Source organism: Brachyistius frenatus, unplaced genomic scaffold (assembly GCF_029030835.1).
Source record: "Brachyistius frenatus isolate BFR_SWC_R1_liver_20210118 unplaced genomic scaffold, ASM2903083v1 Contig_15, whole genome shotgun sequence".
Classification (NCBI taxonomy): domain Eukaryota; kingdom Metazoa; phylum Chordata; class Actinopteri; family Embiotocidae; genus Brachyistius; species Brachyistius frenatus.
This window is the reverse complement of record NW_027210614.1, coordinates 601085-660251: the sequence shown is the minus strand read 5'-3', so window position 1 is coordinate 660251 and position 59167 is coordinate 601085. Positions and strand designations below refer to the sequence as shown.

General features: G+C 38.6%; 1 protein-coding gene across 5 annotated transcripts; it reads left to right on the top strand.

The window, feature by feature from the left end:
- Positions 1–10748: 10748 nt before the first annotated feature.
- Positions 10749–58532, top strand: tead1b (TEA domain family member 1b). 5 transcript variants are annotated; one of them, XM_069693448.1, is made up of 15 exons: positions 10749–10894; positions 11406–11522; positions 25087–25339; positions 43360–43424; positions 45236–45298; positions 45389–45451; positions 48051–48062; positions 48923–49054; positions 49344–49390; positions 49475–49536; positions 50409–50533; positions 51890–52063; positions 53063–53203; positions 53328–53480; positions 55176–58532. In XM_069693448.1, exons 3-15 carry the CDS (start codon positions 25183–25185, stop codon positions 55287–55289), a joined length of 1308 nt encoding a protein of 435 aa, XP_069549549.1. In that variant the 5' UTR covers positions 10749–10894; positions 11406–11522; positions 25087–25182; the 3' UTR covers positions 55290–58532. The 5 variants fall into 5 exon arrangements, with proteins under 5 accessions (XP_069549549.1, XP_069549550.1, XP_069549548.1 ...); XM_069693449.1 differs by lacking the exon at positions 45236–45298; XM_069693447.1 differs by having other exon boundaries at positions 45236–45451; positions 49353–49390.
- Positions 58533–59167: the final 635 nt, after the last annotated feature.

Sequence of the window (59167 nt, the reverse complement as noted above, 5' to 3'; positions counted from 1 at the left end):
GAAGAGTGTGCGTTCACGTATTTGTGTGGAGCTTGCTCTGAGTAGAACTTCACATCCTCAGATTTTCAGTCTTGCAGTAGATCAAACCAACTCTGACTCACTTATGGTTAATTTATCAGATCACAGCTCTGTTTGGAACAAAAGGCTTTACACAACTTTTTCCACATACGTAGTAACACCTGTAAACAGACTTTGATGTGTAAAATTGATGGACTTCCCCTTCAAGTCAACAAGTCCCTCAAATCCCCCATGTGACTCCTACTGTAAAGCCTCTAAATCGTGTGCCTTAAAAGTCTTTGTGTCTGCATTTGGGACAATTCTTCAAAGTTGTTTTTCATTTATACTTATGGGACAATGAAACCCTGAATGGCAAACAGATGGCTAATTGGGATACACAGACTGACCTACTGTATGTGCAATACTCCAGAGGGGATCATATTTACTGCTGGAGTTGAAGGGTAGTTCAGCTTATGGGAGAGTCAGGAAATCTGCAACCCAACATCCTTTTCATCAGGATATTTATATATAGTTCAGCTGTGTGCACGCTCATGTACAGTATGTGTCTTGTAAAAGAAGTGGTGACTATGAGGACATGCATTCGGGATTTTCCTTTTATGCCACTTTTCGACTCCGCTCTAATTCCACTTGGAAATTGAACACCTCTATTTTCTAGGGTTGAAGTTAAAGCACCCAGATTGCATCTCTCTCCCTGTCCTCTCCTTTCTCTCTGTTTTGGACCATCAGCTGTTCTGTGACCTCCCTCTCTGTCTCTCTGTGTCCCGGCTGTCGGTGCTTCATTCTGGATGTTTTGAACCGTTCGTCCTCTTCGTGTCTCTCTCCTCCCTAGCTGTCCTCGTCTCTTTCTCACTCTGTGTGTTTGTTTCCTTTCTATTGAATGTGTGGAAGATGTGTTTGAGTTTCGGCTCTTCTGTGTTTATATAGTGTGTCCTCTCTCCGGGTCTTCATGTGGACCTGACCTTTAGGTGGCACCTAAAAGTGGCTTTACGTCTTCCCTTACAAACTCGTCATATGAAACGTAATTTTTCTGTACACTCAACATCTATTGCACGTTTGTCAATCCTGGAAGTGGAAGTGGATGCTCTTCTGGAGATTTCTTTTTTTCTTTTTTTTAATTCTCTTCCCTGTTTAAGATTAAAAAAAGAAAAGTTTTTTTTTTCTTCCTTATTTGGATAGAGTATGGGGGTAGAGGGTGTTATATGTGGTGCAGATGAAAAGCAATGTTAAATTTGTAATATTTGGCTATATAAAAAAACAAAAGTTACAAAGATTTTTACAGAAAGAAAAATCTGAGAAAAAAAAAAAGACCCAAACTGTATCAATAAACTTCTCACACATATGTGCATCAGTTATAGTACTCAATTGTAATAAAAAAAAACAACAACAACAGAACAACTTTCAATGGGGCGGTTTTTCTGTGCTTTTACTTCAGGTACTTTGAAGTACATTTTAACTAATGCATATATTCTTTTATTTTTTTTTTTTTTAGCTATTTTTACTTTTTTGTAGTATTGTTGCAAGTACATGTTATGGGCATGTGTTACAGTCATTATGCTTCTGCTTTGGTGGCAGTCAGGTTAGCGACTGTGTACTGGACTACGCTCGCAGTACTTACAGTAACTCCCTTCAGTGTTTCTGCTATTCAGATTTAAACAAACTTCACACTTCAGTCAATACAGTGACCTTTTACGTGTGGCAGCTCTATTTCAAAATATCACGAACAATTACGGTCATAACGAGGAGATTAGTGACAAGAGATAATCAGTTTGTTTGCGTGTGAAACTTATGTGTCCGTAGGTATAGTGTGTATAATGCTACTATTGGGATGGTTCCAGTTCATGGCATCTTACCAGCTCCTCTTAGTTTTGGTCGAGGATGCTACTGTAAATTGAGCCCTGGATTTCTTGCGAGCTGCCTCCTCTGACATTTAAGCAGAGATAGAGCCAATGCTTTTCAATAGCCCATTGTTCTGAACTCACTATCATCAGTAAAGCCCAGCAGCTGGAAGCTGTGCTTTTTCACCAAAAAGCAGAAAATGATCACCTATAATCAGAAATCATACGCCAAGATGTCTTGAACAGGAGCATTTCCAGCCATTACATGTAATTACACTCCTGTATCTGCCTTTATATGCCACTGTATTCATATCAAATAAGCCTCTCCGCACATACTAAAACCATAGTCCTGTGTGCCCTTTATATTGGACGACAGCAGTTCTGGCAGTAGTTAAGAAAAACACCCTTAGAAAGGTGTGTTTGGCAACGCTGACACTGGGGATGAGAGGTTTACGACTATCAGAGGTTTGGGATATTGTATGTGTTTGTTATTGATTTGTGCAAAGGCCTCAGAACTGGAGAATCTATCAAATGTTATCTATGTTCTCCACTAGTATTTATGCTCTTTTTGCATTTGATTGCATTTGTATTCACATTTGTCAGCAATGCTTTTTAAAAAAAAAAATTTTTTTTTTTTTTTTTTAAACACACCGATATCATTGTTGAAATTATGTGCCAAAATTGTTAATTTTAATGATTATTCTTCTAGGCCGGATGGCTAAAATTTGGTGATTCACTAATTTTTAGAGTCAGGACATAAAGCTCTCCTCTGAAAACATGCATCTGTGTGATATCACAAAATCCTCTCCCTCAGATACAATCTGAGTGCACATCTGGTCATAATCACATTTTAAACATTGGTTATGCAACAATCTGCCTTTAATGCCTGTGTCCCACTGGCAGGACCATTGAAATGAGCTGCCACTGAGATAAAGAGATTTGTAGGCAACAAGCAGGTATGCAAACGGTTTTACGGTGATAAAAACAGCTGCAGCAGCAGATCAGTGTTGAAAAAGCTTCAGTGAGGATTTTGTGAGAACTTAATTCCATCAAGTGACACATTTCTCAGTTACTCTCCTTCACAGTCTGTTATTCCTCCACATACTGTCATGTGCATTTGTGCAGATGCATGGTATGTAATTTGTGTTAGTTTTTTGAGTGCCTGTAAAAGCATTTTCTCTCAGGTGTACATTTTTCCTAAACAGCTGTGTAATGTTTGTATGTGGGGTGGTGGAGGTTTATGTCTTCTGTATATTTCAGTAATGACAGATGATTTAATATTGTGCTGTTTATGAGTTTGTGTATTAAAGGCTGTTATAACAGCAGTTGCTGATGCAGTTGTCGCAATGGTTAGTTAAATCTGCTGAGTGTATGTCTATGTTGTAAATAAACTACTTGAGATGAGTGAGGTCCCATAAGCAGAGTTTGCAGAAGAGCTTTGCAGCAGCAGCATGGTGGAGTAAAGGAGCAGGTGTAGCACGGACAGCTTCAATAGACCATCTTAGTACAAAAGATGCCATGGATATGCTGTGTTGCAGCTAGTCGAGTACATCATATGAGAGTGATGCAGCAACGGGAGTTGTCTGCATGATATAGCTCACATTTGACCTTCACAATATTTCTGTATTGGAAAGGACGTTGTCTTTCACTTACAATATGTAATTTCACATTCAGCACCAAGGATCATTAATTAAATTACAGGTAACGTCAAACTAGATTTACTGTCTTGTGATTGTGTGCCTCTGTCAACCATATCAGGTGCAGTTGACATTCATATCGACTCGTGTATAGTGAAGACTTTGAAGGAATTCTTGTATGTGTCCACATGCTTGTCAAATAAATCTGATGAACACCAAGCTGTAGCCATGACAGTAAATAATGCTTCAAATACGGATGCTGCAAATTCTAAAACATACATGCTTCACACACACCTTCAACACGACAGCACAGAAGATTTATACAGTTAGCACAGACACCCAAGATTAGAGTCACCAATTCAATAGCTGATATAAATGTGAAATAATATCATAAAATATCCTCTTCCGTTCCTGAGTCATGACGTTGAATAGTGGCCAGAGAAGTGTTTTTGCAGAACATTTTGATGTCACAGTGAAGCTGACCTTTGACCTTTTTGATATAGAATGTCATCATTTTATCCTATTATACATTGGTGTGAAATGTTGCCAAGATTCATGTATCAATTCTGGAGTTAAGGCCATCAGTTTGTTTTGTGAGGTCACAGTGACCTTTGAACACCAAATTGTAATCAGTTCATCCAGATCAACAACCTGAAAACATGGTTGTTGCCGGCGTGGAGGCACAAAAATGTTGGTATGATCCTATGTGCATTTTATTTTCACTATTTTAAGAAGTGGATCACAAAAATCTTGATTGGGTTTTGCAACATGACTTTGCAATTTCATTAATTGTATAAAAATGCTGTATTTTATTCTCACAAAAGTTGCTCCAGGTTTAGGAGGTCTGCAGCGATGAAAAATTGAATGTGAATGGCTACAGTCACCAAATCCTCCCACATGTTTCTGCACAATACAATGAGAAACAGTCATTTTCTTTTGTTACATCAAAGACTACAGCGCTACCAGCTGTTTAATGGAGTCCTGTTTCATGGCCTAAGTGGTGGGCAGCTGGTGATTTATTAAATCTTCTTTAAAAAAAAAAAAAAAAAAATCATGGGAGAAAAGTGGCTGTCAGCCTGAAAGCGTTACACTTTGCCGTCAACTTTGTCCCGCAAAGCCAATGTTAGCTAAGCTCTGTTGTTTTTGTTCGGCCTTTGATTTAAAGGCAGTCATTTTTTTTCCATATTCGATGGTGCAGTTATGATCAGTTGACTGGATCAGAGAGGACCTGTTTGCATGTTTCGATCACATCACTGTAACCTGCTCTTGGCACATAATGCTGGTTACCATGGTTACCCAAGCGAAGCAGCATCATGAGACCAGGAAAAGTTTATTAGCTCCAAAATCTTACTGAAAACAAGTTCAGCTCGTGAAGCATAGTCCTGTATGGATTACCAAGGTAACCTCAGCTGCGCGGTTATCAGACTGAAAAAGGTGGATATTGAACTCATTGGAGTTACGTGTGAAGTACAACCCCATGAGAAAGTTTAGATAGAGTAAATTTGGATTTTAAACACGGATTCTCGTACAGCTCTGCTTGCAGCTTTTCACTGATTGTTCTGTTTGTGGTTTATGATGCCGTCTTCATCCTGAAAGAACTGAAAAATAGGCCTGTTTGTTGTCTGTTTGCTTTTAAACTTATTCACTTTAAGTTTACTCTTTCCCAACCTTTAGATATTGAATATGTTGTCAGTTGATGTTTCACAGTGTTATTGCTTTCACATCAAAGAGGCTCTACATGCAAGTAATAGGGGCATTTCAAGATAAGTACTGTCTCAGGCACTTGTAGGGGCAATGAAAAAGGACCCTAACATGAAAAAAAAGTAGGGACAAGAAATGAGATGTTGTGTCACCATGGAAACCTTCTTTCCAATTGTATGTTATTGCCAAAGGTTTATTGTCGATGCCCAATCATCATTACTGTGTTCCTACAGCTTACATTTCCCCTAATCATTTTAAATGCATGTAGATCATTTAGGACATCTTTTAAACTTTAACTCATTTTTCTCAGTCCGCTTTTGTTAAAGATTATGGATAAATTACAATCCAAAACTTTGCATTACTGTATTATAATTATTTGTAGGCACTGCATCAAAGAGGACCAAATGTTTGCTTGTCCAAATATGATAAAACAGCCAACAATTTCCACAAGATGTACTCCTTTTTCACATGACTGCATACATTACATACTACATGTAAAATACAAATAAAAACAAGCACATGCACTGAAAGACAAATACATGCATGAGATAATCAGAAGCTATGTTGGTTGAGATGTGGGCTCCCCTACTCGTATTCATTTAACCAGTAAGTGGCCCTCACTAGTCCTTCTCTTATCTCTGAATAAAGTGAATCAGTGTGGCTGGCTGAGCAGTCAGAGCGCAGAGCCAGGAAAGCACCTGGCCCTCCGCAGCTATCTGATTAGAGGAGGTTGCAGGCCAGGCTGAACCAGACCAGGCCAGCCAGTGGCAGGACAGATCTGGAGTAAAATGAACTAAACCAGGCTAATTCTATTGCAGCATGGCCTCCCTTAGAGGGAACAGGTTCAAATCAAAGCAATGCCATAGCACAGACCAACCTTATCAAGCCACGAGACATGAATGAGGACCGCAGAGGAGAAACTACAGCTTCACTGGTTCAGAACAGCTGATTGCTGTTCTCTGAAGCATGCATTTAATGATTAAGCTGTTATTACCTGTGTGTCCCCAAGCTCCCAAATTGGCTTACGAATAAGAGTCCTCTGACATATTTTATCTCAGCTGAAAGTAGCGTGAATGTTGAGTGACACAGTAGAGTGGAGGCATTAGTGAGAGAGTTCTGCACACACAAAGATTACAAAGGGGTTTAGACTGTTTTCTGCTTTTATCTGTTATGATTTTTTTAGTACGAGATTAAAGAAAAACTGCTTGGAGCATACATACTGCAGGTACAGCAAAGAGTTTGTTAACATCACACCTCCATGGCAGTGCAAAATGTTGAAAAGCATAAAACCCATGGAATATGCTTAAAATTAGATTTTAAATCAGTGCAACGCACAGTATGCTGCTGTCATCTAAACATCAACCCGAATCATTTAATGAGCCATTCACAGTTTCACTGCACCGGCCGTGTGGACTAAAACTTGCATGGCTTAATCTTTGAGACGAGTGTGTGCTACGTTCCAAGCACACAGGGCTGATATTTTCGATTGAGATGAGTCACGACATGTTGATGCATGTCTTACTCAATGCACAGGCAACTAAATGTAGTTGTGCAAGAATCAGAGAATACAAAATGTATCATAAAGAAGGGGTTACGGCCGTCACATCTGGAGAAAGACCCATTCTAAGTCCTGATGCTACTAATACTCATGAGTTATTTATAGTAAGGAACACAGTTCCTCTCTAGCAATTAAATCAGTACAAAAAGACCTGAAAACAGCAGCCTTTTGTGCAGAAAACAGAACGTGTTATTACAGTGTTATTCCTGAATGCCTCCGAGGCTGTTTCATGACACATTCAGTGCCATTAACACATCTCCACTCAGTCTGGGAAAAACTGACCTTACAGACAAAGTGTTCACACGGCTGTGCAGCGTATGTGCAAAACAGGGGTGAGCATGTCTGAGTGTGTCAGTTTAACTATCTTTAGATTAACTATCATTGAATTATTTTAAATTACAGTTTGTTTGAAAGTATGCACTACTACGGTGGGCAAGCATAATCTTAAAGTGGGTCATGTTTTCCCGATGCTCAGGTCAGGGGCTCTTGTGTCAAAATCTAGTTTTAAGGTCGTTTTTAAATATCCTATATATTCCAAAATTATTTTTTTAGTCCGATACCATGGTGAATCAAGAATCAGCCATTATTCTTGCATAAAAAGACATCCTGTATTGTCCAGAGAGTGGAAGGACTAGAGATTATTTGAGCCAAAGATCTGTCGACTCCAAACCCTGAACTGGGACACAGTGAATTTATCAGTCTTGGATGTGCTCAATAATCCAATAAGGAAAACAAATGCAAATCTTATTCTTGTTTGATGTCATCTTCATCCAACAGGTTTGCATTCAAACATGCGTGCAGGAGTTTTAACTACCAGACTTGTAATTAAAATATTTGCAATTACAGTTAAATGTACGCCTGTTATAAGATGCTACTAAATGTACGACATTCTTGACTTGTACAAAATAATCTTAGAATTATGAAATAAATGATTAAAATAATGAAATGTGACACAACCACAGTAACTGCTTTGCTTTTTAAGAGTTAAAGTGTAGGAAAAAGTTGACAGAGGTGTGTTGTGTATTTACATTGTTGAGAGCCTGACACACATCTCTTGTAAGTCGACCCTGCGTTGAACATTTGACTTCACTCTTTCATTCCCTGCTGGCACATTTATCTGTCTTGTCTCATTTGCCACCTGTACAGCATGCTTGTGTGGCCGCACCCTGTTACACAACAGCCGAGCGGCGGTGAGGGAATACTGCCGGTGCACGGTTTGCTTGGTGAACGAGGTATTTGCTTTGGAGTAAACAAATAGAAGCTCTTCTCCTTCACCACATGCAGGGATTATGAAATACAGTAACAACACAATGAACACAGAGATAAGAACCTCAGAATTCATAGATCCATAATTTAGTTGTAATCATGTGGCTCAGTAACCTACAAAATGCCACCTCTGCTGGGTGCAGTGACACCGAAGACTGAACCTTTTTTGAATTCTGACACGTGACGAGAGCACTTAGGATGCACTGAGATCATGTTAGCTTTCAAACAGTGTCAGCTGATGATTTATCGCTTTTATATCTGAGCTCCTGGAGTTACTGCATTTATTTTTGGAAAATAGGTGGTATGTCTCACTAAAGGCATCCTAAATACAGTTGCCTTTTGATAGTTAATAATTTGCTGGAGGTTATTGTCAGGGATAATTGCTTTGCTAAGCTATTCCAAGTGTGATGTGTGAAGTGCAGCAAATTATGAAATAAAAAGGCAGATGGTTAAAAATGCATTGCACGAAGCCCTTTTTAAATCCAGCACCTCCCCGCGCCTCTCTTTCAGCTAAACGTGCACAGACAGATGTTAAAAGGTGTTGATGGATGTCCTTCAAGGAGCAGTCGTTCATCTTCATAGATCTCTTTTCTTTTGAAGGATTGGTGTCAAAACACTGGCTCCTAATGGATGACTTGTTCAGGCAGGACCACCGTTGTGTCTTCGACAGTGTTTTCTGTCTGCAGCTGTTTAAAGTCACACTTGCAAATCTACATCTATAAAAATGTGTTTATATTTTGGTCACGCGGCAGGTCTGGAAATATAAATGCATGAATCCTACCTGAAGTGGTAGATTGCGGGATTTGTAATGTGATAATAGTTGTTTGAAAATATGATGACAGTAATTTTTTAGTGGTGGGCTCATTATGCCATGGAGGGTGTGACTAAACTGAACATGAAAACACATTTTCAATGAATCCATGCTGACAAGACAGACTTATTATGGAAAAATATTTTTTAAAAAGCACTACAAAGAATTTTAGATCTTTCTATATCTGCAGAGCAATGACACCGAGCTGAAGGCCACAGTTTGTTTTAACTGTCGAACTTCACAAAGTTTCTCCACACCCAATCTGCATGAAGGACTGCTTTCAACACCCCTCCTCCTCTCTGCTGTTTGAATTTGGCCAGTACTGTGAAGTCAGCTGGTGCTTTTAGGTTCTGTAGGAAATACTGTAGCCTTGAAATAAGAGGTGAGAATTCAACCAAAGAAGTGATTAAAAAAAGAGTGAGTTGTCCTCGGGGGAAAAACGACAGCTGACATAGAAACCAAGACTATTAATCACATGTTTGTATATTTCTCAGCACGTCATATTGTTTTGCTGTCTTTTCTTTTTCTTCTTTGTTTTTAACAATGTTTTTACAAAATTGCAAAGAGATTCAAGCATCAAGCTCACATCATGAGTTACAGTCGCCAGTTTTCGCCAGACTTAAATACTGTTCTTTTCAACTTCAAATGAAAGTTATGGAGGTGATCAAGTAATCTCTGTATATGTGAAATTTGCTGATGTTGTAGGCTATATCATATTTTAAAATTAAAAACCCCATGTGTCTTTATATTATACTTTTTATATATGTTGTCCTAATGCAGAATACAGGATCACAATTTGAACATATGATCTTATAAAATGGAATTAATTACTGTAGATCAAACTAAACAGCAGCATACTCTATAAAGAGGTTAACATTTTTACAACCTTAAATGATTACATCAGACAAATGCACATAAATACAGTAGTCGTAATATTGATCTAAAAACATCATAATAATAAAACACTGACAGGGATAATTTTCGGCATTGTGTGTACTTTTACATTAGGTACTATAAGTAATGATAATACATACATTTTACAGGTCAAGAGTGCAGGATTTTTACTTGCAGTGAAATAAGTATTTTTTTCTGAACTAAAAGACCTGAATATTTCTTCCACCACCATATAAGGTTCCTGACAAAAGTAACAATACCACAAAAAAAAGAAGTTAGTTTTGCAAGTAAAAATCCTGTGTTCAAAACACATGTATAGGCCTACATAAGTATACCATCAGCAAAAATGTACTTTAAATATAAACAGCAAACATACCTACTCATGTGCCAATATAGAGTAGGCCTATTATATTTATCATACATTACAATTATTGGAATGCTGCTTCACTGACATGTACATGTGAGCATTTTCTGGCTGTCACAGCAGTGCTAATTTCAACACATGACACTGTTGAATAGTCTTATGTACACACAACACTGAATAAATAACCGTGAGTGATCATATAGGCGATTTTAGGTAACAAATATCGATCTGAAAAGTACATAGCAACTACAGCTGTGAAATACATGCAGTGAAGTAGAAAATGCAATACTTCCCTCTGAAATGTAGTGGAGAGTGAAAGTATAAAGCAGCAAAGAATTGGAATATTCAAATAAGCACAAATACTGCTTTCTTGTACTAAAGTGCAGCACTTGATTAAATGTACTTAGTGACTTTCCCACGTCACTGCCGAGAGGGAAGTTTGTCAGAAGTTGGCTCTGTTTGTTCTCTGACGAGTGTGCTTTTGTGGAAGCTGTAAAATCTGAGTTTCCTTGAAGGCGTCGGCTCCCGGGATGTTCAGTGCCCTGCTGCCCAGGCTGGCTTGCTGGCTGCCGGGCTCGGGATGACGCCACCTCTCGCTCCGCCCCGGCGCAAACTCGCTCCCTGCGTTCATTTCATTCCTCTTCTCATTCCGAGCATTCTTCGCATCTCTGTCAGTGCGCGAAGCGATTCACCTACACCTTCCTGGCTGGCCCAGAAACACCAGAATAACTTGACATAGTATTCAAAATACCCAGTAACATCACATTAGCAAAAGAAAGGGACATTTTTATATGAGATATCAATAACGAGGTAAGTTTCAATGGTAGTTGCAGGCATTCAAACTGGTTGTAGACTTCTGTTCATGGGGGTGGGTGGGGGGGGGGCTCAGTTTACGGTTGTTTTTGTTTTGTTTTGTTTTTTGTGGAAATACCGCACAGTGTATTAAATTGTTGTCATATTTAGGTGTTTGGTGTTTTATCACCATGGCGTGAAGTACAAAACGTGAGGTTTTCCTTCGCGGAGACAGATGGCCGCTGTTGCAACAGGGTGCTCACTTTGAACACTCACTGTTGGAGCCTGTGGCAGCGAAAATCTTTGACATTTTTCACATTTTTTTTGAAAAGAAGCCTCCCCTATAAAGAGCCTCAGACGCCGTCTGTCCCCCCCCTCCACCACCACCACCACCACCGCTCTCCCGTGTCAAGACTCGCAGGCACCGGCAGCGGGATTTCGGGGATGAACTAAGGAAACACGAGGGGCACGAAATGCCGTTTTTTGGACAAGATGACGGTTGGAAACGTTGCTGTTTTCTTCTCCGCAGTTGGCTCAGCCGGGAGTTGTTGGAGCGTTTTCGGACCACCTCGAAGAAGAAAACACCGCGGGGGAGACTTGTTGCTTCAACGTGTTTTGACTGTTTTCGTCGCCATCGAAGTTTTGCGTAAGTAAAAAAAAAAACAACAACAACAAAATGTTTTCGGGGGGTGAATGTGTTTGTTTGTCCGTGTTGTTGCTGTGAAGCGGAGGGAAAGGTTAGCCCAAACTCCTTCATTGTTTCATGTTCAGAGGGGGAGGGGGAGGGGGGGGAGGGAGGGAGATTAAAAGCTCCTCGGTGTCGCCCCCCTCGGCGTTAAAACTACCAGCTTGACAGAAAAAAAAACAGTGCCGGGAATCCCGGTTTTTGTGGTTTCTTTAATTAATTTAGTTGTTAAATGAAAAGGGCCCGACGGGATCCTGGCTTTGGTTGTCGTTGATGAGGAAAATTAGCTTAAACTGTTAGCAACCGCCTCGTTTTTTTTAAAAAACAGAAGAAAAATGGATGCATGAAGAACATTGTGTAGATTTATATGAATCCGGAGTTGCTTAGTGGAGTTTATTGAGCTTTTATGAGGGGTTTCCTTCATTGTTGTCCTTTTCCTTCCTCTACTTTGGGAAATGCCTGCTCAGCTAAAACTGAACTCTCCCAGCTGCAGGCCAGCTGTGTGTGTGTGTGTGTGTCTCTCAAAGTTTTACTCCTTACACTGACTTTATCCTCACTTAACTTTCTGCAGACTTTGGGAGGAAATACATAGCTAGTATGCAAAAGGAGTTTTTATAAGCTCCACTTCAGAAAGCTTAATAAGTTGGTGTAAAATCCTCTTACAGGCAAGACTTTGAATCGTCTCCACTTTGTTTCCCTGTGACACTTTACTGAATAAACTTTACTGCTTTAAATAGTCTGAACAAGTTTGTTTTGCCCAAACGATTCACACAGCTGTTATATGCTGATGTTATTCAATTAAAGTAGAATTATGGAATAAATGAATCACCAGAGGCCCCAAGATACAAAATATAACTATATCTCCGTCTCCATCTGATGTTACTGTGATTTATAACCACTTTGTGGTATGTTCAATGTTGCAATGCAATACCTTTTTTCAAAAGCAAATTATGTCCCCAATGCAAAAGTTTCTCAACATCTGTTTTGTCTAAAGTTTGTCTGTTCAACTCACTTCAGTCATTTTCATTGCAGCAAAATTGGATTGTAAAGCAGACAGACTTACTAACACTGTCATAAAAACCTGTCATAAATGTTGCATCCAACAGACAGATGTGTTCATTTATTAATATGATAAAGTATCGGTACCTGGTGTCCGTGTATCAATACTCAAAATACTGCAGTACTATGCCACATTGACACCCCCCCCACACACACAACCCTAAAATCTGTTGATGTCATTCTGTTGAGTCCGTTCTTCTCCGTTCTCTCACGAGCTCTCCCAACTGTGCATTTTTCACATCTCATGGCTTCAACAGTGTTTCATGACCAGCTTAAGGAAAATAAACGAATTGCCTTTCAAAAAAAAGTCTTCTTGTTAACAAATCTTGTGAAAGTTACTGTTGTGTATTATAGTAAGCTCAGCAGTAGGAGTGACACAACTGAGCAAATGGTTGAAGAAACACAGGAAAAGCTCTTAAAATAGATTCTTGAACAAAATCCACTTTCCATCACTACTATTACTACAAGTTTTTGGCTGCAGCACTTAAAGCCTCGCACCTCTCCTTTGTGTTGTGCTCTCCGCTTTAATCATGTAAAACAAGCTATTTCTTACAATTAACCACCGTAAACATCTAACGTAACTTTATAGAAGATATAGATACAAAAAAACGCGGACAAGACACAGCAGTTTTTTAAATAAAATTTGTGAAAGGGGTCCCATCATTTCCTGGAAACAGTTTGAACGCAGCCAGGCGAATCTCAGACATGTCAGTGTAAATCTGCTTGGTTGGAAAAACAAAAAACAAATCAGGGGTAGAAATAGATGCTTTGTTTTCAGCTTATGCAACCAGTGGACCTGTTGGATGGAAGCCCGCATAATATTTTTGCAAGATGTTGTCTTTGTTTGACCGAATGAGACTTCTCTTCTGAAACTAGGAGTTCTCGAAGTCCATACGCTTTAGACCCAAACACAGTTCTTTAAGCATCACCTGCAGCCTGCTAAAGAGACTGCAGCGCAGACAGGTATGATAACAAAGAGCCTGGGATTTATAGTCCATGAAGATTAGTCTATATTTTGAAATAATCTAGAATTAGTCGGGAGCAAAACATAACTATACGAGTTGTTTAAAATCTTTATACAATAAATATTTTTTAGATCATATTGCATTATTATCTACACGTGTGAAATTTACTCGGATGCAGTTAAATATGCGAATGAGAAAAGGGTTGTGCTGTTGTAAGGTGTTGCTTTATTGTTCAGGTTTTGTTCCTTTTGGCTGCCTTGCTGAGGTTAGAGGGTAGGACTACTGAGAGTGCCGTCTGTCTGTTGTGAAGTGTGGACAGAATAATGTGCTTTTGTGAAGCACAGTAGATTGTGTTACTACCTCTTGGAGCAAAGTGAGACTCTCCTTGTATTTTGTCGACCTTCAGAGAACCGCGGTTTGACCGAACATTTGTCAAACATCTTTGCTCATTTTGTACTTCGTGAGAAAACATCTACTCTTGCTTTAGTTTTTCCAAAGCGAAGGTGTAGTTTCTCCTGCCGATGATGGGGTCTGGTGAGCCTGGCACACAGTATACACATCTCAGTCTCCTTTGTGAAGCTTTTACATACACTAATGACAGAATATAACCATAATTACTTATAACATTTGGAAATATACTTAAGATATAACTGTAGTTGCCTGGACTGACAAGGCTACTCTTAATGTTTTTTTTTTTTTTTTTTTTTTTTAGCAAGGAAGGAACACACACAACCTTTAACCACTCGTATTATCATAATGAGCAAAATGTTAGAATAACTTTAACTTTTGATTAATAACACATTGCGAGATGCATCGAGTCCAAACTATCTGCAAACAGAAGCTTTAGGTTACATTTAAATGTAGATTTTATGCAAAAGTCTTAAAAGAGTGTTTGAGGTAAATGCTATCTGGTAAATCAGTGGGTTTGACATGGTGTAATGTTAAGCAGCTGTTTATTTTTGTGCTCTAAAATACAATTACAGATTTGGCAGCAGTTTGTTTGTGCCTATTAATGTTAGTGTGCACAAATGCGTTATGCAACTTCAAAAGGAAAAAAGCTATGCGGTAAATTTCTCTGTCTTGGATTTTTGGTTTGTGAACACTTAGAGTAGTTGATCTGTCTTTGACGTGATATTTTCATGGCTCAGATCATATTTCTCTCTGTCAGCAGTTAAGACCTTTGGTCATTTTTTAGCTTTTACATTGTTTTTTTTAGAGTAATATATATCATGCATGTATGGACAGGAAATTAATGTACAAACGTCGATGCAACGAGGCATTTTTTCTATTCTAGGAAGGGCCTGCGTAATTGCTCATGGGAATGTGAACACATTATGTGTCCCACACATTATTATTTTTTTTGTTATGAAAATTCTGGGCTAGAAAAAGATCTGTGATCTGTAATTGAATCTAGACACTATGTCATTAATTGCATAATTAGATGTGATGTGTAGCAGGGGCTGAATCACATCAAAACATCAGTGTTGTCCACAGTCAAAGCACGCTTTATAAAGAGGACACTCCTGCAGGCTTCCAGACTGTGTGTGCCCTGAGGTAAACCCTGGTCTAGAAAGGGAATTTTAGAGTATGCGCTGCTGCTCAGCAGTTTGAGCAAGGCCCGCTGAGGCCAGCGGAGAGTGCCACCAAAAAGGAAAAGCTGGCTCAAAGCCACTGACGTCATCTGAGTAAATCTGCTTCAGTACTGCAGCCATAAAATGACTGCCAGCTACCGAATGCACTTTGGCCCTGTCAACCACCTTAGTTAGTGCAACACTGTTTTTTTTCTCCTCGTGCATACTTATGGAAGCCTTTGTTTAAGTCTACTTCCATTTTGCTGGAGTAGTAGCAGACGTTGCCCGTTCATTCAAAAGGAACAAGTTCTGTTTGAGCCTTTCTAGGTTTAAATAAGCAACAAATGACCCTTTGAAGTCATACCACTTTAATATTCCAGCCTTATAATGTTTACCATATGGCAATCTCAATCATTTGTTCTGGCAAAAGGCATTTAGACAGCATAATGTCTTAACCACTCATTATTGATGTGTAGTGCCTCAGAAGTTATTTAGAGGCTGAGACATGTACTTTTCCTCCTCGTCTTATTTGGAAAAAAAGAAAGAAAGTCATAAATGAGCTGCCTCATGGTTGCACACAGAGCAAAAGCAATATGTACTCCATGAATCATTTGATGAGTCAGTCTCTGTAACCACTATAAACATTTTCAGCTCTTAACCACAATGAAAGCAGGAAATCTCGGTTTCAACAACTTCCTTTCACAGTGCTGACCATAGTAGCGGTAGTGGTGTTCAGCTTCTCTGTAGTGAAAGGAAACCCATGGAGCAAAGGCACACTGTCACTTCATTTACTGAAACTGTGTAATTTGTGGCTTGTATTCAAATGTGGGTTATTTAGTCTCTCTGGCACCGTATTCCCCAGTCACTCCTTGTAATAAATTCCCGTAAGACCTTTCATCAATGGTCGCTGTATTGTTATCATGGCTGACACAGATCAGGCAGGCTGTCTCTGCCCTGAAGGTGCCCTGAATTCAGCAGAGGCACAGATAGACTGGAGGCTAAGCTCTCTACATTAATATGCAGGCTGTAGCCGGTAAATTAGTTTGGAATCTGAGCCAGGACACTGCAATGGAGAGTTGTGTTGTCCAAACTTTTTTTTCTCTCCGTTTAGTCTGTTGAATTGGACCAAATAGTGGACATTTTCAACACAGAGCTCTTGCTTTATAATTACATTATCAACACGGGTTAGCTGTTTTGTTAACAAACAGTACATCTCTCATGATCCCATTAGAGCTCATCTTGTCTTAAGGGGATAAAGATGGCAAGTCTATGTTTTGAGCCTATGAAAAGAACAACGTATTTGAATGTGTCTCCTGTATTTTGTCTTTGGGCTATCAGCCCCCAGCTCATTGATTGCTGTTGAAGGCATGACTCTCAAAACCATTCACAGTTGCAATAATTGCACATGGAAATAAAGGAGCATGTCATCTAAGGCAGCGGTGTGGGTCACTGATGTGTTTTGCAGTCCTGCCAACCTGGGTGCGTTTTGCATAGCAGGTACGCATTTTGACATCAAAGAACTGGTAAGATTTGTCACTCTAAAGTACAGAAAAAGATGGTGGGGCCTTTTGAGTTTAACCAGTTGTGCAGCGCTCGAGTCGAACTCGGCAAGTGGCATTAGTATTACGGCCCTGAACATTTAACCTGCTAAAAAGCAAATGAAGAAGAGTTTGACTAATAGTGCCAGATTTGTTCCATAACACTCTGTTAGTCTTCATGTTATCCCTCATGTTCCCCCGCCTCACTTCACCTGTCTGATTTCTCAAGTGAGGAAAGATCTTTGATCTGGGTGGGGGGTGGGGGGTGGGGGTTGGAAAGTTAAGTTTGATAATTGAATTCCCATAAGTTTAACATTACATACGTACTGAATTTGAGTTATAGGTTGCGTGTTCACCAGTCAGTTAAGTTACATTGTCCATAAGTCGCAGATTGTTAAACTTGACTTTTCGTAGTATTAAAAATGTTATTATTGCAGCTAAAGCCGTACTTGTACTGAGAGGATCAGAACATCAAACCCAGCTGAGTTAGTGCACATATGTCTGAGATGCCTAGAACACACTAGGCTCAAATGTAGATTTACATTTTTTTTATTCATTTTTTTATTAAATCTTTTACTGCTAGATTATATATTAAGCTACTATAAATGGGTCACTTTCCTTTCAGGTATGTGCTCAGTCAGAAATGATTTTTTTTCCATGAGGACATGCTTGCCGTCAGAATTCAATTCATTAAATGTTTTCTAGACGGCATGAATATGAGTCTGCTGTCCAAAATACGCTAAATAACAAATGTTATGTGTGTTTTTGCCTGTACAAATGTACATGAGGTGAATGTTTTTTTGGCATGCAGCGGAGGTACTTTGTGCCCTAATTAATAATAGGTGTGTTTTGGAAGTAACGTGAAATAAACCATCCACAGTGTAATTTCCAATTCCGTATAATATAATGCATATTATGCACCCTTAACATAACATTGAAATACTGCACCATTGACTTACGACCAGGTTGTTGTTAGTCAATTGCGCAATTGCTTTCTACTGCCTTAAGATAGCAATGCACCAGCAATACGTCTGACCACACCTCATTTCAAGACTAACTAGCCCATGGGTGCTCAGATCGGCACAGGTACATTTGCTATTTAAACGACATGGTTGCTGGATGGGAAAATGAGAACTGTATGTAATAAAATAGTAAAAAAAAAAACTTACGTTGTGCTTTGCACTGGGTGTAAGAGAGAGCCCTACACCTTCGTACTGCTGTTGAACCAGATGAAAGAAGAATTTGGCAGAATGTTTTTGGTTATGGTTTCAAACAAAATATTTTTGATTTAGCCTCACCTTAGTGTAGTGTATCATCACCAATAATTTCAGATATTTGTCCATTATTCCCTGAAGGTGCAAATAAATAGATACAAAATCCCCAGAACTTTACAATACACCAGTATAACATCAAATAAAGAAAAAACCTTTACCTGTTGGGTATCTTATCTATATTAATAGTGACAACATGTAAAAAAAAATATGGGTTTGTAAATATAATTTTACCCCCCCAAATATAAAAATATAAATGTCCTTTCTGGACAACACCTTTTAAGTCTTATGATGCTCATTTTGACAGGTGAGTCCTGTGTGGCAGGAGATTCTAAATGAAGAAAAACAAAAGAGGAAAAGATGGCAGCAGAGAAACAAGAAAGTGTAAAAGGGGATGACTGATGTCTAGAGAAGCAGGAAAAAGATATGAAAATCCATGTGAATTGGCAGCACCAAATGCAAATGGTGGCCTTCATGCTCATCACTGTGATTTGTTTTTTCATGCCCGTCCACACGCGTCCTGAATGAGCCAGCAGCCAGCCCTCGGCCTGCTCTGCTCTCATAACTGTCGGGAGATCCTTTATCTGACGGACCTTTATTTACAGCTTTAATTTCCTGAGCTTTATGTGTTCCGCTCACCCTCCATCCCACTGCGACATGGGCGTATGCTGTCTGGAATGCACTGCAAATTTTTGATAGGCAAATATCCATTGAGCTTTCATTACATTTTATGTTTGAATGGTAATTGTATTTTTTTTTTTTATATATTTGGATATTACTGACAGAGCAGGGATGCATCCTCACAAGGAGAGATTTTGTCTCTTTAGATTTACAGTCAATTTTTCCTCTGGCGTGAAAGTGGAAGACCTTTAGCCATGCCTCTTTTCTGGGCTGCCAACATATCTGATGTTGTCCAGATCGTATTGTTGCTGTTGTTGTTGTTACCTGTTTTTCAGTCTGAGGCAGGTAGAGAGGGCTGCTTTGACAGAACCTGTAAATCAATCTCAAACAAAGATTGATCCCACAGTGGCCTGATGGTTGCTGGGTAGTGGGATGTAGGCCTCAGATTTGAGAGAGATGATATCAGACAGATTCACGGCACTTAAGCCTGCCAGTTCAAAGAGGCATGAAATAAACACTAGGCCATTGCCAATAACAGAGGCAGCATAAGTAAGCTTTCTAGCCTCCCCAAGACCTTTGGAAATTGGTATTGCAAGCCTTATTTATTCATTTTTTGTGTGTCTGAATCCTGTAGATTTATTCATGAAACCTAAAGGAAAATCCAACGTAGGATCAATAGTTCATCCTAAATTTCGTGCATAGTTTAGTGACAAACAGTAGTCTGTTTTTTAAATGTTTTTTATATGACTGCTGATTAAAATATCCCCTACCATCAATCCCATTTGCTTTTCTTAAATGAAATTGCAGGAGGTTAGGGTTTGCTTTAAAAAATATTTTTTTCTTTAATGCAATTAAAGGTTTAATGTCAACAGCATGCACCTTTTTAATTTATTTTCATTTAATTTAAATAGTGGCTGCGTGAATGAACTCTACTTTGAGTCGTAAAGCTGTCTTTTTTGGTTAGTTTTGTTTTTGCGTTGTACATCTCAAGGTCCTCAAAGACTTCATTCCATAAACATGCCTTTCTTGAGGTAAATCATTTGTGCTTAGTGACAGAAAAGGGAATTTCACTAATGTCTGTCATTGTAAATGTTCATAGTTAGTTGCATGTTGCTTAAAATGGAATAATTTTGACATTACTGTTATAATTATGCAAAGGTCAGAATATGTCTTTACTAAACACTAAAAAATGTTGAGTTTTGAATCACGTGGTAATTATAGTTTTACACACAGTGGCCTTAGCTACTCTGGGCCATTATGGGGTGCACAAAAGTCATTCACAGAATCATTATTGCACCCTCTGAGATAACGGCACAAAAGAACTCCACATGGAAAATTACATTTGAGACCTCTCATCTGCTATTTCATTACCTTGCTCTGTCTGATGGGTGAAATGGGTTCTCTTAATTTAAGGAGCTGGATTCCATCTTGGTGAGTGGTTTATGTAATCTCACAGTAAGTGTAATTTCCCATAATTCCATGTCACACCTACTACTCTGCTTAGCTACCACATTCACTTATTGCATTGTGGGCCATCTTTACCCCGCATCTCACAAATAAGACCATTTCTATGGTGTACACCCTGCAAAGACAGAAGTATGCAATTATCCGTAAGCCACAAGTGTTTCTATGGGTGACATTCATACCTTCTTTTGACAAATGTAATTAGCCTGCAGATTCTAAAGCACCAGGAGACTGTCTTCATTGACAACTGCCAGGTTATTCACATGGTTCACACAGCAAAAGCATCCCGTTAATGCAAAGAAACTAATCCATGGGGATGACTTCTATCCAGTATTATTTCAGAGGACAAGGTTTACAGATACATTATAACAAGTTTAACAGTTTAATAGATCAATGTGTATGTTAGTTTTCTGATGACTCATCCGCATTCACATCTACTGTACACGCATGAATAATCCTACCTCACATCCTTTTTCTCCTTCAATGCAACATGTTCTTCATTTTTCTGCCATTTGTTTTTGTTTTCAGGGTTTTTCATATCAAAAGAGCTAAATGTACAAAATGAATTAATGAACACTTTGAACAATAAGATACCTTGTACTTGCTATAGAGCAGTGTCTTACAGATCCACACTACAGTGTAAGGGAATTCTAAAAGTGGCAGCATTTTCTGCAATATATAGCTTTAATTCAGGCTTAGTGTAGGTTAACAAATGCAGCATATCAATATATATTTGCTCAGACTATATCATTTATTACCTATTTTGATTTTTTTTTTCTCCTAACATCTCAGAATGGAAAAAACATTCCATTATTTATGATGCATTTAATGACACTAAAAACATGACCTGGCAGCAGAGTGACATTAACTTTTGTGTTATTAAGACATTAGCTTAATGTGTTGTCAAATCATATGAAGGAATCGCATTAATTGGAACATATTTTAATGATAATATATGTTTGTCGCTTTACATAACCTTTAGTTGAAGCCCATAAAGTTTCCATCATGTTGCTGATAAGTTAAAATTATATAATGTTTGTTTATTGTTACAAGAAATGGTTAAATCCATTAATTAATTATTTATGGGTGCTAAATTGTTGCATTAGCCTGCACTCATGTTTTATTCATGTTCATATAAATTATTAGTTTGCACATTCTCCAAACATCTGTCATTTACAGCCACCAAGCGAAAGTCAAAGTAGATTTTCTTGTTAAAAAACTGATAGCAGTGCGAATCTTCTGTTGTATTCTGAGAGAGTTTAAGAAAAAGATTCCAATGAAGATACAGCACACTGGCAGACAAGAAACATTACTCGGATGACAAAGGAGCAGGTACAAAAATATATAATTATAAATACTGGGAAAGAAAACCTGAGAAAATCTTTTGGCATCTTCAGGGTTTGTTCTGAACATAAAAAGTAAGGACCAGTTTGTGAATGTAGGTTTTTAAAACTTTTTAAAATTGCAGGAAATGTGTCTAGTTAAAATTTGCATAAAGCCTATGCTAGTAGTTCTGGATGATGTCATGGAGCGTGTACGTGCCTGTTTAGTGCAGCACACAGCTGGTTAGCTCTTGGCCAAAATATTAAAATGATTATTATCAACTTTTAATAACTTTCTAGAGTGTGGGATGGAATTTGAAAGTGAGTTTATCCTTTGTTGCCATTTGGTTTGGTTATTTGTGTTGGTTGACTTTGTTTCATTTTCCCTCAGGTAGTATCTTCTATGCAGAAGACACATTTGATTACATATTAGAGAAATGCCCTCAATAGAAACACTGTTGGTGGGGTAATTTCTGTAGAAAGGAAGTTTGTCTGCTTTGCAATTTCAGCACCTTCAATATATTTGCTTTTTAATTCTGTTCTTCTCTAGGTTTTTATAAAACATATCCACATGTGACAGCAACTTCAAGCTTTTCACTCTGTCTTCTCAGGTGTCTTACTTAAGTGTAATTCTCTCACTGACTCAGATTTTGGCTGCGACAAGTAATCAGATGATACAAACCCTTCACAGCTTTGTATTGTAAATGCCACAGATTGTCAGGATTCTTATATTTGCACATTTTGAAAACACTTTTTTTTTTTTAATCATCAATAGTTGATTCAATGCCGTTATAGTTATTCAAAAATATTTCCTGGGGCGATGTTGTGAGGAAAAGGAAATGCAGAGGAGGAAAACATCAGTGTGTATGAATTAATCTGGCATGCCACAAAGGCACTAAAGACACTTAAAATATGTGCAAACCATGTTTGTCAACTTATGGAAAAAAGAGCATTAGGCTTGGAGTTTATCTGGGGTTGGTTTGACAAAGGTGTGTGACTCAGTTTGTGCCTTTACAAAGTTGTAAATATGGTTTTATAGGACTAAACATTATAAGGCTCCACTAAAATCAAGCTTTACAAATATTACAAATTTTATGTTTGGACTTAATGAGGAGAAACAAACATTTTCTTCTGGATTTTATTTTGCTCTGAAAATGGCAGCTGGATGTGATTTATAAGCAGCGATCATTGGTTGGTTGGGATGTGAGGAGCACATCCAGAAAGCGTCGCTGCAATGAAATGGGACCGTTACCCCTCCCTCATCAGTTTGTGCGTTGGTTCTGCAGAGTCAGCAGTCACCACACAAAAACGGAATTCAGTAAAAGCTCTCTCTGCTCTCTGGGAGTTTTTTTCCCCAACAGCTTGCTCCCATCCCCCCGTTCCCCCTCATGAACTGACATGCTGGAAGAAACATATGCTACTATTCCCACTTCCTGACAGCTTGTGCTGCTTGAATAGGATCTTGCTCATGGAGGAAGCAGTTGTCTGGAAAGACTGGAGAGATTAAGTACGGACAGAAGACTCAGTGAATTGTTAGTAAACGAAGTAAAACATGAAAGTATTTTTGATTGTGAATCAGAGTAAAGGCAGTAACAGATAGTTGGCACAAACTCGAGATTTCTGTATATTGAAAGTTCAGTCTGTTTCCCTGCTTGGTCTAAAAAAGTAAAAAGGCACTCTAATATATAGTAGACATATTACTTTGATCGCATGTTGGCAAACTGGAAGACAATGTCACTTAATTTGACACCAGATGTGAGGACAAATCCTCTCATACAGTGTACTCCATATGTGTGGATACTGGGTTCATTCAGCCACATAATGAAATAGAAATGCTTGACTGACCATACAGCCCAATATACAGTCATCTACTTAATATGTTTTTCTGAAAGCCTAGACAAGAATCCTAAAGGAAAATTTCAGCCTGCACAGTGTGACTGAGGTAAAAGCACTTACAATGCAAACGGCGGCATTGATCTAAAAATGCAGCTGAAACAGGTCTGGTTTATACAACCTGTCATAGTCATTCCTCTTCACCGATTGGTCAAATGAGAACTCTTCCAACCCATTGATCCCTTACACACTTGTTCCCTTACGTATTCATCTTGTTGATTGTTTACAGAATTTACCTTTCAGAAAATGAAGTCAATTCAACCATGCTTTTGTGTTCAGGTGTTGTGCCTTTTTTTTTAACCCATGATTAAGAAAATTTTGTCTAGCACGCTTCATATGGACTAGTTTGTTTGAGCTGTTTTTCACTTCCTTGCCACAACACTTCAAAGTGTTAATGCATCTGGAACATGTGAATTCCAAGAGAAAACTCTGACATCCGTCTAATTCTTTCTTCTATGATGGACATTTGTTCCCTTGTGAAGCAAGCGTCAAAAGTCCACAGAAAGAGCTTCATCCACTTTGACCAGGTTTTGTCTGTTTCTGGACTTTATCCTCCGCTTGAGCCACAGTCTATCATACAAATCATAAAAATATAAAGTCAGCTTCTTCAAGATAACTGATCCATATGCTCAATACAGGACCTATGAAGTCAATCACTCTTTTAAAATCTCCTGAAGTCCAGGGTCAAACCCTGTTGCTAATGCAACTATATGCAGAGTGCTTTAATTGATAAGGACTAAACAGTGAATACTGAACACAATGCTGTCCAATCTTATTTGAAGGCATACGTGTCCCACTGGTGCCATGATTAGTCACATCTGCCCATTCATGATCTTGAGTGTCATATTAATTTGGATGATATGTGGTATTATCTGTGTTATGGGAGACCATGTTTATGTTACTTGATGCTGTCTTTCCATAGGAATACAGCCTTCAGTTCTTTTAACCAGGAGCCTGATGGTCCTGTTTGTAGTGAGGAGTGAGATGAGTCTTCCTTCAGATGGAGTGAGCAGCTTGGCTCTGGCTCCTCTGCAATTCTTGAGTGTCTGATTTCTTTATGCCGTCATAGCGTGCTGGCTGTGGCTGACTGGTGACGTGAGCGCTACAGATTAGTAGCCGCAATGCTTTTTTTTCCCCTTTCATTTGTGCTCTTCACAATCACAGAGTTATACACATGTAAATGGAAGCTGCCAATTACAACCACTGTCTTCCAGCTGGCAAGTGAAGACTTCAAGTCGAAGTGCCTTTTAGCAAAGGCACTTTGCCTTGATGCAGCAGTGGTAATGAGGCATGCCGATTCGTTTTCCTTCCAGAAATCAAGCTAGCAGCCTTATTGTCAATTCTGATTTGGTGTAAAAATACATGAAGCAAAAAGAAACTACACAGGTGCTGAATAAGGTCAGAAAAATGTATTTGACAATGCAAATCTAAAACCAGAGATTTTACATAAAGGTCCAGTGTGCCCTTTGGTAATCCTGATGCAAAAATGTAAAACTGAGAAGTGTTTTGTGGACTCACCTCATCTTTAAGACATGGGGTACGTCTCCCATCACAGTCTGAAGGAAAGTTTTAAATGTAACCATTTAGACTGCCACTTTATTTATGAAGAAGGAAGTCTATGAGGGAAGAGGTTTAAACCAATAACATCCATTGTAAATCAAGTCAACAACATTCTTGGCAATGTCCAAGCTTGTTTGGCTGCTTCAGCTCCGTATTGTGCTCTCAACTAACAGTGTGTATCGTGTTGTATTTTTGGAAGCAGACCTCTGTTGTTCTGTCGTGGTGACAATTGGGCTGTGTTTGTTTATTTGGGAATTCCAGGTCTCTCCCTAGTCTGCTCCAGGCTTCAGCTTGGAGAGCCCAACCGCCACGATTGATCCCAGCAGCTGGAGCGGCAGCGAAAGCCCTGCCGAGGACATGGAGAGGATGAGCGACTCGGCAGACAAGCCTGTAGACAATGATGCCGAGGGGGTGTGGAGCCCTGACATTGAACAGAGCTTCCAGGAGGCCCTGGCTATCTATCCTCCTTGTGGCCGCAGGAAGATCATCCTCTCAGATGAGGGAAAGATGTATGGTGAGTACAGATGTGTGTGTGTGTGTGTGTGAGTTTTAACCTAAGCCTAACCTGTAGGAGTGCATGTTTTTCTATTAGGCGGAAAACTGAAAGAGTTTAAAGGACCAATTCAACATTATGGGGAACGTGCGTCTTTGCTTTCTTGAGAACTGCTTCAGAATATTGAGACTACTCATGTGTCTTTAAATAAGAAGCCAGTGTCATTGATTTATTAGCTTAGCTTTGCATAAAGATGGAAGGTGGGGAAACGCCAAGCCTGACTTTGTCCAAAGGTAAAATATGCCTACCGGCACGTCTGAAGCTCTGTGATTAACGTGCTATATATCATTTGATCAAGCTGTTTAAGGAAATTAACCCTAAAAGTGACAAGTTGTATATAGTGCGGTTGTGTGTGACCATTCCTTGACCTCCAGGAAGTAACTGCTCCTGCCCAAGAAATAGATCTGCTCATAACTCTTCTTAAGAACACTAACAGTTGGTTGTTTTGACAGAAACTAGCAGACAAGTTTCACATTTAATGGCAAAAATAAGCCAGTAAGGGTATTTCCAAAATTTTGCACTTTTCCATTACAAAGGAAAACATGCATCAATACATGGCAGTGCTGAGTAATGTAATATTGTAAGACTGTGATAGAGCCCCCACTCTGGTTCACAGAAGTGCAAGTTTATAAGTAAAGCAGCATGAACTATTAGACAGTAGCAGATGGTACTGCGGCTGCCACCAGCTGTGCCCCCTCTCCTCCCTCCACTTCCCCCCATTCCTGGCTGGGTGATGTCATGGAAAGAGGGAATATTTTCTCTCTGTGGTGTTGGACCGTCTCACAGCCTGTCAGTGTCAAGTGAAAGCAGAAAGCCCCTCAGAGCATTGCTTGCAGCTGTCATGTGACCTCTCCAGCCAAACAAAATGTAAATTCTAGGAGTTGTAGTGGAACCCCTCAGTTGCCACTACAAAGACAGGAGCTCAGACAACAAGACTCTTCCCACTGTCTCCTCCTCCAATTTCCCTGTCCTCTTACAGAGCGAAGCAGCAAGAGAAGCCGCCCCTCAGCTGCGGATTAAAGCATGAAAATTTGTTTTCGTCTGGAGTTACAAATGAGCAATACTAAGTGCAGGTCTAGCTTCTACTCAGCGGACATCTTTCATATGATGCAAATGTTCAGCTTTCTGGTAGACTGTGACATTAAAGATTTTCATTTTAATATGCTCTTTATAACAAGTTATTGAGAAAATTCAGTGTGACTCACACTTGTTGATGAACATACACTGCATTAAATACCAAACTCCAAGACCTTACATGTACGTTGCTTCTCTTTCAAATCTGTACGGCAGAATTGACGTTCGTCCTACCAGATGTGCTCCGTATCTGGTTACAGATGTCTCGCCAGTAGCATAATCCTTGGCCTGTGTCCTCCTCTTACTGAGTGATAACTATTAGACACAGAAGTAAAATGTTTTTCATGCATCTTCATGTGTAGAAACTAAAAGAATATGCATGGTTACATGTTGTTGGATTATGGCAGACAGAGCTAAATAGCTCTGTTCAGTTGTTGGAGAAACCTGTTGATTTTTGAATGATTTTTGAGATTGAAGGCAGAATTGTTGATGCAGTACTCTTTCTTAGCATACCAGAGATTAGTGGGACTATGTGACGGACTGTTATTGGCCTTATGTATGACGTGCTTTTTCTTGGGACAGTACTTGTTGGTTAGCCCTGCAACTGTTGCTGCATTTCAGTGCCAATCTCATCATGAGCTGTGACAATTCCCCAAAAGCAGGAAGGTGCCATGGATCTGCCTTAAAGACAAAAAGAAACCATGTTTCAATTTGAATAGATTGGGTCAGCTCATTATTACAATGCAGTGTTTACTGGATATCAAATTAGACAAGGAATGATCAAATAAATTTGATGATACTTGTATATATATAGTATTCATGTACAGTGAAAATATTTGGGCACTTAGGTATTTAGCACTGATAATGCTGACGTGTAGGCATCAGGAGAATCTAACAGGGCATTGCTGATTCTGACATTCACTCTGAAGTTACAAATGTTTTGAGGCCATATTGCATAAATCATAGCCAGCATGACCATAGCTGTAAGAAGCGCCCAGTTTAATTAAAATGAAAATGAAGTCAGTGTTGAGAATCTTATCAACTTGGAATTCTATTCTTTTTCTTATTCCTCTGACATATTTATGAGCAAATGTTACAAGTACGTACTGATGTTGCATTTCACTTTAATGACTATTTCATTGTAAAATATATTTTTTTTTGCAAGGCATTTATGATTTTGGAAAAATGTTTATTTCAATTCTTACCGTCATAGATTTAAGTATTTTGCTTCATCTAAGCCACCGTGTGTTGCAGGTGAACCCATGGCCATAGGTTTGGTTTTCACTTTGAATGTGTGTGCATAAAAAAATTTCCTTTCCAATGAGTATTCAAATGTTCATTCAGTATGTATTTGCATGTATAACTTACCCACAAAACACATTCAAGATACACATTCATGTATCTTCTGATTTTAAGCAGCTATTTTACATTTTATTTAATTGATATAATATTCGGGCTAAAACTATTAATTTAAAACTATATACGATAGGTTTTCATGATAAATGTCAGATGAAAATAACCTGTAGATGATGTGTTACTTTCTTTGAACCATCTGATTGCTGTAAATCATCTTCAAACCAAACATGAGTTTCTGAAGCTCAGTTCTTTCAGAGGCAACACAACTCAACAGTTTTCTTGACAAATAAAAACACGCCTTAAAGATCAAATTTAAAAATGATTTAAATGGACTAATGTCTTCAATGTTTGAAATATTTGAAATGTGATACTTCAAACTGTTGTTCACTCATCAGATTCAGATGCTGCTATTTCTGGTGCAGCGAGCCAACAGTGCATAGTACGACTGGTCAAGTATTGCCCATACCTGACTTTTTCACTATTCATCATAAAAGCATCATGATAGCTCTGCAGAAAACACACACACCTGCCAGTTCTGCATCGACTGCTAACACTGATATGATCTTTTGAGACTGGTGAAAATATTGATTGGGATAATTTCCCAGCACTTTGACATGTCCCTACTGTCTATACCCAAATTTATGCCTGTGGCTGAACCAATATAAATCTCACACTTAGCCTATTCACTATGGGGTACAGGATGTAAAGGATGTATTGTTTTTAGAAGGCAGCTTTCCTATTTAGAGAACTCTACTATTTACACTCAACTGGAAAAATGAAATCCAAACCCAAACACCTTACAAATAATGTGCATGCGATTTATGGAGAATGCCTCAGATTTTCATTTGTGCAGTGCTCCTTGCTAACAATGCACCTCTTTGGAATGCCATCAGAGATGATAAGTGACCGATGAAGTGGTCCTCTATGTTGCTAGAAAAGATTGATTTGCCTTAAACATACAGTGATTTGTCTTTTTAAGAGTGGAAGGGTTCAGCTTAGGCACGGTGAGGCTGATATAGCGCTGGTACTGAAGTCCACAGGGTTTTATAAGAGACGCCACACAAAACCTCTCATGGCATCTGAGATGAAAGCTGGCCACAAGAAGACAGGTATTTTGTAGTTGAGGGACCCTGGGGACGGCATAGTGTTCCATACACAGAGCTCATCACAAGAGGAGCCGCCCTGAGTGCCCTTAAGCCCTTTGTTATCCTGGGGTAGAGTGCGGTTAATTAGCAACAGTCTCTATAGCAACTGTGTTGCGGTACAAAACAATTTCTAATTTCTGCTTCTTAGCTTATTGTGGTGTTTACCTGAAGTGTTTTGGATGTGCTGAGATCAGTGTTGGCTGGCGCTGTGCCCATTCTCTGAGGGTAATTGTGGCTGCAATGGAAGAGGCTACCTCTGGACTGCATCGCCGCTGCTTGCCAGGGCCCCAGAGTTTACTTAAGAGAAGATTTTAAAAAGTAAAAGGGAAATGGAGGGCACTGGCCCCTAACCAAAGACCTAAGACTCCACACTTGCATAATTCACCTGCTGTGCTGAGCTGCATTCATTTATCCCAGAAATAGAGTTGATAAATGAAACAACACGCTTCACTCAAATTGTATGTTTATTCATTGAGTTATGTATTTGTACGACCCAGCAAGCAAATGGCATTGGTGCATTTTTCTCAGTTACTGTTGAAAGAAATGGAAGAACTGAATTTTATTCAATCTACTGACAAATAAATGTGCAAATATATACCCTAGTTATAGGCTATACAAGGCGTATTTTTGCATCTGAGGAAGCAAGGCCACCAGTTGTACATGATGTGTTAGCTTAAAAGATGGAGACATAATTATCTACCTTGGAAATTGAAAGTACTTTTTAGGCCTGTGCAGCTAACTGGATGTGATAAACAATAGCAGTGAAGATGTTGTTTTTATTGTGAAAATATCAAACATAGTAAACAACATGACCGTGGTCCATATTATTCCCATTGTAAGTGGACTGCTGGACACTATGCCTCCATCTGCACGTGTCTTTTGATGTAAAGCTTTTTTGTCCCCATTCTGCTGTTTGCTCTGCCATCTCTGCAATGATCCAGCCCAGACCCCTCCTGTGGGAACTAAGTGGCACTTGGTTTGCAGAGATGCCAAGGATGAGTTAGATATAATGAGCAGACCTGGCTTGCCCCCGATGGCCCAGCACTGTGCTCCTCTGGGGCTCGTCTCATCGGGCCGAGCATGCTCTGAGACAGAGCGAGCGGACCTAATCCTCCCTGCTGGGCAGATAATGAGGAATTCTGGGATCAGCTCAGGCTCCCTGAGTCACCTGCATTCACTCAGAATGGAGTGTGAGGAACTTCATTGCAGGAGAGGCATCACACACCTTCAGAATAATCCCTCATTTGTTCCCCTGCCATTGTCAGTGTAAGACTACCATGTTTTCACACACGTGGTAGTGGAAAAAAGTCCAATTATTTTATGTCTCCCTCAAAAGGAATAACTGTTGAAAGTGTAAATAGTATTGATGCAGTATGATGGGGAAAGGAAGAAGTAATTTTGGGATTCAAGAAGATTCTAGTTTTTAAGGTTGGGTTGTGACAAACTGGTTATTTATTCATGATGGGTCACCGTGTATACTTCTTTCAGCCTGACGGGAAGCAAACATGCAACTACTGCTGATGCACATGCTTCACCAAGCACAAATCAACCTGTGTTTTGACTCTTCTATTAAACACCATCTACTCAACAGGTGTTTACAGAGTTTCAGTTGTTATTGATGTTAATTCAGTATTGATGTGACTGACTATTTTAAAATGAGAAGAAAGAGACCAAGAGACTGCGAGTGAGAAACTGAAACTAAAACTAAACTAAAATGTGTTGTGTAATTTGTGTTAGCCTGACATTTCACAGTGATGTGTATGGGCATCATTGTAGTAGACTTTGAGAGGATGTCTCATAGGATTGACCTGTATGGATTGAAAACATTTCCAGCAGAGAGCGTTATACAGTCCACGAGGGATGACAGGTCTATCAAATTGTTATCCTGTCACTCCAACGGTGTGAAATACTCTTTAATGTGGACTGATGCATGTATTCATTGTTGAAAGGCACCCACAACAGTTAACTTGTGTAATTCAAGCCTGTTTTCATGTGATTTTTAATTTTTTTTTATCTCTCTTTCAATAAGCCTTTGCTGATGGTCTTTCTGCACATCTTGTTTTGGACAGTGAATGAGGTGCACACATGGCTGTAGTGCCCAGTAGACACCAGTCACTGTTTGGATAACAGATGACAGCAACATCTAGATTACAGACGATTATAGTCCAAGTTTATTTCACTGTGCATTATTTATGTTTATATTTATTATTTTATCTTTACCTTATCATCCATTTTGGTCTCTGTGGCTCTGAGAATGTACAATTAATCAGACTCGGCCCCAAAAATGAATCTAGATTTCAAGCTCTCCTGTTGCTGAGCAGCAGAATTGATTTTGAAGTGCATATTATTTCATGGCAGTCTGTTCAGGGGCAGATTTCAGCTCCAACTCGTGTCTTATGTTGTGGTGACCAAGCATAACATGTTGTGACTTGTGTGAGATTCCAGTCTCCTGCCCACAGCCTGGTGTTGGCGGGGGTTCATGCCTCACCAGACAGTGGTGATAGAGGAAATCAAGGTGTTGGCAACAATGACGCTGACCAGAGTGTAAGGAGATGTAACTAAAGGTATTGATAGCTGACTCTCTGAGACAGACATTTTATATTTTGTTTTGCATATTGGATCTGCTGTGTTCATATTTATCAATTGCACAAATACAACGCAACATTATTTTAAAAAGAGCTTTAAGCTTAAACTAAGAGTTGATACACCACCTATATCTCTTTCATAATCACATGGTGTACATCTACAGCCATCTGTAGATTTGTCACAGTTTTTCAGTGCAGAACATTAATCCCAATAGATTTTTGATTTGTATTGCATGCATTCATTCCCAGATCTACATTGGGAAGAGGTTAAACAATTTGAGTCGTGAGACTGTGTTTGAGATTTTCTGATTGTCCATTGAAGTGTTTGGGATGAATGGTTTGATAGCAGGCTGTGGCTCTGTGCCTGCCTGAATCAGGAGTACATGGGGTGTGTCCCTGCTCTGAGGTCTATGTGAGGCCCTCTGAGCCAGGCTGCTGGTTTCAGGTTGCATGTTCCCAATTGGCTGCTTTTGTTTGACTAAAACACAGGGAGACTCTGAGCTTCTTAAAGATGCAGTGTCACTTGTTTGTCCTCTCTTCAAGAATAAAATGATCTGTTTCATGCTGATTACATCATATACCATTGATGAAACACTTTTATTCTGATGAGATCATCTCATACTGATGGGACCATTTTGTGTAATCAACATATGAATGGAATCTGAATGCCACTGTAATGCTCTCATCCAGAGTACAGGGACTACACTCCAGTGCTAACACAGACTGTCATCTCTTTCTTTTCTGTTAGTGGAATGGAGGAAGGTCTCTTAGCACTGAACAGCATCCCAGAAAACAAAGAAAGACTGTAGCCATGGCTATTAAATTATCATACTTAATACTGTGTTATGATTTGACCCTAATATCATACATGATCAACCCTTGTAACATAACAGGAAGAGGATGTTTATAATGCTTTAAATATATGAATTATTTTCATATAGACTGTTTGGTACCTTTTCTCCAAACTTGCTTTCAATTATAACTTTCAGTCAAGACTCCCCCAGCTTGTGGTCATGAAAAGAACGTGAAACAAAGGACTCATCTTGTCCACGTAGTTTGACTTCTCGTTCATACATATTGGTCACAGCCAACATGTCTTCCTTTGTGCTCAGATGCTGAATTGATCCTGAGAGATTGAAAATATTGATTTGACTCAGTGTCTTACTTTGTTGTGGAGGGCGGGAGGGGGGCAGTGCACCTTCCTCGCTGTTAGCGCCATGTTCACACATTGGACTTGCCACACAGCCAGTTCCTCGGGAGACTCATAATTACAGCCGTCCTTTCAGATTAGTACAGCAGCCTGTCCAACTGTGGCTTCACTCCCATGTCATTTATTTCATCCTTTTCCCTCTCCTGAGAGGAAGACCTCAACACAATGACCAGGCCAGCCTCTACAATAATGTATGTGATGATAAACACAGTGGCTCCTAATTGATAGAGTGATTCAGACAAGGGTTGGCTGTGCAAATTGGTCCCCTGTGAGTATACTGCACAGGACTAGCAGGTCTCAGATCTGGCCCTGTTTGAGAGGCTGTGAGAGAGGAAATAGAATAGGCTGGACCTGCTGAGTGATAAAGAGGCTGTCTTTACGTCTGAATACAGGCACAGTTCAGCAAAGGTTGGCTGCTGTAATCCCCTCAGTGTCTCCAGGAAGGCTCAGGTTAGTGACCTGCTGCTTTGTGATGTCTTGTAAGATTTTGAGAGAACACCTCACCTTTAATCCCCCACTGCTCAGCTAACACATTAGCTCAAACGCTCCTGACCCAGCCCCTGCAATATAGCCTTTTATCCAGCTCAATAAGGTCATTTGAAGTTAAGTATTGATTTCTTTTGGTGTCCAGAGAAAAATGGATTTTTAAAGAGCTGTTAATTATAGTTACACAGTGCATTATATAGAGAACATTTTCATGACTGGATTTTGAAGTCCTGGCTGATACTCTGAATCATCAATTTAGTTTAAAGTCTCAACATTTGTAATGGTTGTCAGCAGAGCTTCATGTGTTGATGAAAACAGATAGCAAATTAATATATGAGAGTGACTTAAATATCTAGTGAAGAGACACAAAATTACAGATCTGCATGGAGCAATGAAGAGACTGTAACCTTCTTAAAATTAAAACAAAATTAACATATACACCCTGCTTTTTACATTGTTTTCATTTGCTCATATTTTTTATGGAGCTCTTTTATTATATAATTCTGTCAAACCTTCTTCTGCTGTAGTTTAATGGTACAGACAGCAGAATTAGCGCCACCAACTGTTTATGACAGTGTACACAACTTACATTTGCACATAGTAACAATAGTGAAAAGATCTGATGCATTTATTTGAAAGGTTTTATTTGACAACTTCCTGGAAATTAATTCTAATTTTGCATTAAATTTGGATGGAAACTTGTGCAGTTAAACAGAGGGACTTATCAAATGAATTTACAGCAGCTGATCAGATTCATGCTCTGTTGAACTGTTTCATCTGAGCACAGATAGAAGATGATGCAATTAAAACATCTCTCGGTTTACCCAAGAATATATTTATAGTTTTTTAACCAGTTCAGTTTTATCAGGCTAAAAGACATTGACCTTCTGTGCAAATAAAAGCATAATAATATAAAGAACAAAGGCCCTCAAGAGTAGAACAAATGTCATCATCAAAAGTACAAAATAGAAAAACCCTTTTAGTGTTTTGCCTCTATGTCTTAAAGCAATTCTCAGGCTTTGAAGTAAATGAGCTGGTCTTAATTGTAGGCTTTCTTATCATTCACATCCCTGCTTTTCTTGTCTAAATGAGGACTGAATAGAGTTCTTTCCTGTGGATATACGAGGAACACCCATGTACATGTGGGACTAGAACTGAAAGAGCATGTAAGAGTTTTGTGACATTTAAATATGGCTATGTGTAAATTGAGTGTGTGAAAATATTGCCATAATAATCACCTTCCACTGAATCAAGAAAAGTGTAAAATTCTCACGAGTTAAAAGCCAAAGTACAATGAAAATACATCACAATACTACACATATAAAAAATGATATTTATGTGTGTACGGAAGGTCCTGATATTTACGCATTTAGCAGCTGAAACATGCATGCAGAGTCATTTTATGAGAAGATAAAGTTTAAAGCTCTCTATTTTACCTCGCAGGCATTAGGCTGGTTTATCTCTGTGTGTGTGAGTGTGTGAGAGGAGGAGGGATTGCTATTGTGTCTCAGAGAATAGCAGTAGTGTTTGTGATCATCATGGTGTCACGCCTGGCCTTGAAGTCTTTCTTATGGACCCACACTTCTAGTGAGAGGGCCCAACAATACAGCAAGTTAAAGCACTTGTAACAAGCAGCTGGTGGACTGGAGTCAGATGTTACCATCCACAGACATTATATTTTCACTTCCGCAAGAGATTTCGCTGCTAAAAGGTTTTGAATACTCAAAATCTCCAACCTGGAATAATACCAAACAGACAGAAAAGACCTGTAAATGTTGCTGCAACACCCTCCTCAGGAAACACCTGCAGGGTCTGGCCAGCTGCTGACATTTTATATTTACTTGTAATTGTTTAAGCTTACATAACTGACATATTGTGTTCAGGATTCATTCCTGAGATTATTCATCACACAGGTTGTCAGCATGGTCTTTGAGCTCTCAGCCAGGGCGAGCATAATGCTAAACTGATAGCATGCTGTTTTCCCTCCAAAAAGGGCACTGTCCATTTCTCTTTGAAGCCAAAAGTCACAGGTTCTCCTTCTCTTGGCAACTGTGTTTTCCCATTGATATTTCAAGTAAAAGGCTTCCTGCCTCCTATTCCCAAAACCTGAGACGAATGCCTTCATATTGTTGGTTTAGTGTATTGTGATGCTAATGTCTGCCTGAGACCCTTGAGTCATCTATCACGGATGACAGGAAAGCTCGGGCCATTGTGTTGGCCCAGCACACCACACACCACTACACACCACTACACACACGCACACACGCGCACACACACACACACAACTAGGTACTGGTCTACACAACGATGCGACATAAGAAACCAAATACAAAGTTTTGTACCAACAACTACATAAAATATTTAAAAATTATCTTCACAAGGAAAATTCCTTTAGTTTGGAAGTTGTTTTTTTTTAACAGTTGAAGTTATTAAATTAGGCTTTCAACTAAAAATTATTTTCAATTGTTTATTTTACAGTCACGATTAATAACTTTTCTTTAAATAGTGGCAAAATTAAAAAAAACAAAAAACCTACAAAAAATAATAACAAATCTAAGAACCTTTTTGAAAAATCCACTATTTCAAGTTTGGAGAGCTCAAGGTAACATTGGTGCATCACTGACTGTGAACAACAGACAAAAACTCAACAACAATCAATTTGCAATTATGTTAAAGAGAGAAAAGCACAAAATCCCAACTTTTAAGACATTGTATTTTTCTTGCTCCCATTTGATTAATTGAATATTTCAGCTGTTTATTATTTATTGGTTGTTTACTTTAGATCAAGTATTATTCAGTATTAAGGGATGTATCGTAAGGCTGCAGCTCATCTATTTTTGTCAGTGATAAAGTACTTCCCTTGCAAAAATTTATTTTTTTGCAAGGACAAGGTGATGTCATCATATGTTTTGTTTTGTCCAACCTTCGGTCTAAAATCCTCAATTCTCCCTTTCGAGCTGGAGCCACTGAATGTTTTTGTGTGAAAAAAGTAGTTATGATACGACAATGCCATTAAGTATTAAGTTTCTGTTGAACAACTAATTCAATAATCAATCATTGGAACTCTAATATACCAAAACATTGAAAGAGAGAAGGGAAGGTTTCTTTTCCAAAACATTAAATAACAAAAGGTAGCCAGAGGTCATAGCACAGTGAGAGATGCGGCTGTTACAACCTGCTATTAGAATCATGCCTTTTTTATTTCCAGCCTGTAGCACTGATTTAAGGACAGTTTGATAATAATGTAATATGTCTTAATTAAAAGATGAGGATTGAATAAATGGTTAATATGCTGGTCACCATGTTGCTCTATGTTCTGTGAGGTTGCCCTATCAAATGGTAGAAGCCACACACACGTAGGCAATCTGCCGACTGATTCTCAGCCAGGCCCGGCGCTGTCTCATGGCAGAGTGCTGGGCCAGATGTGACTGTGGTTGTGCCTGCATTAGAGGGAAAAAGTCTGCTTACAGGAAATGGATGCTTTTAAAAAGAGGAAAGAAAAAAACAACCTGAAGCAGAGCAGTAAACTATTGTCCGTGCTACTCAAAGGACGTAACCAAACCAGTTAAACAGTTTAATATGCCATTACTTAAATTAGCTCCTGTATTTATGTTACACAGGTTCATAAAGAATTTGATACTCATAAAGGCTTTGATACTGTATTCAATGGCAAACCTTTGTTTTCTTGCCAGTTGAGATTTAGTATGCTTATGTTTATCCCTGTACATTTACAGGAAAGATGATAAGCCATGAAACATTCATATATGGTATGGATATGGCTGGTAATTCAGTTTTATTTTATGTTTTATACATTTTGTTGACCCTGTTTTTATACACAATAAAAAAACATTTTTGGGATCACCCTCTTGGGATTTAAACACTGCTTGAGGACCATATGTTCTATCACCAAAAATGATTTTAAAACTAGGGTTATGGAGGGAGTACATTTGTCAGACTGTATCTGTTGACTGTAAGATCATTGTAATAATCTCCATGATAAATTTGAGCAAACCCAAGATGTCTGAAAAAAATATATCAGTTGAAGATTTATGGGAATATTAATCAATATTGCTGAAACCTTTTGACATAACTTGAACAACAATTTCTAAGTCTTTTGTAGAGCCAAAATGATTGATTGATTAATTGATCAGCTAATTCGGAAGACAAAATTAACCTGTAACTATTTTGATAATAGATTATGCATATTAGCTATTTGTCATGCAAAAAAGCCAAATATTTGCTGTTTCCAGCTTTTAATATGTGAAAAGTTGTTGCTTTTCTTCATCTTTTATGATGGTAAACTGAATAACTCTTGAGTGTGGGCTAAATATAACAAACATTTCAATATATATGATAATATATCTAGTAAATGATGGTTTGAGCTGTCAAGAAAATAATCATCAAATTAATTCTGATAATAATTGTTAGTTGCAGCTTTGTATTTCTGAGTGCATTTTCTATTCGGGTGATGTATTTTTGAACCGTGTGTTGTTCAAGTCCCTAACACCTGCAAGTCACAAGTGTTTTTCCATCACATTGAATATTAATTACCCAATGTTAAACAATTACAGTTTAGCTATTAATTATTATTAAGTGTTCAACATACATTCAAAATGTATTTTAATCAAATGTTGCTTCACCCTGATTATGTGACATAACATTTTTTTCAACTGATGCCCGCCCTCTTGAAATCTGAGAAAGACTCAGAAAGAATCAACAACAGGAATTATTTTATGTGTCATCTCAAAATTTGGCAACAAATCAAATTTGTCTTGATGTAGGACCACATTGTTAGCAGTAAGAGGCAACTGAGTTTCAGAGTTTTTAAATGTTTTCAGTGCAGCTACAATAGAGTTTGTTAACAGTGTGTTCTCAGCTATCTAAATCATCATCCATAAAGGTCAGGTTTTGATGTGTCCCTGAGAACTGAAGAGAAAAGGCTAATGTCTAAATGCACCATTTTATACTGATGTTCAACAATGATTCAGGATGTAACCCACTTTAGGAATGTTAGTTTCTTTACTGGGAGAAACCTTAATAAACCGACCTAAACCTAAAATATACTACATATAAACGACCTCACCTTCCTTCTATTGGAAAATCTCAATCTCGTATATTTCTATTGTACAGCGTGGCTCGTAACATCAACATGCTGATGGAAAGAAATGCCGTAAAATAAATATAATTCTGTAACAAGAAGCTCTCTCGTGCCTCTTATAGCTCTTACTTTTGGATTGACTAATGCTGGACCACAATTGTTCCAGCAGTCGAGCGTATAAAGGTATTCTACACATAACTACACTAAAACACCCCTTTATCAGTAGAGAAGATAATTGCAACCTTTTTCCATGTGGTTTTGTGTTAAGTTGGTAGTGCAGCAGAAAAGAAGTCAATGACAAGAACCTCATTTTGTCGTGTTTGGATGACTGTGTTCATTGTGGACCAATTCCATAAATGTCCAGAACTTGGTATCATTACCGCCACAGATATCAACCTTGGATTTTGGTAAAAAAAAAAAAAAAGACCGTCTGACTGAGATTATCATTGCAAAAGTGAATTCAGTTAGAAATAGTCTTTTCCTCGGTACTTTGTTTACTGGCTAATGGCACAGCCCACTGTTTCTACATCACACAGCTTCTTGAAATATGATCAACTTCTGACGACAATTTCTTTCACTGAAGATCTTCATGTGATGAATCTCAGAATTGACAATCTGAGAATTGTTTGAACAATTAGTCAGTCAATTTATAATTGATAGAAAAGTAAGCTGCAACAAGTCATTTTCTTTGACAATTCAGTATTTCTGGGATTTGGAGTGTTGCTCAGACAAAACGAGCAATTTGGGGTTTTCCCTCCCGTTACAACACTTCGGTATAGCGCTCAAGTGCTTTTCCACAACACCCAAGCCACATGGACACAAAAACAACTAATGCAGACTGCGAGAGAGTGCATGTGTATGTCTGAGGATCGTGACCAGAGACTGCAGCAGAGTGTGAGGTTAGTATTTGACTAAAATGTTACACTAAATGCCCCATTTCCTCAAGATCCAAGCCACATTCCCATATCTAGCTTCCTCCCAAGTTCAGGGGAACCGTCCCTGTCCTTCCAGCTGGATGCTGGACACAAACTGACTAGGGAAGGATGGGAAGATTATTCCTTGTCATACCAATGTTTTGTCATTTCTATGCCACACAGTACATGTTTTCAATATTTTGAAATGGATCTTTCTTTTCCAAGTTTGAGAGGATGAGGCAAAAATCAAAACTGCAAATTTATGCAAAACGTATATCAGCAGATACATTTTTACTGAAGTCTTCACAGTGTGTCGTTATGGTTGTAGAGCTCAATTCTACAACCATAAATGGAATTTGGATTTAGAAAATAGTGGTTTCACTATAAGTTATTTCTGGGTGTGGTATCTTTGAGGTTGGTCCATAGTGGACTGTGACAATACACTCCATTGTTATTCAAAATAGAGGCCATCTGTCCCAGGTTTCTCTGAGAAAGGATGCTGAGGCCCAAATTGGATTTCTGACTGAATGAAGAATCAGATACTTGGGGATGGTCTTAAGAACGTTGAGCCACCATCTCTTTGTGGGGCTGCTGCTGGAGTGCCATTCATATGTTGGAGAACCTCCAGAGTCATTGAGATTCAGAGAGCGAGTTCACTCTGGCCAGGTGGAGGGCTCCTCCAGCTGCTGAACAGAACAAATCTGCTCAGGGTAACATTATAAATATTTAATCCTTTTCCTGCTGCTTTGAGTGACAGGAACAACCCATAAAGAGTTAATTTGTTAGCTCTCTCCAGGCTTTGCTACAAGAACTTTACTCAACCCTCAGGCACAGACTTTCAAAACTAATAATCAGAAAACATTTTAAGCAGAGAAAGGGCTTTTTGAAAAAGTCATTAAAGCAAAAAGTAGATCTTGAGCTCTGCCCCGATATTTTCCAGTAAGCTACTAAAGTCATATCAGTGATATACTGCATTTTAGCAGTTTAAATGTATTCATGCATAGACACATTGATTAGACAAGTATAATCTTTAAGGTGACAAAATGTAAAACATTTTACTTGGTTAGGAAGATTTTATTTGCCCGTTATGGTACCTACATGTTTTAATACACATCAACACAACTGCAGTTAATGACAACTTTTCAGTCACCCAGCAGTGTTGTAGGTGGAGCTAACGCATCAGGCTCCTTCTTCAAGTGACTGATGTCACAGAGGCAACACTGTTTGGATCACTGGAGTAAAGTCCAAAAACACAGCTGCAGTTATATCTTGTTGCCATCAGTGGCACCAAATAGAATAAAATGGAAATCTTCAAAATTGTCATTTCAATGCTCATTTGAATTTGTCTAATTGCAGGTTTTTTTTAATTTTATTTTTTTATAATTACAGTCATTTTTTTAATTATTAATTGATAGTTTTAGATGACTGACATTTCATTCACCCACTGTTCATAACACAAATAATATAAATTAATCTTCTAATCTCGCATTAAATGCATTTAATGTGTTGCATTATAAATTATGTTAAAACTTAAATATATTTTTCAGTCTTTGCATAGGGATGCTATTAGTGATGCAGAATCAAGACAATATTGCAAATGATAAACTCATATCCACAGCCTCAACATGGCCAACTTTTTATTTGGCACAAAAAAAAAAAAATATCTGTGATGGTAATTTGTAATCCTTTGTGTCTTAGTGGAAAATTTTGCACCTCATGATTGTCAGCCAGGAAAGGCAGAGCCATGTCTAAAACATTTTTAGTCCTTCACATGTCACATTTTTTCAACAACTGTTGTTTTGCAGCACAAACACAGGCAAAAACAAAAAAAGCAAGGTAGCCAGGACTCGGTGAGCTTTTTTCCAGCCTGTTGAAAAGAATGAATTATTCAACAGTAAGCAAGCAAGCTTTCAGCTGGCCATTTGTGTGCTTTGATCTAGGAATCAGCAGTTTGCATGAATGCCTGTATTGTCATGTTGTGTTTCCACAGTGTGTGAATTATTGAAAATAGTGCAGGTCCCCGTTCATCTGGTAAAGTTTACACTGCAGGCCCACTGGACAGGCATGCTGGAATTGTAAATCTCCAGATGTTGTTTATTTGTTGTGGGAGATCACATGACCGGTTCACTCATGGCCCTGCCAAAGTGTTTAGTGTGAAAAGAGCTTCAGGGTCAACCAACAAACTACAGCTCAACGGTAACCCGCCCCATTTTGCTCCATAACAAAATGTGTAGGAGTGGCACACAGTCAGGTGTTGCAAGTATCAAAGATGTCATGTAAAGGAAAAGTGTTTAAAATATTTAGTATTTTAAGTTCAGAGTTATGATGACAGCTAAGACTTAGCCTTTTATTGTAATGGTCAAAAGGCTATAAAATGCTGCTTCTGCCTCAACATTTTAATAATTGTTCCATGATTAAAATCAGCAGTTTTAAAAAAAAAAAATTTAAGTAATTCATTTGTAATCTTTTTTACATTATTTGGCCTTAATCTTCTGAAAAAAGATATTATGAAGCACATCTGTAGGCTAAAGCTAAAACAATTAGTCAAGTAATTCATTAGGCAAAAAAGAATAACATCATTGATGTTATATTTTTTAGCAAAAATGGCTAAAATTCACTTGATTAAGATTGTAAATATATTTTTAGGGGTTTCATCTGTTATTGAAAACTGAATTTCTTTAGCTTCAGATGGGTTAGTTCAATCATTATAGCATCTTATGGACCAAACAATTAAATGCAACAATAATTTATAGATTAATCATTGGTTGTCTCATTGGATGATAACGTACTTAAGTATCTGTGCCTCACAAGATGAAGCTTCAACCTGACAACTTTATTTTTTCATTATACAAACAACAGGCAGATAGAGAAAGGTTTTTCACTGTTCTTCATACTCTGGATCTATCCAACGTGTTACCTACTGTGTTATCCACATTAATGCCTCTGAGATTCACTCTTGCGCTCTGTCACATTCTGTGATCCCTGTTGTGTTGCCATTGATGGAAAATGCCTTTCCCTCCGATTCCCTAAGATACAGCTTATTAGCACATGTGCGGTACATTGTGGGCCCATTGTGTTGTAACAAAAGTAAGGCCTTTAATTGATAATAAAGTAAAGGTAGAAAAATGTTCCATTATATTGAGGGTTTGGTAAATTTCATCAAGGAGTAGAGCAGATCCATGGCATTGGTTGGCTACAGCTGGACACATAATTAGAGTGCCTCCTTACCTATAATTTGTGTAATAGTTTTGGTTGGCAGCATGTTATTACCATATGAAAGGGCTAAGCAGGGGTCATGTGCATTGCTACAGCAATTAGTGCAGAGCTGAGGGCAGAAGAATGTTTGGGGCTGTTGTTAATTGGAAATCTCTACAAAGCTATGCTTTAATTATAATTTAGTCAGAGCTGCACTGTTTTAAGCCCAGTATATTCAGTTGCCATTATTTTCTGTAATAGTATGAACAGCTAGGTCTGCTTCCTTTCAAAGCATTGGGCTTTGAAGAGAATGAGACTGAATTAGATTAATTTTAAAGGCTGTGCTGCTGCTGTGAGTTTTTTTCATGCTAATGTCACACGGTGTTGTCACTGGGAAACTGGATCTGGTTTGTTTTGGAGCTGTACATATTGTGCCTCCTAATTTGCAAGCGCTCGAAATACGGTTATATCTCTTATTTACTTTATAGTTTGAAGTATGATTCCAGGATTATGTCTGTAAAAAGATTATCATCTGAATAAAGCTAGACATTTTCAAAAATACTAAACAAAACACAGTTTTTAACTTTTTGTTTTTAACTGTTGCACAAAATAAAAATGTTACTTTTTCTCAAACTGAACAGCATTAATTACCTGTAATATGCTTCCTATCAGATTTGACATGAGACAGATTTGAACAACTATTTAATCCACCACACTGACAGAAGACCAGAAGCAAATCTATAGAACACAGAGAGCATTTTTACACACTCGGTAACTGATGCACATAGAGCTGCAGACCTCATACCAGGATGTGTCTTCTGTAGGTTTTCTCAACAATTTCTGCTCTTGTTTTTTTGCTGTAGATATTTTGGATTTTTAATTCAAAACTCATCTCTGTGTGTTTTACTGTTTCCGCAGGTCGAAATGAGCTGATAGCCCGATACATCAAGCTTCGCACCGGGAAGACGAGGACTCGGAAGCAGGTAAGGAAAGAGAAAAGACGTGTCTGTTGCATTAGGGTCAGAGGGCTGTCACATCTAAATGTGTTTAGACTGTTTCCTTTATACCTGCAGGAGAGAAATAAAGCAGTACAGAGAATGAGAGCAGGTTATGCTGTCAAGGGGACTTTTGAGGCTAACAAATGACCTGTCACTGCAGTGTTTCATGAACACGTCCCTCCTTTGGGAGATTCCCAAAATTGTCACTCTTCCTTGCACTTATAAATATAAATAGAACTGTAGTTATTATAGGTTTGTTCAAGAAAATAAAAACAATTCTTTAATTTTAAAAGTTTTTACGTACAATATGTCAGCCTTTTATTTTAAATGCAACCTTTCATTTTCTGCAATAAAGAGGTTATGTACAATAAACATCAGAGCATTACTGTCATTTAAAAACAGAGTTTCCACTGGAGCTTAAAAGAGAATCATTCCTCCTCATGACTAAATCATGAAGGGTGTGCAGTTGGAGTGAGTAGAAGCCTGATAGGAAGGTGGAAGCCTTAATACATTGATACCATCTCTGATCAAAGAGTAACACGGACTAATCTAAGTAATGTAGAATTCAAGGTCTGTCTTCTAGAAATTGTAATAGTGAAATAAATCAAAGGATACGGTTGATTCTTGTGTTCAAGTTCACTGATATTGAATTGCTCTGACGGTACTCCAGTGTCACCATGAAGTCCAACGGTCTTCCCTCCAAACAGGAAACTCCCTGTTTGACAACTGACTTGAATGGCAGAGATAAACAAGCCGGGGTCTGCAGTGACGTTCGATCACGGTGTGAATTGATCAGTCTGGACCAGAAAAGCCGTGTGGTTTCTTCTCCTCAACACAGAATCAGACTGAGACTGTTATCTACTTACAGCTACACCAAGAAACACGTCTGTTCCTCTGTTAGTTTAAATATATGTCATGTACAGTATGTCATTAATTTGACAAGCCAGATGAGATCAAATCAGCAGCAATTTTGATCTTTAGTTTACTGGTTCCAGCTTCTTATTATTCTTCTATTATAGCATGCTGAGTATTAAATCAACCTGAGTTAGAACTGCAACAATTATTAAATTAATTGATTCATGAAAAAAATAATTTAATTTAAATTAAATCCTTCCACATTGAAGAGGCTAAGACCAGAGAATGTTTGGCATTTTGGCTCATTCATTTTCTGGTGATCAATTCATTGACTGATTGTTTCTGCTCTAGTTTAAGTGTTTGGCATTTTTGCTGTTTTGCTTTTGCTCGTTTAAGTACCAACCTAAATAGCAAGATTTTGTATGAAGAATCTGTTTGAGTACTCACCTTGGGTGTGATTTGAATGAATAGCGTCAGAGCAGAATGTAAATCTACTTCTCGAAGATGTCATCAACACACATTACTTACCTTTCAAACTGCTACTTTCACTGCTCAATGTTTCATCTCAGAATATAACATAATATAATTTAAGTGGTATGCACGTCGGAGGTAAAGTTGGCCGGTGAAATGCCAAGCCCAGCTCCCGTAAGGACACTAGACGAGCCGATTTTCATGCAGCACACAGCAGATCACATCTGTGTGCTCTTAATGTGTGCTAAAGGGGCCTGCATCCCCCTTAATCAGTTCACTTAAGTGACGACAACACACAGCATAACGCTTTATTGGCTGTTAGCTCGGTGTGTGGTTGGGAGACACTTCTGTTATGCACCATATATTCCTGAAGTGTTTTTAAACAAAGAAATGTGTAATCCACTTTGTGCTTTTTTTTGTGTGATTTTTTTCCTGGTTTTTTATTTTCCCTTTTCTCTTTTTGAATGGAGGTGTCTAGTCACATACAGGTCTTAGCAAGAAAGAAAGTTCGAGAAATCCAAGCTGCCATTAAGGTACGTCTGGCTTTGCCCAGTTGCAGGGGGCTTTTCATTGCCATGGTTACAGGCTCTTCCTTTGTTTTCCTCCCCTCCCCTACCCCGCAGGTGTCTAGTCACATTCAGGTTCTTGCCAGAAGGAAATCTCGTGAGTTTCATTCCAAGCTAAAGGTATGCGCTTTTCTGCTTCTGGGCTTGTTGGTTGCTGTGCGTCTTAACTTCCTGTTTCCTGTGGTGACAGAGTGAATGCTGGGTGCTCTGAGTCCCTCTAACCCAAATACTCTGCTGACTGTAGTCTGTTCAGGTTTTCTAACCTCCCTTCACCTTCTCAGTCATCTCTAACTCAGACATGCTGTCACTGTTCTGTCTACTTGATTTCATCTACATCTACTCTCCTCTCATTATGGGCCTTTGCTTGGAGAGCAGCTGCGCATCATATCACATCATGACTTTATGTGAAAGTAGTAACCAAAATGTTTTTATTTCCATTAATAAAAAAGGATCAAATAGATTAATATTTTAAAAAAAAAAGATATATTATACAAGAGCCTGACCAATATTTAAGTTCGATACTTGTATTGAAAATGTCAAAATATAATAACAATATATTGGCAGATACGCACAAAATGCACAACACAAAAAACAGTTGTTAAGCATCCCTTAAATTTGTTTTTCTAAAGAATTGTGACCAAGATACATTATGCAAGACATTTTACAGTTAAACCAGACAAAGTGCTACTGCCCTGCTAATAACTCTGTTGCTCTACTTTACCTAAATGCAGCCATTAGCATGCTGTCTTGCACACAATGACAATTGTAACATGCTGATGTTTACCAAGTATAATGTCCACCATCTCAGTTAAGCTTGTTAGCATGCTAACATTTGCTAATCAGCAGTAAAGCACAGTACAGCAGAAGCTGATGGGGTTCTCATCAGTTTTGCAGGAATGTCATAAAAAAAAACTAAGAATAGGGCAAACTGGAAGTCAAACCTGGTGGTGGCGCTAGAGGAATTGTGAACCGGATTTGGGCACTAAATGCAAAGTCAGGAGATCACTTAAGTCAGTATAATTATTCATATTCTATCATTATTAAAAAAATATTCATAATAGATCAATATTTTGGAGGCCATTAATGTCTGTACAAAATGTGGTTCAGATATTTCCATCTGGATCAAAGTGGGGGATGTTTTTATGTTGCAGTTTCTAGAGCCAGACCTTTAGCATGGCTGAAAGTAAAAACGTGTCAAAGCTTTACTGTTGAAAAACACTATGTATAATGACGAGTTTCCTAATAATGTCCAAAATACATTTAGCATTTCTGTACTGAGAATTTATATTGGCTGCCGTATACTCCAGTACAGGTCATAACACTGGTCAGTGTATTGGTCCGGATCACTTACTGGTCAGGCTCTAATTTTTATGCTATTAGTAATGATTTATTAAAACTAGAATCAATGTGTCAGGAAGCATGCTGCCATTGGCTGTTGGTGAGTGGCTGAGAGCTGTAGGTCAGAGCAAATCGTCTGCTTACATCTTTACTAAGTAGACTTCATAAAAAACGGGGTCATGGCAAGGGGGGGGTCTGTGTTTAACAATTGAAGAGGAGATTACACCTCTACCTCCTTTGACAATGTAACCCAACTTTTCCCCGCTGTCAAAGCCTCTGTGGTCCACATTCAGAGCGGTGAATGGCCGTGAAGCTGGCTGTTTGTGAAATACCCTCTCTGCTTTCTTGTTCTCCCTTCAATCTGTTGATAACTTCAGGCTCTCACAATGCCGTGGCTGTCAGTCGCTTTCCTTCCTCCCAGTTCAGATGTCGTCATTTGACAACGTTCTTGTCACTTATTTCAGAAATAGTGAACTCTGTTCAAATCACTGAAGAAAGCTTTTCAAAATGGCAGATGAGCTTTGTGAAAGAAGTAATCATGAATAATACTGACCTGTAATTTAAGGTATTTTATGAAGTAATGCTTGTATATCAAAGGACACTCCTCCCATGTGCCATTTTCTTCTTTTCTTGGGGAGCCGACGATACGTTTTGACTTTCACACTTTGCTCCACTCCCAGTGTTCAACGCGAATTAATGACCCCTCATTAATGTGTGTGTGTGTGTGTGTGTGTGTGTGTGTGTGTGTGTGTGTGTGTGTGTGTGTGTGTGTGTGTGTGTGTGTGTGTGTGTGTGTGTGTGTGTGTGTGTGTGTGTGCGTGCTCAGACACAGTCAGACAGGCAGCTTAGCCACATGAATGCCTGGTCTTTCAGGGGCACAGGCGGCTGTCTGAAGAAAAACAGACAGCTTTTGTATGAATCCCTGTCTTTTCTCATTTAAAGCAAATTAGAGTTCAGTGGCAAAATACAAGTGTGCCCTTCATTTTGGGGGGCATCAAAACCTGCTGTTTCTGGTCTTGTCTATGGCATTTTAGTAGAATTACAGTCATTATGTTACTCTTCTGTTGTTTTGTCTCAAATGATGACTACTGATCAGATTGTGGAAATTACAGAGACTAACACTTTCACCACAGAGACCAATTGGGGATGGTCTTAAGATAATTTGTAAACACTAATTTCATAATCCATTGTTATTAAGTGTTCATTACACATGTGTGCATGTTGAACTGTCTGAAGAAGATAAAACATTCCCAAATCATAGTAGAATGATTTTCAACTGATGTTTGGAGCTGTAACGCTCAGATTTCTTTGTGTTGCTCAGACTTGAATTGCAGCAGCTGAATTGCACATTTACAATAAAATCCTGTTTGTTTGCATTTAGGTTACAAGTATGGTAAGTATTTATCTTCTGTTTGTGATGCTGTTTGTGCTTTAATTAGGGCCTGCCTCATCTTTGCTAGTTTTGCATTTGCTCCTACCATAGGGACACAATAACTGCTGCCCTGTGTTTCCTCCATTTATTGGTGTCTGTGTGTCATCATACTATGAACATCCTGTAGCTTGACTCTGCTCCACCATCATCTTTCTGCCAGCATGCTTACCTGTAGCTTCTGCCACCAGTGAGTCTGCATGGGTTTTCTACTGTGTATGGGCTGTCCGTGTGTGTAGTAAGTCATTTTGTCCAAATTAGCGCACTTCTTCGGACACTCTGTAAATTCATGTTAAACGAATTAAGTTAGGCTATTTACTATAAATGTAAATGTAAATTATTGATAATTTTACAACCTTTTTTCCCAAAGATTATACAAGGGAATGAACTGGAGTTGTGAAAGACGCTTAGCCATGTGGGATTGGTGTCCTTCACTTTTACCTGGGACATTCTCTGGGATGTGTTTTGACATGTAGCCAAATGCAGCCTTGATGGAAGTGCTTCTGAATATAAGTTTGTAAAAAAAAGTATTTTAGTGGTAGATTAGTCAACAAGCAGACTTTCATTTAAGTGCATACCACTGGTAGCCACAGTATATTGGAATTCCATTGTCATTGTTTAGCACATACCTTTAAAAAGAAAGGCCTACACTTAGCATAGCAATGCAAATGCTGCTTCTTTTAACCTGCTTTCTGTTTACTGTTGTGAGAGAGGTAAGTGGTGCTTTCAGTGTGTTGTTTAGAGCCTGTTTGTTGGTACCTCTGCAACATGCCCCTCCTCTCCCTTCTGTCTGAGTGCTAAGCCTTTTGTGACTGCTGTTAAAGGACCAAGCCGTGAAGGACAAAGCCCTCCAGAGCATGGCCTCCATGTCCTCGGCTCAGATCGTCTCTGCCACGGCTATTCACAACAAGCTCGGTCTGCCAGGCATCCCTCGCCCAGCCTTCCCTGGAGCAGGGGTAAGAGCCTCCCCGGCACCCTACTATTGATCCATCCTGTCCAGCTTCACCCAGGGCAGCAATGGGGCCAACCACACCAACACCCGGGCCAAATCACATTACACACCACAGCTTTGCACAACTGCCCCTATCAGATAAGCACATGATCAAAAGGAGTGGTAGTCAAGATAACTACATCCACTGAACACAGAGCTAAGAGCCATTTTGATCTTGTCGCTAACAGCTGCTCACAATTGGATGTTCTTTGTTGTTTGTTCTTTGTTGTCTATTTATATATCTAATTCTGTAGTTATGGCAGGGTATGATATCGACTGGTCAGCCAGGATCCTCACAAGAGTAAGTATCATACTTTAATGTCAGAAAAGAAAATTAGACATGAAAATGTCAATCTCTTATTTTTCCTGTCTTTTTCTGTTGCAGTATTAAGCCTTTCACCCAGCAACCCTATCCCATCCAGCCAGCCGTCACAACAGCCATTTCAAGTGAGAATTTACCAACTGAAAAATAGTGTAAAGCTCTAAAATGCACATCATACTTGTACCCTTGAAACAACTCTGAAACTTGTTTTTCACATCTATATAATAATTTAATAACTAACTGTAGTGCACTCAGTCCCTCTACTCTTTTTTGCTGATTCACTTGAAACATTTCAGAACTGCCGCCTTCGTTGTTGCTTCTGTTCCTTTAAACTTACTGAAAGATGTAGCAGATTGCTGTAAAACAAACATGTTGATAGAAAGAGGTCTGTTTGGAGATAGCAGTGACAATACATTTCCCCGCAGGTCAAGCACATTATCTACAGTGTTGCTCCTGTGGGAGGGAGGGAGGGAGGTGTGTGTGGGTGTGGGTGTGGGTGTGGGGTGGGGGGTCGAGCAGAGCATCTGGTCTGAGACTAAAACTACAGTCAACAACTGCAGTTTTTTTTATTTATAACTTGTCAAGCACATATAATGTTGCTCAAATATTATCAGTCAGAATGAAAAATCAATACAGCTGCAGACAGCCCTGTTGTGCAGCATGTTTGGCTGCATTCAGAATTTATTTTCTGTCGTAGCTTAGAAAACCAACCATTTAATTGATGCACTGACCATTGATATTTTTCTTACCCATGTGTAGTTTTTTGTGAATTTGCTCAAAATGTTTTATGAATTAATGATTTGCTTTGCATTTTTATGTCATGTAAAGAGTAGTGTAGCCAGGAACTCCATTCAGGTCAAAATAAACAAACCTGAGTACTAACGGATGTCCCCCAAATTGTCAAACGATATATCTAATAACATGGGCTTCATTTAGTAAAGTGTTTTGAAGTGAACATGTTTATGCTGAGAGAATGAATCTTTGATTGCTACTGCAGGTTATGAGCCCACAGCAGCTCCAGCACCCACAGCACCAGCCTGGCAGGGCCGCTCCATCGGTACATCTAAACTCCGGCTGGTGGAGTTCTCCGCCTTCCTCGAGCAACAGAGAGACCCGGACTCGGTGAGCAGAGCATTTTACCAAAGCATGAAATTTCACTATCTCATGGTGTTCGTTCCTGCTTCTTATCATCCAGTCCTTTCCTGTATGAATACACTGGGACATTTTCCCAGGCAGAGTGTCAGCTGAACGGCGGCCAAAAGGAGCCGAGAGGGGCGAAGCCTGGCCTGTAGCGACACATGGCACGAAAACCTGCAAAAATAATGAACGACTGTATATTAATCAGTTCCTTAAAAGGCACTCTAAATCTATATTTATCCTGTAAAGTTCAGCAGGACAATACACTGACTCACTAAGTGTGAGCTGACTCATTTCTTTTTTGTATTAGTAACGATATGATGATCTGCATTTTCCTGTCTACTTTTGGGATTGATATTGAATGACAATAGCTATTAATCTTACATGCATCTTAATGCTTGAAATTGTTGTATTTGCCCTAAAGGCTGCATGCTGAAGAGGCTGCTCTGTGAGCTCTTAAAGTGAAGTGCAGCACCACATGACAAGATTTCATACAGTCACAACAAGGGCAAAGATCCTCTGAAAATACAATGATATTCTCTAATTTGCTGCCTCTTTCTATTTGCTTTTGGCTATTCGTCATGTGTGTGATCTTCAACAGACCACAATTTATACCCACTTTGCAAAACCAAACAAATATTCTTATTTGAAAGTTTAAGAAATAGAACCAACCTTAATGCTATTTTCGATTTAGTTTGATTCTAGTTGTCTTTGATGCGGAAATATTGAAGACTGAATTAAGCTAATCTACTATCAACCTGTAAGAAAATGTATTATTTCACTGTATGGTTTTGCCTAATTTAAGGTTTGTGATAAATCCATCATGGTCAGAATTTGTGGCATCACAATTTAAGTTCATGGAATTTGTCAGAAGTCAGTCTGGCATTGTTTAATACAAATGAGGAATCAGTTTGTTTTTGGCTTTAGTGGAGCAGAATGTTTTTACCTAATTTGTGCGTCATAAAATAGAACAATTGCTTTAAACCATTCAGACAGACAAATAAAAAGCAATGTTGCAGAGGGTTATTTCTCATCAGCAGAGTGTATTGTCGTCAATCTAATCCTGACTACCAAGTGCTTATTATCGTGGTTATTTGTCAGAACCGGCTTATTTTGCTTCACTAAATCTTTCTGTACTGAAGACTTTGTGGATATTGACATGTAATTCTGTCACAGATCATTTTTATGTTATTATGTGTCTTGTGCTCTTCTAAATTCAGACTGGATAGACTCGTACTTTACGTTTCTGAAACAAAATGATACAACCTGAAACAGAGTTTCATCATTTTTATACACCATATTTTAGAATATGTTTCTAAAATAATGTATTTACTCTTTCAGTACAACAAGCATCTATTTGTACATATCGGGCAGACGAATCATTCCTACAGTGACGCCCTGCTGGAGTCGGTGGACATTCGTCAGATTTATGATAAATTTCCAGAAAAGAAAGGAGGACTGAAGGAGCTGTACGGACAAGGACCTCAGAATTCCTTCTTCCTCATAAAGTTTTGGGTGAGTGTGAATTATCAGCCACATCGATGAGTTTGATAAGTACCATATGAAATTGCAGTTTGACCATGTTTTACTTACATCAATCTTCGTATCATCGTAACCTTTGGGACAAAGTGAACTATGTAAACGTGACGGCAGAATCCTGTTCAGTAACGGCGTGTTCAGGTTGGTGTTTAGTGATTGGGTGTAATCAGTCCACACAGAGAAGATTGCTCTCTTAATGTTTGCAGAATGCACTCTGCTATATTTGGACTTGCATAGCAGGAGAGCTTTTGATCAAAGCACTCACTAATTCAGTGTAATATCTCCAAACAATGGAGTGACCTGGTTGCACTCCTAATGGCTGTTTAAACATTGCATGTATTTCCTCCGTTATGCAAAATGCTAACTAGCGGCAGCCAACAAAGTAGGACCGTATGCACTTGGACCAAGTCCCCTCAGATTCCTTTTGAAGTGACCGACAAATTTAAATTTCAAATGAAAGACAGAATCTGCACAATAATGAACGTATAACTGCTTTGCTTAATGAAGGAGGAGAATGTTGTAGGAGGATGTCGTCTCTTTTTGTGTCCATAATGAACAGGATGTTCAGGGCATAGAGAGGTTGCCCTCCAGGACCAGACCCGTTCAACCTTGTAAATCAGTCTTTTAACATAACTTCATTTAATCCTTTTTACAGTCTTGTTTCCAGTACGGGCACATTAAGATTCTTATTCACATGTGGCTGTGATCTTCTAATTCGATATACGATGTACAAAATAATCTTCTCGGCTCTGTGGTCAGACGGACATGTAACATGTTTCGATTCTATACGATATAACAATGATAGCATGAAAGGGGCTTGTGGTGATCGGCCTACAAACAATTTGACAAAAGGGCCAATTTTCAATACCCTGTATTGGTCTTTTTTTTTTTAAGAGAAATATGATTTTAAAAAGGACCTGAATAAAAAAATTAATCGGTTATTTTCAAGTGATTATGTTTTTTCCTCGACCTCAGGCCGACTTGAACTGCAACATTCAAGATGATACAGGATCTTTCTATGGAGTCACGAGTCAGTATGAGAGTTCAGAGAATATGACCATTACATGTTCAACAAAGGTTTGCTCCTTTGGCAAGCAGGTGGTCGAGAAAGTCGAGGTATGGACTAATTTTTATCCTGGGAATCTGAAAATGTACTAAAATTGTGACGTACATTAAACATCTTATTTTAGAAATCTGTTATGTGTCACTTTAAAACCTCTTTTTCTCTCTTTTTCCTCAGACTGAATATGCACGGTTTGAGAATGGACGCTTTGTCTACCGGATAAGTCGATCTCCCATGTGTGAATACATGATCAACTTCATCCATAAACTAAAACATCTGCCGGAGAAATATATGATGAACAGTGTGCTGGAGAACTTCACTATCTTATTGGTAATAACCTCACTGACCTGAGTGGGTGACGTCCCTCTCCAGGACTCATTCTTCTTCTCTATGCTGTCAAGATGTGGTGGTGGCTCCAGCTGGCTTTTAAAAAAAAAAAAAAAAACGGGGGGATTTGGCCGGACCCTGAGATGAGTTCCTCTGGCTAGTCTTACATTCCTCTCATTCCACAGGGGATGAAACTCAGTGAGAGGAGCCTCATTATCTGCAGGGGAGAGGGAGGATAAGAGAGGGCAGGAACCCCTGTTATTAGCCATCACATGGGGTCTTAAAGTGTCATTCACTACTACAGAGAAAACAAAAAATAAAGAAAAACACAGACATAGATCTATGTGTGGAGATGTGCACGCAAAATAGTAACCAGGCTGAAAGAATCTAAAGGCCGATGATCTTTAAACCCATTTTATGAGTCTTCTTAAGCTTGTTTCCCAAAAGGATGAACTAATACACTTTTAGAAATGGCCGTAGATTAAGAAGTCGCTCCCATCCACCTGTTGAAGGCTAAGAGCATGGAGGAAACATGAAACCTCCTGGAGGAACCAGAAACATGATGAACAGACTCTTTTATGTCAGTGGTCACAATAAAATGATAAAAATGACACTTTGACCTCTGTCACTTCTCGCTGAATAGAAATAACACTTTCTGAAGTTCCAGTTTCCATATTTATCTATTTATTTATGGTGGCCTCGATGGTTGCCACGAGATTGTAATACGGGGGTGGTGATTTTCACACTGATGATTCGGAGCTTCATAAAACAAAGGATTTGTTGTTGTTTTGTTTGTGCAAGATACAAAAAATGTAACTTCATTTCAAGAACACAAATCATTAAGACAGCAAGCAAACGCTTGATGACTGAACATGATGCTCTGTCTTCATACCAAACAGATTCAGAGCTTGTCAGCTGTGTCGCTCACTCTTAAGTTACACTTTTACCTTTGGAGATCAATCGATTTTTGGGGGGGAATTGAAATTGAAATGTATGAACTATCCTTATGCACAGAACGCGTTGTAGGTTTTCTCCCTCTCATAAACTGATATTTATAAAACCAACACTGGTGCTGAGACTGAACAGTTCACTTACACAGTTTACTATAGGAGGAGGAAATGACAACTTAAATGATAAAACATTGTTTATTAGCCAATTTCCAAAGACTGTCTGGTTTTGTAGTGTACAAATTTATGTTTAAATTGATTATTTATTTATTTGTTATTTAAATTGACGACTATTTTTTTTTTATCAGTTCCGTCGTTCTTATTTGTTCTGGATGTCCCCGTTTATGATCTCACCATTTATCTTCGATAGTTAAACGCTGTCAAGTTTATTCCAAAAGTGGCATCAAAACTATAATTAATTATTTTTCTAACGTTTGATAGCGACAGTTTGCACGTGACTTTAATACAGATGCTCTAATATGTAAGCAGATGATTAGAGTGATTCAACATTCATTCATGGCAAACAGCAGTAGTGAAACCAGACTCGTGTCCACCGGTTGAGTTTTACAAAACGGAACCATGCGTATACACAGTTTCATAATAGTGAATGTATTTTTCTGTCTTTGTACATATAAGCAGTTCTGGCAGTTTCTGTGTTACCTTGACAGTTATTGCAACTCTTTTTTTCTCTGTTTGAAAGCAAACTCCAAACGCCTCTCGACCTGAAAGTGACTTTTTCTTTCCGTTGCAGGTGGTGACGAATAGAGCCACCCAGGAGACGTTGCTATGTATGGCGTGTGTGTTTGAAGTTACAAACAGTGAGCACGGCGCCCAGCATCATATCTACAGACTGGTAAAGGAATGAACTGCTCCAATCCTTCCCACCCAAAACAAATCTCCTTATAATAGACTTACCAACCTCAAAACAAGTGGCAGTGCCTCTAAATGAAAGTCATACCTACAATGCTCTTCGGTCAAGGTATCGGGTGAAGTCAGTTGTTATAAATGGGTTTTAATATAAGTGTTTGTTCTTTGACTGCAGCTGTGAATTGCGGTACAGTTTTATGTTTAAATATGGGAATTCTCATTTTGAATACTTTGCGTTGGTCTCTGTTGGGTATAAATGTGTCTGTTCTTAAAGAATTGACTAGATTCATTTGGTAGATGGAAATATTTGTGTTGTCTTCTCCTGCTTTGTTATGTAAACAAAAAAAAAAAGGATGCAGGCTTTTCTATCAGCAGCCTGATGTGGTCTGTGTAATATGTTTGAGGGTGTTTTCTATGTCTGTACTTCATAATTTGTGAGCATACATACTGTAGATATACAGAAATGCACCCACAGCCAATAGATTTTCCAAAGAAACAAAACACTATATATACAGTAGCTGAAAGCAAGTGGTTGTGAATATTACAAAATTTATATTTCTTTAGAAAAAAAAAGAAACTCAGCTTTCAGTTGTATATCTATCCCAGTTGAAGCACTCCAAGTGTTAGACACCACCAACAGAATGAATGCACTGTGAAAATACTACGAGCGTTTTGCCTACACCTGCTCCATAAGTCGTACCGCCTGCTCAGCATTTCTGTGCTGCAAACAAGTCTTTCCTCTATGACAGAGTTTTTAGGTTTTAGACAGGTGAAAGTAGTGCTAAAATTACTGAAAGCGGACTCTCATCTGGTCCAAAAGCACTTTGTTCGCCTTAGAGATGCATACTGTTCTGTTAGATCTGTGGTTTTGGAACGATTAAAATGATTGTGACAGTACAAGTCACTTGGAGACAGCATGCCTTCTTCAGTATGCTGTGGCTTTGCCCCCTGAATATCTCTCCCCTTTGGGATCGTGGTGTAATAACGACAAGCCAGGGTGTTGCTGCCTTCACGGTCACACTTTGTTCACATGTTTCTGTGGCCTCGCCGATCCCGAGCCTTAAAGCTACACATGAACTCCAAAAGATGCCACTAAAACTGTGATCTCTACATGGGAAGACTCTTAATGTGTTTGCGTTGTGTAAAAAATTCACAATACAATCTGCCAAAGCGTGAGTGGACAGTGCCTTAGAATACACTCTAACATTACCCTTTGTTTTTAGTCCAAAATCCATTTGGTGGCTGACAGGCAAAAATAACTTACCAATGTAAGACTCGGTACATCTCCACATCTGAGAAATAGTTTTTTAAAATTGTGCACTCCTAGATTTTTGTTTTGTTTTTGTTTTTAACAGGCAAGTACACTGATGTTAAATTGAGTTGGCAAATTTAAGCTCAAAAAGAGCTTATTTTTCTCTGTAATATGTTCCTGAAATATCAGTCTTTTTCTAAGAGTGTCCTATAAACATAGACTTGACTGCCTTTCCTGTTGCAGAAGACCAAAAAATACAGAGATACAGTCAATCTTTTGTCATGTCCTGCATGGTAGCAAGGAAGTGCCTTTGGTTTAAAATTTCCAGCGTCAAAAAGATCAAACAGAAATTAAAACAATTAAATGTTGCTAGACCAAAAAACGAGACACAAGTGAAACCCATCACCACATTGCCTTTTAAAGGACTGTATTGACAGCAGGGGAAAGATAGATCCTGGTCAAATAAATAATGTATTCATTTTCATTACATTGTAAATTGATTTTACAAATTGTGTATTTAAAGAAGAAACTATTCCTTTGCTTCAGGTCAACTAGTTTGTCTGATATACAGCCACTGACCGCATGCAGGATGTCAACTCAAAAACACTGAAGCTGTCTGCTTCATGCACACTTGCAGGTTCAAGTGTTTTTAAAAAGGATTTTGGGAACATTACAGCTTCCTCTTTCCAGTGACCGCATGTCCACAAACAAGATGAAAACCACAGAAAACATCAGACTTTTACAATGAAGGTGCAGACACAGCTGTGAGGTTGACGAGGCAGTGGCCGACGCAAGCTTTTTACCATTTATAACAACATCCAGAACAAAACGGTTACTTAATCAGTTAATTCTACAGTACAAACTCTAAAATCTAATTTATGACTGTTGTAATGTGGTTAAACCTGAAATTTTTTTCAAAACCTGTTGCAGAAACTCCTTTTTTCTTTTCTTTTGGTTTTTTTTTTTTTTTTTACAACTGCTTGTGTGGACGAGGGCATCAAGGCTAAAACTTCCACTGTCGGGATCAGAATTCCTCAAACATTTACGGCTTTTTACAAAAAAATTATATTCATCGAAAGTATTTTAATCAAAGAAGCTCTAAATAACTGCAGACAATGTCTCTGGTGGCTGCAGAGGAAGTTCAATCATTCAGTATTTTGCCACAGTCCTGTGGACACTGTGGAGATTTAATAGGCTTTTCTTATGTTTACCCTGTGTATCTGTTCACATTTATTGATTGCGTAGTGAGATGTTCCTGTTTTCTTATTGTACTTGTATACAGTCGTACTTGTACGTTTGTGATGACATTGTCTGTATATTTCAAGCCCAGTATGATGATAATGATGTTGCTGCTGGTGCATTTTGACAATTTAACACTAAAACAGCAGGACTGATGCCCGTGATGGCACGAATGTCTGGTGGACACACACACACACACACACACACACACACACACACACACACACACACACACACACACACACACACACACACACACACACACACACACACACACACACACACAGCCAAGTCGAGGGATCATGCTACAAACATATCAGCAGTTTAGCTCTTGTTATTGTATTTTTTTATTTTTGTTTCTAAGAGTAGGTACTGGTACCTTTCTGTTTTATGACCATTTGGCATGGTGGCTTTAAAGTGATTCTTGACATAGCTCACATATAGCTGTCATTCGCACATATGGGTTTTGTGTGCAGATGTTGTTGTTTTTTGTACAAAGGTGCTTTGTATAAAATTCTATCTTAGCTTTTTCTTGGTACAGATGTGCGATATCTTTTCATATCCATGACGGTAAAGTGTTGGAGCAACGGAGAGAAAGAAAAGAAGCTCTGCTGTGTCTCTGTGTTCTCCATATGGTCTCGTCTTTGCTCCGTAACATTATGATGCCTTCTTGACAACAGTAGATATTTTGTAGCTTTCTAGATACTTTGTATGTATGCAATATTGAAGTTAAATAAATCGGAAAAATCACGACTTATTTTTGTTTTGACTTCAGTAAAACATAAATGCTGAATCAGTAACTGCTGCTGTGTTTTCAGAGAGTGCAGAAGATAGTGAGAAGTCTGGTCTGAGGCGCCACCTGTTTGAGTCTTTAACTGTGGAAACCTCACATCAACAGTAGATGGAGCCGGTCACTCGTTTTATTTACCGCCCATTTCACAGGCAAGTGAAGATATCTTAACGTATACTCCTGCAGTAACACAAACCTCCACCAGAGGGACGCATTCCTCAAATTATGGCTAAATGCTTTATCATTTCCTTCCTCAACAGTTTCACCCATGAGTTAAAAGCAACAGTAAACAATATTCTGTTATGTAATTCAAGTGCTATCATTTAACATTTGAAAGCAAACCCTTACAATTAAAATGTGTTTTCCTTAAAGCAGAAACTGATGTGATCAAATAGAAAAGCTCCAACTGACTAATTTGAACTGCAGGCTATCAGGATATTGTTAACTAATATTTTAAATATTAGCCCGTTTTCCTACCGACGTTAGAAATATCAGAACATGTATTAAAGCCCCCGTTTTAAAATGACTGTCAATTACTTTTAGGATGAAATCAGTAAATTCCTCTGATTTAAATGTTGTAGTGAAGGAGCCATTT

Bases quoted from the DNA above. Each gene is read 5' to 3' on its own strand.
- tead1b (XM_069693445.1), top strand. From the start codon at position 25,183: ATGGAGAGGATGAGCGACTCGGCAGACAAGCCTGTAGACAATGATGCC. The intron at 49,055-49,343 runs GTAAGAGCCTCC...CTAATTCTGTAG, and splicing joins CAGCCTTCCCTGGAGCAGGG to TTATGGCAGGGTATGATATC. The intron at 49,537-50,408 runs GTGAGAATTTAC...TTGCTACTGCAG, and splicing joins CGTCACAACAGCCATTTCAA to GTTATGAGCCCACAGCAGCT.